Here is a 72089-nt window from a genome sequence, read left to right as displayed (position 1 = left end):
ACATTCTTGCCCTTCCAGCCCTCTGGGTTCTACCTGAGGCTCCCCCGCCACTGCTTTGCTGCCACAAAATGACCAGCTTCCTGCCAGCCATGAGGGTCTACACAAAGTGACAGGAAATCATCCCTCATGAAAAACCTCAAGGTTCAGGCTGAGTCAGTGTCCTTTGAGTATTCCAGGAGGATGCATTCCAAAGGATTATTCATCTAGAAGGGAGGGAAGCGTATTTAATTCCACACTGTAACAGGTCTGGTTAGGACAGGAGCCAGACTCTCCTCTGAACTAAGTTGGGAAATAAGGCTGCTGGGCCTTTTATTCATGGCGACGTGAGGAAGCAGAGTAGAGGCCTGCGTCCCAGTCACCTGGGAGAAAGAAGAGCCTCCAGACTGTGGTAGGTGGTGTCTGAAGTCAGCTTCAGTTTCTACCTGTGCATTAAGAAGCCCCTGCCTTGCCACCAAGCTGCTACAACCACACAGCAGGAGCTGTGAGGACATGAATGAGCACCTGGTGGGATTCAAAAGCCCCCCACACCTCCAAAATGACTCCCAAATATCTCTGGGTATATTTACTCACATCATAGACTATGTAAACCATGCTTCCATGTTCCTGAATTTCTCAGGTTCTGAAAGAAGATGAAAGAAATTGTTGAGGAGTTCCATTAACTACCATATACGTACTTAGGAAACTTAAGTACAAGTGTATGTCTTATCCAAGGTTTACCTCCAAAAACAATGGTAAAAATTTACTCCCAAATATTGCTTGAAGTGAAAAAAACTAAATCAAATCACTAAACCAACCCTATCAATCACAGCAGACGTGTTTTTTTGAGGAGGATTTTTTTTTATCACCCATATTTTTATATCACTTAGGGACATTCATCTATTCTGGACTTGTAGAAAGACATTTTCCCTAAGCTTTTTTTTTTTTTTTTTTTTTTTTTGTCTTTTTAGGGCAGCACCCAAGGTACATGGAGGCTCCTAGGCTAGGGGTCGAATCAGAGCCACACAGCCACAGCAACTCGGGATCAGAGCCAAGTCTGCAGCCCACACCACAGCTCATGGCAAGGCCAGATCCTCAACCCACTGAGCAAGGCCAGTCAGATTCCATCTCCACTGAGCCACAACAGGAACTCCATTTTCCCTAAGTTCTTTCAAGAAGCAGCATTGTCTTGAGCATGCAATGTATCTATGGTGAAGGATCAAGGGGTTTTTTTTTCCCCTTTTTTAAATTTTCTGTCCATCATAGACATACTTTTATCAAATACAGTAAAATTAAATATAAATATTAGAAAATGCAATAGATCTAAATTATATTTCTCTCTATATATATATACATATACACACATATATGTGTATATATATATATAAATCAGAAAACACCTAAAACAAGGCTGTTCCCAGAGAGTAAGTGACAGCACTTCTTGCTGCCAGACTGGATGGGCACCAGTCTGTGGACCAGATCTTCAAGAGCACTGAGAAAATTCTCTGGACTTTGAAGTCAGGGTAAATTCTTTTGGGCCTCTGGTTATCAGCTGCATGAGTTTTCTATTGCCACATACCAAACTACAACAAACTTGGCAGCTTAAAACAACACCTCTTTACTAGTCTACACTTGTGTAGTTCCCAAGGCCTGCATAGCAGGGCTGAGTTCTCTGCCCAGAATTTCACAAGACTGAGGTCGATATGTGGGCTAGACTGAGTTCTCATCTGAAAACCCTGGGAAAAGTTTTCTTCCAAACTCATTCTTCTTATTGGTAGAATTAAGGTCTTTGTGGTTGTAGGACTGGGGCTTTTGTGTCCTTGCTGGCTGTCACCTGGGGGCCATTCTTGGCGCTTAGAGACCATGGGTTCCTTGCCCCTGGACCTACACCATCATCAAGCCGTTAACTGTGCATCAAACCCTTCTCATGGTTTGAATCTCTAATTTCCCCTTCCATGCCGAGGCCAGAGAAATCTCTCTACTTTTAAAAGGCTGATGTGATTAGGTCAGGCCCACCTGGATAATCTCCCTGTTTTAAGATCAGCTATGAAAGATAACCTATTTACAGGAGTAAAATCCATGTATTCTCAAACCCAGGAATTCTACTGGGCATGTAAACTGGGGGAAATCCTGGAGGCCATTTTAGAATTCTACCTATCACACCAACCATGAAATGAGGTTATATAATAATTCATACACCAGGAAGAGTCATGAGGGTTGGTAGAAGATGTGAGAACTCCCAAGATGATACAAGGAACTCCATGAATGGCAACACGAGTACACACTTTAGTTAGAGGCTTGACTGTCTCCATCTGCCCTCTGTACTAAAGTGACTGGGATAGTTTCTGGCTCCCAAGTAGGCCCTGATTTTGCTAACTCCTACTCACCCTTTAAGATTCAGTTTGCTAACTCCTACTCCTACTTTAAGAGTTACCTCCTCTGGAAAGCTTTCCCAGCTTTCTGCAAGGGCTGAATTTGAAGTCTCATTTTTTCCAAAGACACTTAGGCATATCTGTATCACATCACGTATTTTATTATTTCGGACTCACTTCTGAGATGTAGGAGAGGTGGGAGTAGGGAATGGGAGGGGAATAATATTATCCCTAAAGAAAATTTGCAAGAATTGGATAAAAAACAGACAAAAACCCTTTTTTACCAAGATTCACCTATTCTCAGTGTTTTCTTAATTTGCATGTTCATAATAATAATAAAATACAAGTTATCAATTTATGGAAACAGATCAATTCTGGATTATTTCCTGTTTTTGTAAATAAAGTTGTATTGAAATAGCTGAACCCATTTCTTTACATATTATGAGGAACGAGTTGGCACAAACAAGAGGTAGGAAAGAGTTCCTGTAGTGGCTCAGCAGTAATGAGCCTGACTAGGATACATGAAGATGTGGGTTTGATCCCTGACCTTGCTTAGTGGGTTAAGGATCTGGCATTGCCATCAGCTGTGGTGTAGGCCACAGATGTAGCTTGGATCTGGCATTACTGTGGCTGTGGTTGTGACCAGCAGTTGTAGCTCTGTTTCCACCCCTAGCCTGGGAACTTCCATATGCCGAGGGTGTGGCCCTAAAAAGCAAAAAAAAAAAAAAAAAAAAAAAGTTGGAAGTTTCCAGGTCATATAAGGAAGCACCTGGTTAAAACTTTTGCATATTCTGAGTATTGCAAATATGATCTCATAGTGGGTTGCAAATCTGCTGCAGGAAAAAAAAGTTGTAGCCAGTAGGGAGCGTCTTAACATTTCTGTGAACCTGAGCCTACCAGCAATCAAAGACAGAAATAGATATTTTCTCTGGCATGCTGGCAGGGCTAGGATGGGCAATGGGGAAGGGGAGGGTCAATGACTTAGGAAAAACAGCCAGGCATGTAGTCAGACATATCTCTCTTGAGCAAGTTATCTGATCTTCAGATTTTGGGGCATGATTCTCCGTGTCTGGAAGACCACTCTGCATATCCAGTTCAGCTAAAAAATATTCGGCAAAACATTTGGAGATGAAGTTTCCTTGTCAGGGGTATAACCTTCTTTACAATATTTTCCTTGATGGGTGTAATCCTTTTTTTTTTTTTTTTTTTGCTATTTCTTGGGCTGCTCCCGCAGCATATGGAGGTTCCCAGGCTAGGGGTCAAATTGGAGCTGTAGCCACAGGCCTACGCCAGAGCCACAGCAACGTGGGATCCGAGCCATGTCTGCAACCTACACCACAGCTCAGGGCAACGCCAGATCGTTAACCCACTGAGCAAGGGCAGGGACCGAACCCGCAACCTCATGGTTCCTAGTCGGATTTGTTAACCACTGCGCCACGACGGGAACTCCTGATGGGTGTAATCTTGTTGGAGGAAAAGAGGGTGTTTCTCTCCCCCCAAAAAAAGTGAAAAAGAAAATATCAAAAAATGGTTCAAGTGACCAGTGAAAATGGGAATAGTTTTGGTTGATTTGACCTCAAGGCATACCCAAGCACAGGATCACAAGTGGGGCTGCTGGTTTGGTTCCTCAAGAGTTCTCAACACAACGATGGTTATCCAAGCCGAGATGGAAAAACAAAGTAGCCAGCTTATAAAGCCTGTTCATAGCTTCGTTCATTTATCTATTCTGGACTCAAGGGGCTTTATATTGAGAATCTCTATCTGTTAAAAGTTATCACCAACCCTGGGGCATGTGAACCAGGCCTCCCAGGCCCCTGGTGACAACGTGTTTGAGCTAATTGCAGGCTGCCCTCTTCCTTAGCTCTTTTTTGACTGAACAAGTGCTGCCTTTTCCACTACTGGCTTAATTGGGAGGTACACAAATGCCGTGATCTTGATGCGACAGTTGAGCATGGCTTCGAGATAATCACTCTGCGAAGCGATATCATTAGCGATACTCGCGCTTGCCCGCAGATTACTATAATCATGCCTGTGATGAGCAGTGCTGACTCAGAATGACACAGATATATAAAAGGACAAAGGGTGTGCCAAGCAAGGATTTCCATGCGAGCCTTCCTCTCCCTCCCACATCATATGTGCAACATTCTCACTCAATTCTCCACCATCTGCAGCCAGATAACGAGGGGGGCGGGGAGTAAAGTTTTGTTTTCATGTCTAGGAGAAAATGATCATTATATTGTAACAGACAAAGCTGGCTGCCTTATTGGTTAAGCTGAAAATGTTGATCTCAGGACAGTGCAAGGATTTTAACATCTCGAGTCTCAGAGTCAAAGCTGGCCATGTCAGGAGGCGGAGAAGACCACTGCCCACTTTGGAGGTTTGGGAAGGCCAGAATTCTCCAGAATTATTCTTTCAACGAATTGTTGAAGTCTGAAATGCCTTGAACTAAGGCCAGAGCCTCTCATACTAACAACAAGAAATGAGGTTGTCTCTAAATACATTATTTCACTTGTCAATTAAAAAAATACAGGCTGAAAGTTGAGGATTAAGTTTTATTTGGGGTGAAGTTAGGACTTAAGCCCAGGAGACAGCATCACAGGTAGTCCTGAGAAACTGCTCCTAGGAGGCAAGGGAGGAAGCTAGGATATTTGAGTTTTGGCAACAAAGGAAAGGTAGTAGGAACAAAAGATTTATACATAAACAGATTGACGGAAAAAGATTTACAGAAAACCAGTTTCTATGGAAAGACTAATAGTCTGGGCTTATTGGAAACACTCCTTTGATATGCTTTCCTGAGTTTCCTCAAGGCTCACTGGCCCACCCTTGGAAGTGGCGTGCTCACAGATAACGCCTTTTGTTTTGTCCACTAACTGCAGCCCAGGAGGCAGTATTTCAGAGAGCTCCAAAGTACTGCCCCAAAGAGGAAAGGGGGAATATCAAGATATAAGTCAAAAAGGTGAAGTAGGAGGTGCCTGCAGCTATGCACCCATTTTACAGAAGTTTGCTGCTGGTCTCATGAAGGGGACTACTGGTCACAAACATCAGTCATTATTGAAGGATTTTAGTGTTTTTCTAGATATAAGGAGATGCAAGAATTGGGCCCATATGTTCTCAAAAATATCTATCTGAAGATCTGCTCTTCCAGTTTTCCCAGAGCAGAGTGCCTCATTCCTCGTCTCCACACTGAGCTCTGCTCAGGGGGTGCTGTGGGTTGGCAGCTGCAGTGGCTCACATTTTACTCCATCTAGAGTCTGATGGCAAGTGCCAAACCTCAGTTCGCACACTAAAACATCCTAACAAGCTATGAGCTTGTTCTTTGCGTTATCCCCACTTTGCAAGTAGTTTAGAGAACCAAGAAAAAATCACACAGCTGATTGTATGATAGTAACCAGGATAAACCTAATATAATCTGACCCTGACTTCATCTGCCTGTTCTGCAGCCCTATTTAACACTAGTGGTGCAAATGAGTGACTCCAGATTCTTCTCTAAGACCTGGGAACAAGAAGAAAATGTCAAAGAAGAAAGGGTTTTTGAAGCAAAACATGCCTCAGAGAGATAATAAAATAAAGGTAGGAAGAGTAGGTGGCCATGGAGACAATTCTGTCATTTCCTACCTGTGCTGAGGACCAACCCTGGCTGCTCTCTCTCTCCTTGGTTTTTGAGAATGGCAAGAGTCATGGAGGACTACCGGCCTGTAACAAGAGTTGCAAGAGGCTGCTTCGTGCACATTCTTTTGGAGACTAATTCCACTGTGACTAAATAGGCCCCAGATGTCAGAGGTCCAGGTCTGAGGAAATGGGCATCTTGTGGATTGTGTGTGTGTGTGTGTGTGTGTGTGTGTGTGTGTTTCCCCTTTCCATTTCTCCTCAAATACATTTCTTTAGTCTTAAATTGACCTTTCTCTGCCCCAGATGCTGACATTTCCATGTGTTTGGCCTCATGGTGCTTTGGGCACATGAACTTGGACTTGTCAACACTTCCTATAATAACCTATGCTGGTTAATAACCCTCAGATGGGAAGGAGGGGACTCAAGTGGTTTCAATCTCTTTTCCTTGGTGTTTATCCTGCTTGTTGTTCTCTGAACTTCCTGGACCTATGGTTTGGTATCTGACATTGATTTGGGGAGAATTCTCAGTCACTATTGTTTCAAACATTTCTTCTGTTCCTTTATCTCTTTCTTCTCCTTCTGGAATTCCCCTGACATCTATGTTATACCTGTTGTAATTGTCCCACAGTCCTTGGATATTCTCTTCTGGGTTTTTCTTTTTTGCTTGTTTTGCTTTTTAAGTCTCTTTTTCTCTTTGCTTTCAGTTTGGGAAAGTTTCTTTTGGGATACCCTTAAGCTCAGCGTTTCTTTCCTCAGCCATGTCTAGTGTCTAGTCTACTAATAAACCCATCAAAGGGATTTTTTTTTCCAGTTACAATGTTTTTGATCTCTAGCATTTCTTTTTAGTTCTTTCTTAGGATTTCCATCTCTCTATTTACATAGCCAATCTGTTTTAATGTGCTGTCTACATTATCTATGAGAGCCCTTAACATAGAAATCATAGTTTTAAATTCCTTGTCTGGTATTTCCAACATCCCTGCCATGTCTGGTTCTGAAGCTTACTCTGTCCCCTCACTTTTTTTTTTTTTTTTTGATGTTTGGTATGCCTTGTCACCTTTTCTTGGTAGCTGGACATGACTTACCAGGTAAAAGGAACTGCCTTAAATAAGCCTGTCGTAATGTGGTGGTGAAGTGTGGGGGACAGGAAGCAATTTCTAGTCCAACAATTAGGTCTCAGTCTTTTGGCGACCCTAAGCCTCTGGACTGTGAACTTCACAAGTTTCTCAGTATTTTTCTGCCCTCTTAGGTGGGACAGGAATGGCTAGAGTGGGTTGGAGTCGGGTACTGCCCTTCCCCCAAGTCAGTTAGGCACTGATCATACCCAGCAGGTGAGGCTCTGGTTAACTAGTTTCCCCTGAGGGCAGACCTTTTAAGAAGAATGGAGAATTCTGGGATATTTCAAAATGGTTCCTCTTCTCTCTAATGGGAGCAGGAGAGGATTTTTCTCCATTGTTTTCTGTGGGACTCTGGTTGGGGTTAATCTCACAGTTATTACCAGGTCCCTCTGGAGTTTAACTCTCAGACTTGTTGATGCCAAGCCTCCAGCAATTCATCAACTACAGTTCCTGGTTTCCTGTCCTGCACTTGGTTTCCAAAGGTAACTCCTTACATTTGCCTGTATCTCTAATCTTGGGGACAATGATTTGCCCTGCGTCCTCTCCTCTGTTATGAGTACAAGATGAGTTGTTGATTTTTATCTGTCCAGCTTTTTACTTGTTAGAATGGGTCTGTGGCTTCCAACCTCCTTACATGGGGAACCAGAAACCAGACCCCATCCCCCACCATTCCAGTTAAAGCAAAGAGCTGATTGAATAGCAGTAGGGGAAAAAAGATGAGGTAGGAGTGTGTTGCCAAAACAGCTTCTGTCCACCAGCGCCAAATAGAAACATGGAGTCAGATTTGGGCAAAGGAGAAAAAGTAGCTTTTAATGTTTTTCCATCCTAAGGAGATTACAGCAGGCTAATGCCTTAAAGACTGTACCCCCCACTGAAAAGTATTTCTGGGAGTTTTATAGTAAAAAGGAGAAAAACAGGTTTCCAGATAAGAATCGGGGTTGACGGCAAATATGCTTTCTTTCTTTCTTTGGGGGAATCTTTAGCCATCAAGGTTGGTATCATAAGATCTCAGCATGACCCTGGAAATCTTCTGGGTTATTGTATCTAGATCTTCCCTCAAATGAAAATACTTGAGAAAAGGGCATATCAATCAGAGACTAGGGCATTCTAGGAAAGTCATCAGAAAAACATCATATGCTTATAATCTTTGACACACAGGCAATTGTGCTCAGGGTGCCTAATCTGTAGCTTACAGGTAATTGTGTTTAGGGTGCAATTAAGCCAGCGAGAAACACAAGGAAGGACTCTAAGGTATTTCATTTTAAGCAAGTCACTTCTAAAAGCAACATAAGGAATATAACTTTTCTCTTAGGTATATGAGGTACCTGCATCTTGTGTGTGGGGGCGGGTGGAGAAAATTACCTAAATCAAGCAGATATTTACATGATGTGTGTCTTTATACATCACAACACTCATATGCTTTGTTTTACTTCCAGACATTCCCCTTCTTTTTTCTGGTAATCAAGTGTTCTGTTGTAAAACATTCAGGGTCTTTTAGGAGGTTAAACTCTTCACCAGAGGCAGCTGGACCATCTAGACAAGGGTTCAGCAAACTTTTTCTATAAAGAACATGAAAAGATATTCAACACCACTAATTATTAGGGAAATGCAAATCAAAACCACAATGAGATAATCACCTCATACCTGTTAGGATGGCTATTATCAAAAAGACAAGAAATGGGAGTTCCCATTGTGGCTCAAACAGTTACAAACCCAGCTACTGTTCATGAGGATGTGGGTTTGATCCCTAGCCTCACTCAGTGGGTTACGGATCTGGCATTGAGGTAAATTGTTGTGTAGGTCAAAGATGCAGCTTGGATCCAGAGTTGCTCTGGTGGAGGTTGGCAGCTGCAGCTCCATTTCAACCCCGTTCTGGGAATCTCCATATGCCGAAGCTGTGGCACTAAAAAGAAAATAAAAAAGACAAGAAATAACAAATACTGGAGAAGATGTAGAGAAAAGGGGAACTTCATACATTATTGGTAGAACTTAAAATTGGTGCAGCTGCTATGGAATATCATATGGAGATTCCTCAAAAAATTAAGAATAGAATTACCATACAATCTAGCAATTTCACTTCTGGGTATTTATCTGAAGAACATGAAAACACTAATTCAAAAAGATCCCTGCATCCCCATATTCATTGCAGCATTATTTACAATAGCCAAGGCATGGAAACAGTCTAATTGCCCATCTATGGATAAAGAAGATGTTGTGTATATGCACAATGGAATACTACTCAGCCATGAAAAAGAATGACATGCTGCCATTTGTGACAATGTGGATGGATCTTGAGGCCATTATGCTAAATGAAATACATCTGATGGAGAAAGACAAATACCATATGATTTCACCTGTATGTGGAATCTTCTAAAAAAAAAAAAGAAAATAAAACAAAAACAAACTCAGAGATGTGGAAATCATAGTAGTGGTTACCAGAGGAAAGGGAGTTGGGGAATGGGTAAAATGAGTAAAGCGGGGACAGTCTAGTGTGTGGTGATGGATGGTAACTAGACTTGTGATCATTTTGTACTGTATACTAATGTAGACTCATAATACTATACACCTGTTAACTTATATACACATACCAGATGGAAAGTATTTTTGGCTTTGCAAGACATACTCTCTACCATAACTACTCTACTGATGTAGCATGAAAAAAGACATAGATAATACAAATGAATGAGTGTGACCAGATATGGCCCAAGTAGGGCTGGTTGTGGCCCAGGATTGTAGTTTGTCCACTCTTGATCAAGGCTTTGCCAACTGCCCCTCTGGCCACTGTGATTGGTTCAGAGATAATATGTAATCCAAGCTAGACCAATCAGAAAATTCCCTGGAAATTTTCTTTTGGAGCTACTGGAAATTTGGTCATGCAGTTAGTTGTGAAGATGTGGATCTGAAACTGCTAAGGGCCATCTTTTTTGCATGGTAGAAAGACTCTGGCTGCGAAGTACAGAAGTGCTGGTGTTTCTTGAGCTCCTAATCCCAGTGCAGGACCCAGATTTTCCTTTATGATTTCTAGTTCTATGCACAAGAAAGATTCTGTGGAAGCTAGTTTGAGTCTGGTGTCAGTCTTACAACTAAAATGTTTTGGCTAATCCACTATAAGAAACTACCATTATCCCTGCAAATTGACTTGTATTCTTACCAGCTGGGAGGTGAACAATTTAATTGTCCTCTCTAAGCCCACATTTTCTGATTTATAAAATAGGAATAATAATATACATTCATCCCATGATTAAATGGGATCATTTATGTGTGACAGGTTTGAATCTCTGTTGACAAACTCAGGTGATGAAGGACTATCACTTTATTCTCCATGACTTCCTTTTACTCTGCAGCCCCTTTCTTCCTGACTAGTTAAAACTTTAATCTCTGGCATTCTTGAGTGTCCCTTCCTCTTCCCATCACTGGATTACAACTCGTGGGTGTGGGGGTGTGGGGGTGGAGAGGTGTCTCTCATTTGGTTCTCATCCCTTTGTCTACTCTGTCTTCCTGGCTGCTCTGACCTACTGATTCCCAGGTTCTTCTTTGCCACACAGGGAGCCTTAATGTGACACAGGACAGTCTCCTGTCCAGATCTTGCTGTTTCTCTGGGTGTCTACATGGGACTGGGCCCAGTTCAGCTGCACTGGAACCCAAAGACCTTTCTTTCTTATTCCAGCCAAGGGAAAATTTTGTTGTTCTTATTGTTGGGAGTGGAAAGGCCAGCTTGCCTCCTGCTTCTCCAAGACAGTCTGCCTTTCCCCTCAACCCTCTTCTCCCGTCTACATTTTCCACAGACTATATAAACTCTTAGGCTTTTGGAGAGGAACCCTCCCCCAGCCCCAAATTTGCAGGCCAAGGCCATAAACCTCCCCTGGGTCAGTGGGTGGTAGAAAGCTCTTTATCTGTTGGTTAATGGCAAGGATGCTTTCCCCAGACAGAAATTTCAGAACAGTTGGCACCACAGGCCTGCCAAGCCACGTTGCACCCTGAAGCAAATATCAGTAATACCAGTTTTGTCCTTATTTGACATTCTAGGGTTTTGTTCATCCTATGTTTTTATGTATTGTGATTTTCTTTAAATATTGCATTAAAAATAACATTTTTCTTGATTGTAGAATTTTTTTTAACAGTCTCTTAAATTTTTCTCCTAAGGTAGAACCTCACTTGCTGCATCCTATTCCCAGCTCTGGCAGGCACAGACTAAGTGCTTCACAAACAATCGTCATAACTATCATTTGGGTGAAAGGAAAGAAAGGTTGAAGCTTTGTGACGAAGCTCATTTGAGCCCTGCCTCAAGGCCAAAAGGAGAGGAAGCCCTATGCTTGCAACAACAAACATTCTAATACACTCTAAGAGGTAAACATTATCTCTGTCATACAAATGAATTTGTATCCCACTCTGTCTCTTACTAGCTGGGAGACCTTTGGGCAACTTAATTACCCTCTCTGAGCCCAAATTTTCTAATTTGTAAAATAGAAATAATAGTTGTACCTTCCCCACAGCCCTCTCCTATTGCTCCGATTAGACCCCTACCCTGGGAACCTCTATATGCCATGGGTGTGGCCCTAAAAAGACAAAAAAAAAAGAGCATATTCTTATATACTCTTTCAGGTCACTGCTGTACAGCAGAAATTGGCATAACATTTTAAATCAACTTTAATAAATTAAAAAAAAACAAGGTTTGTTTATAGAGGCTTCTCACCCTGAATACCTCTGGAAAAAAGGGTGTCCTTCTACCTTCAGATGCAGGGAAGGAGGGCACCTTTCATATGAAAGATTTATTTCCTGCTTTCAGGGCAGCAGACAAGAGGGTCAGAGCATTCCTCTTGGATTGGCTCTTTTGTAAGTGACTTTAATTCAAAATAATATGTTATTGAGGCACATTTTCAGGTGACCCACCCTGACCCCCAGCAGCTGCACAGTTACAGACTCAAGACTCATGGTCAACATGAATGTGTGATGTACAGACCCAGGAAGGACTATTGTATAACTGTAAGGGATTCCATTTAAGGGATTTGGGGAGCAGGGATGGGGCAAGGGAATTACAAACTTTTTTTTTTCCCCTAAGCATATTGATTTACAATTTTGTGTTCATTTTAGGCATACAGCTTCATGATGGGGGGGGTTGCAAATCATATTCCATTATAGGTTATTACAAGATATTGGGTATAATTTTCCTGTGCTGTAAAGTAAAGCCTTGTTGCTTGTGCAATTTATGTATAATAGTTTATATCTGTTAATTCCATGACTCTTATTTGTCCCTCTCCCCCTACCTCTCTCCTTTGGTAACAATAATTTTGTTTTTTATGTCTGTGAGTCTGTTTCTGTTTCATATATAGATTCACTTGTATTATTTTTTAGATTCTACATATAAGTGAGATCATACAGTATTTGTCTTTCTCTGATATTTCACTAAGCATTCTATTCCCTAGGACCATCCAAACGGCAATATTTCATTCTTTGTATGGCTAAGAATTATTCCATTGTGAATATCCAATGGAATAATGGATAGTCCATTATTCACACACCATATCTTCTTAAGTCAGTCATCTGCTGATGAACACTTGGGTTGCTTCCATGTTTGGCTCTTGTAAATAGTGCATGACAGACTGTTTTAAGCATTAGTACTTAAACTTCCCTTTCTCCTCTTCCCTATTTCTGTTTCACCTACCTAATGTTTGTACAAAGCATCAAAGTTTACAAAATGACGGAGTTCCTGTTGTGGCACAGTGGAAATGAATCTGACTAATATCCATGAGGATGTGGGTTCAATCCCTGGCCTCAGTGGGTCAGGGATCTGGCATTGCATGAGCTATGTTGTAGGTCGCAGATGCAGCTCAGATCCCTAAGTTGCTGAGGCTGCGGTGTAGACTAGCAGCTACAGCTCTGATTCAACCCCTAGCCTGGGAACTTCCCATCTTCCACATGCCGCAGGTGCAGCCTCAAAAAGCCAAAAAAAAAAAAAAAAAAAAAGTTTACAAAATGATTTCATGTACATTAGTTCATTCAATCACACAATCTTTTCTCCAGTTATGTGAGGTATTTTTATTACTGTTGTTATTTCCATTTAACAGATGAGGAAACTAAGGCTCAAACAGGGTGTATCATGAGTATCCTTGTATGTGCATGAGTACACATAGCACATAGCTTGGGAAAATTGAACTTGATAACAAAGTTCAGCTCTCGTTTGTATAGGTTTTTTAGTTATTATTATTATTATTATTTTTTGCTACTGCATGTTCTCTACCTGTTCTCTCTGACTGGGAACATCCTAGCACTTTTTTTTTTCACATTGGCGGCATTTTTTTGGTCCAAATGTTCTTCACTTGCCCTCTCTTGTAAGTAACATCCAAACAGGCTCCATGAAGCAATTTAGTTCATAAAAGCAACTTTCAGCTTCGAATCATTTTTTTAGGGCAACAGTTGTTAGCAAGTCATTTTAGATGATAATATCTGTAATTAAAATACAAAATGAAAACATTTGCTTACTCTTCCATCATAGCAGATGTTTCCATGATTGTTGGTTGGTTGCTCTGCTAACTTGCAGGCTATTGTTTTCATTAATAATGGTATTTTGTCATTCTGCAAACAACCATAAGCAAGAGAGTGAAAGAGATTAAAACAACTTTTGTTCTTATATCATCAAGCACTTTTTTCCCCCCTCAAAGAATCTTTTGGCAAGTGAGGGAATTAGAAAATTGTTTCCTAATTCTGTCTTAGCAGGAGTCAAAGCTGGTCACCTTCTCTCATGAACATACCAAAATAACAACTATCTGCTCAATAATCACCTATTAAAAAAAATGGACTCAAGGACTTTGTTGATATAAACATAGTGGTAGCGTAAAACAACCTACATATTCACAAGGATATCATGAAGGAAAATAAGAAAACAATCCCTGCTTGTCATCCAGTGGGGGAGCTCGACATGTGTTCTTACTAAAGACAAATAGAATTGTTAGTCTTAATTATATTAGATTTTTCAGTGTACTTGATTTTATTTCTGTATTTTTCAAAATAGGCTAAATTCTCTAATTCTGCTTAATTCAGGGTATGGCAAAAAGTCATAGGAACCCTTCAATCTACTATGGCTGGCAGTGGACTGGGTTGAAGGGGTTAGTAACAGAAACACACTGAATGAATGGGGCCTGGCCATGTGAAAGGGGATCACAGGGGCAAATCTTGGGTGGAATTTGAGCCAGATCCTCCTTACTCAGAGATTGTGATAGGTAGATCACAAAAAATGGCTCCAGTTCTTCTCCCCTCAAACCCATGCCCTTGCTATGTAGTTTGGTAGAACCATCCTACTCTTTGAGCTTTGCTTTGGTCAATGGGACATTAGCAGATACCACTCAAGAAGACGCTTGAACAGTGCCTGCCCACTAATATTTCCACAGTTGCCATGAGGATAACATGCGCAGGCTAGCCTCCCAGACAATGAAACACACAGAGTGGAGCTGAGTTGCCCCCACCACCCAAGTTAAGGCCAGACCCTATTAGTCAGCAGCTGGCTGACTCCCCAATGCCTGAGCCAGCCCAGCCAAGATCAGCAAAGCACTCAGCTGATCTTGGACATGTGAGCAGTAAACACTTACTGATTTGCTACTGAGATTTTGCAGTTGTTTCAAAGGAAATGCTAATTGGCACAGCCTCCACCCCGACCCACCAAGTTTTCTACCTGGACTCAAAACTAGTGGCCCTGGTAACAGGGAAAACTAACATGGAACTGAATACTGATTAGTGGTAGGGGGAAGTGAGCCAGGGATTTATAACTGAGCCAGGATGGTTCACAATGGGACTCTTTCCCATATGACCAATTGGGTGTGGACCACATTTCCACTTTCAATTTCCCCCCCCTTTTTTTTTTTCTTAGGGCTGCACCCATGGCATGTGGAAGTTCCCAGGCTAGAGGTCGAATCAGAGCTGCAGCTGCCAGCCTATACCACAGCCACAGCAATGCTAGATCCTTAACTCAATGAGCAGGGCCAGGGATTGGAGCTGCATCCTCATGGATACTAGTTGTGTGCGGACTGCTGAGCTACAACAGGAACTTGCGTTTCAGTTTCAACATTAATTTTATGTTGTTCTTTCATGTTCCCTTTTCATTCCTGAGACTTTTCTTCCTTATTAAAGAGCTGAACTGAACACACAGAAAACTAAGCCATTATCCATTTTGCTTGTTAGGAATCCCAAGATGCATCCATGCCCCCCCCCCCCCGCCCAATTTTTCCATTGGCCTATGTTTCACAAAATCCACCTATTCCTCTGAGAGAAAGCACTGTCCTCAAATAACATGATCACCAAAAGGAAATTCATGAAGTCATCAATTTTGCAAGTGTGGTTACAGTTGGAAGGAATCTTAGAAATCCATCAGTCTGGTCTTTGATTTTATGTAGAAGAAATATAATCCCAGGAAAGTTAGATGACCTTGTTCAAGATAAAATACCCTAAGCCGAAATTCACACTCAAGATTTCAGACCCTGGTCTCAGTGCCTCTCTCATCACACTGCTTTGTTTTAGGCAGCAACTCCCAGCTCCTCCGAGGAGAACCCATACATGTCAGATGGCCTCTCTGGGTACTACCCAGTGTTATTGAATTAAAACTGAGCAGTTTTGGAGTGCCCATTGTGGCCCAGTGGGTTAAGAACCCGATTTGTATCCATAAAGATGTGGGTTCGATCCTTGGCTTCACTCAGTGGGTTAAGGATAGGGCATTGCGGTGAGCTGTTGTGTAGGTCACAGACGTGGCTTGGATCTGGCATTGCTGTGGCATAGGCCAGCAGCTGTAGCTCTGATTCAACTCCTAGCCTGGGAATTTCCATAGGCCAAGGGTGAGGCCCTAAAAATAAAAAAAATAATAATAAACAGAAAAACTGGGCAGCCTTGTGGCCCACTCGTGCACAATGATTTAGTCAGGGAAAGAAACAGCAATGTGACAAGCAAAAAAACCTTGAAGAGTAACTTATTACTTAACTATTTCAATAGACATCAAATGAATGGAGTTCCATTAATAAAAGCCAGTGAACTGTTTTAAAATCCCATTTCCCCATCTTTCTCCCTTTATAACTCACACATAGCTGCCTCCACCCTCTCCTCTTTTCAAACTCTCCCAAACTCTGCACCAATTCCAACCTATGCATTTTTTGTGTACCTTCTCCTCTTTCGGAACTATTCCCCACCCAGTGACTCCAGCCCTTCCAAAGTGAACCAGTTGGAATTCTTGTCTTTTGCAGTTGTGTCTCTACATGATACCCTCATTCTGCAAAACAGTGTCTTGAGGAATCTAGTGCACAAAATAAAATTCTCAGTAGATGGGGGAGAGAAAGAGACTGTACGTACACCAGGGTATAAGACCAGGGAGGAGGACTTTGTGTCTTTGATCCTGCTGCCCAGAGGAATGCTGGTATGTTGTATTAATTAAATGCATAAATGTTTGCTAAATAAAGAAATGTCACACATGCAATGAAACCTCCAGGAGTACAAAAGAACAGAGAGTATCATGTATTGTCAGTCGCATAGAAGCCATTGCAGCAAAGTGGCTGGTGTCAAGGGGAGAATCTTAGAATCTAGCAAAGTGCAGTATGCTAAAGAGCTAGTATTCATTCTGCTGATTTTAAGTGATGATGTCACATTAGGAGTGAAGGATCTCACTTTCACCACCATAAGGTTTTCCTGGTAATAGGTGAGCATAGCATGGCAGGCAAGCCACTAGTTTTTGTGCCTCCTTTTATGGTTGGTATGAAAACAAAGAGAAAATATTCCATTTATGTTGATCCAGGGTGCAAAAACTGGAGTTTGTGATTTCATGCTCTGACAAATGAATGATCATGGTTGCAAAAAGAAGAATGTGATGTATAAGCTATAATTCTCTGGAAATGATTTCTCTGTGAAAATGATTACCTCAACTCTGTCACAATATCATCTTCATTTTTCACATGAAGAAAATAAGTTGAGGGAGTTCCCATCATGGCTCAGTGGTTAACGAACCTTACTAGGAACCACAAGGTTGTGGGTTCGATCCCTGGCCTCGCTCAGTGGGTTAAGGATCTGGCATTGCCGTGAGCTGTGGTGTAGGTCGCAGTTGTGGCTCAGATCCCGTGTTGCTGTGGCTCTGGTGTAGGCGGCAGCCACAGCTCTGATTAGACCCCTAAACTGGGAACCTCCATATGCCTCTGGAGTGGCCCTAGAAAAGGTAGAAAGACCAAAAACAAAACCAAACAAACAAAAAGTTGAGAAAATGTTTAAAAATAATTCGATTCCAGGTAAGCCAATTAGATAAGTGCTAATCCCTTTTTAAGAGGAAGGTAATGGATAGAGTTTTATGACAAGACGCAGTAGAGATAGAGGAAAATCACATCAGAAGAAATGCTATGAAACACACATTCCTAAAGACCAGCTCCCCACAACACACTGCCCCCACCTTTCTCACATCTCCACTGTTGATCTGCACAGAGTTGGAGTTTATCCTAGTTATTTGACATAGTGCAGTAGAGTCATGACAGATCTCTTTTGTTTAAAGCATGTCTCTAGGGAGTTCTCATTGTGGCGCAGCAGAAATGAATCTCACTAGCATCCATGAGGATGCAGGTTCCATCCCTGGCCTCCCTCAGTGGGTTAAGGATCCAGCATTGCTGTGAGCTGTGGTGTAGTTTGCAGAGCCAGCTCAGATCCCAAGTTGCTGTGGCGTAGGCCGGCAGCTGTAGCTCTGATTTGACCCTTAGCCTGGGAACTCTTGTATGCCACAGGTGCAGCCCTAAGAAACAAAAGATAAAAAATAAAGACTGTCTCTAAATTATTGAAATGTTCCTTGTGAAATTTTGAATAATCCGATCTCTGTTTTGAGTATATTTCCTAATTCATTCCAGTCTACCTTTTAGCCACTTCCGGTTTATATCCTCTCAATAATCTGAAAATGTCTTTGCACAATTTTTAAAGTTGCATACTAATTGTTCCATCATTTTCTGAAGAAAAACTTATTTTCATTTTTCTCTCTTCTGTCAGAAAAATATAAAGAATAAATATTGAAAAACCTTTTTATTTTACCACAAAGGCATTTTCTGAGATGGTTATGTAAATAAGCTTACTTGGTAGTGCTCCCTTGGTTTTTGACATCTAGCTTCGCTGATAAAAATCTGCTAATGAGCTAATTACCATCATTTAGTAAATATTTCTCATTTTTCTCAGACAGTTTTTGTGGTTTTTCTTTTTAACTTTTTTTTTTTTTGATAGTTTGGCTATAAGGTTTCTGGTGTGAGTTTATTTTTCTTTACTAGGTTTAGTATTGAGTGTGTATTCCCATTCTGAGGACACATGTCTTCCTTCGTTTCTGGAAGCTCTAAACCATTATCTCTTCAAGTTTTATTTATCCATCATTCCTTCTATTCTTTTTGTTTGGAATTGCTATAGATACATGTTGTGGACTCTTCGTATAGCTACCATGTTCCTTCTTTCTCATATTTGTTATCACAGTATGTCTTTATGTGGATTTCTGTGTGAATTATATGCCCTATTTCTATTCACTTCAAACTGTGACCAGTCAAAAGTTAATTCTTGCATCAATATTGCCTCAATGATTATACTTTGGGTGAAGGTGGTCAAAAGGTTCAAACTTCAGTTATTTAATAAGTAATTCCTAGAGATTCAATGCACAGCAGGGTGACTATAGTTAATAATACTGTGTTGTGTGTTTGATACCAGCCCCTGGTGTCAAGCAGGGATACCAGATCCTGCTTCCCAACCCCTTTTAATACCTGATGCTAACCCTCTTGCCTCAAAATCAGGAGACTGGCAAGACTTCAGCCCCTGTGTTATCTTACAGGAAGATTATTTTGCTGGTGAGCAACATTTGTAGAATTCTTTTTTTTATCACTTACTGTGACACTGCTGTGCATTTGGAGGGTGGCCTGGAGAGAGATGTGACAAAGCTGAACACACAGCCTCATTTTCACTGGAAGTCAGCCTGGTTATTTTACACATGAGGAAATTGAGGTATAGAGAAGCTACGTGATTCTTTCCTTCCTTCCTTCCTTCCTCTTTCTTTTTGTCTTTTTAGGGCCACACCCACGGCCAAGGTGTAGCTGCCGGCCACAGCAACTCAGGATCCACACCACATCTGAGACCTATACCACAGCTTAGGGCAATGACAGATCCTTAACCCACTGATCAGGGCCAGGGATCAAACCTGCATCCTCATGGATACTAGCCAGGTTTGTTACTGCTGAGCCAAGACAGGAACTCCTAGATGATATTTCTCTAGGAAGAAAATTAGAACTAAATGCCAGACTACAATGTAGTCGTATGGTTGAGGCTCTTTCCATTACACAGTGATGTTTTAAGTTTTTTAATGGATGCTGTTGTTGACAAAAAAGTAATAGTCAATCTAAGAAAGAAATAGAACATTTTATTTGAGTCCAACTAAAGAGTATGACCCCAGAAGACTGTCTCTCAGGAGCACCGAGAATGGAAGAGGTACAGTGAGAGGCCAGTACACATGATTTTTGGCAAAGTGGTATATATGCCATCAAACACTCATCTTGGTAAAAGGTTATTCCTAGTCTCAAAGAATGGGTATCTTAGTTAATGGTTTTAGTGCTTTTCTAAGAATGAGAAGATGCAAGGAACTAGGATCACAAAGTCTTCTAAAAATAGCTATCGCAGGGCAAGTTCTGCCAGTTTGCCCAGAGCACAAAGTGCCGCATCTGGTACTTGGCCCTGATTTTTTTTCCCAGATGTTCTGTAGGTCAGTGACTGCAGGCACCGATGCCTTGGGTGTTATAGAACTGGATGGTGGGCAACATTCTTCATTTTATAATCTCCTCCCTTTCAGTCTTAATTTCTTTATTTCTTTGTTTTTTGCTTTTTATGGCCATACCATGAGCATTTGGGAGTTTCTAGGTCAGGGGTTGAATTGAAGCTGCAGCTGCTGGTCTATACCACAGCCACAGCAATGCCAGATCCAAGTTGCATCTGCAACCTACACTGCAGCTTGCAGCAACTCCGGATCCTTAATCCACTGAGCAAGGCCAGCAGTCAAACCCACATCGTCACAGATGCTATGTCGGGTTCTTAACCTGCTGAGCCACTACGGGAACTACCAGTCATTTCAACTATAGTTTGGGAGGCATTTCATGACCGGTTTGTCCCATGGCACTAAAAATGATCATTCCCAGGTCAGGTGAGAATTCTGTTCAATGTGCTATTACTGGACTAGGCCTTATTAACAGTAACCAAAAGTCTCTGGACCGCCTGTCTTACTAGTCTGTTATGGCCAAGAAATATTTCCCTTTTGTTGCTTCTTCCCATACCTAGAGTTATAAATAATCATTGCTATTATTGAACTATGTATTTGCTCAATCATTTCAAGTTGCTTATCATTACTTTTATCTGAGGCTCAGTCACACATCTGATAACACAAGAATCTTGTAAAATAAGCAGAATGCAAGGAATACAGCTGGTAACATCAATAAGGTGTCAGGTAAGTAAGATAAGAATTTCCAAAAAAAAAAAAAAAAAGTTCGCCGTGTGGCACGGGGAAATGAATCCAACTAGGAACCATGAGGTTGCGGGTTCGATCCCTGGCCTCGCTCAGTGGGTTAAGGATCTGGTATTGCCATGAGCTGTGGTATAGTTCTCAGATAGGGCTTGGATCTGGTGTTGCTGTGGTGTAGGCCAGAAGCTGTAGCTCCAGTTGGACCCCTAGCCTGGGAAACTCCATATGCTGCGAGTGTAGCCCTAAAAACAAAAAAAGAAAAGGAACTTCCACTAGGTCTGGCCCAGTATCTCCCCAGGTCATCTGAGTCTGTTCTGCATCAATTGTTATCTTTAAGGGAAATGATGTATTGGCGTTGTGTATAAAGCCAATGGCATTGTGTATAATGTTCACAAAAGATGTCTGCATGTTCAAGGTGAGTGGTGGGTCATCGTGACCCCTTAGAGGATAGAGAAAGGAATGTTATCTTCTAAGGAGTTACCTGGCTGGCATCAGAAGGAGAAAAGCTGGTCTTTATGATTGAGCAGGTGTTTTTACCTTTGAAAAAGCCTAGTTAATGCATGAGGCAGATGCACACTAGAGGAGGGAGAGAAGGCCACAGGGCCAGAGAAAAAAATTATGTTTGAATTTTTCACCTTTTGCCTTAAAATGTGAATTTCTGTTTCATCACTGGACACTGTGCTGAGAAATGGGGGTATGTGTGTAGTGATTGGGTAGGGCAGCTTCTAGAAGAAATCTTTGGTCAGAAAGCTTATCACCTCATTGGAAGAGGTGACACATCAAAACCAGATGTGTAGAAGAATTAGACACAAATTGTAGAGTACTGGTTAAATAATGAGAGCTTATGGAAAAGCTGAAATTCCCGCAGACTTTTTTGAAGAAAGGTCAAGGGGAAGGTGGATGGTGGGAAGAAGTGACTAGAGACCAAACGGAGGGAAAGAAGGAAGTAATGGGCAGCTATAACGGAGGTGGAGGATGGTGGGGGGCAATAAAGGAGAGCAGAGCTGATCCTCAGGGCAAACAGCCTACCTGGGAGGTGCTGAGACTTCCTAGAGATGTGGGAAAAAATGAGATGCAGAGAAGCAGTGAAGAAGGAAGTTGCACAGTCACCATAATTATTTCCTCTAACTCTAGGTGGAAAGGAGAGGATCCAAGAGGGAATAGAAACAGGTTTTTATCTGCCAGGTTGATTAATAGTTTCAGTAGTAACAAACTCATATTGTCCTAAAAGTCTCATAGACTCTAAGTAACTTCACCCAAATAAAGCAAAAATACACTGACTATGGCAGTTTCTAAAACTTACAAACTTTCAGAGTTCATGAAATGTATAAATTCATGACCAGTCAAGAAGCACAACTAAAGCCTATGGGTCTGGTAGTAGGGCCTCCAAAGCTGTTGGGTTTTTTTGTGTGTGTGCGTGTGTGTTTTTTGTTTTTAAATACCAAGGCTTCTCTGAGTTCAGTCAGAAAATCTGTTATTTGTGCAACTATTAAATTCAGACTGCTGAGGTTTATAGGATTTTTGGCTGACTTGATCATATAATGCAATGTCAGGATAGAGTAAAGCTGGCACCCACACCAGTGTTACTGAAATTTGACAGAAATGAATGATTGAAATATGTCACTCAACCTTTTCTTATAGGCTATATTATGTAGCAAATACAATTACATTAATTACATTCTTTTTGCTTTAATATCGTAGATATGTCTTCTTTCCTATCCATTGATGGCCATGTAAATTGTCTCCAAATCTTGGCTAATGTGAATGATCCTTGTTTTATTTCCTTTGGATATATACCCAGAAATGGAATTGCTGGATCATATGATCTGTTTTTAACATTTTTTTAAGGGCCACACCCACAGCATATGGGGGTTCCCAGGCTAGGGGTCGAATTGGAGCTGTAGCTGCTGGCCTATACCACAGCCACAGCAACACCAGATCCCCACTGCATCTGCAACCTACACCACAGCTTGTGACAACACTGGATCCCCAACCCACTGAGTGAGGCCAGGGATCCAACCAGGATGGATACTACCGGGATTTGTTTCTGCTGTGCCACAGTTGAAACTCCTATTTTTAACTTTTTGAGGAAACTCCATACTGTTTTCCAAAGTGGTTGAGCCAATTTACATTCCCAGCAACAGCACACAAAGGGTCCCTGTTTTCCATGCCCTTCCAAACCTCTTGTCTTTGATAATGAGCATTCTAATAGCTGTGAGGTGATAGCTCATTGTGACTTTGATTTGCATTTCCCTGATGATTAGTGATGCTGAGCATTTTTTGATGTACATGTTGCTCATTTGTATGTCTTCCTCAGAAAAATACCTATCATATCCTCTTCTATTTTTTAACCAGATTGTTTTTTGCTATGGATTTACGTGAATTTCTTACATATTTTGTATATTCACCCCTTATTAGACAGATGGTTTGCAAATATTTTCTCCTAATCCATAGGTTGCCTTTTCATTTTGTTGTTTCTTCTGCTGCATAGAAGCTTTTTAGTTTGATATAGTCCCACTTACTGAATTTGCACTTGCTGCTTTTGCTTTTGGTATAGTAGCCAAGAAACCATAGCCAAAACCAATGTCAAGGAGCTTCTCCTCTGTTTTCTTCAAGAAGTTTCATGGTTTAAGGTGTTAAGTCTTTAATCCATTTCATGTTTAATTTTTTTGAGTGGTACAAGATGGGGTCCAATTTTATTCTTGTGTCAGTGGTTACTGTTTCCCTAGCATCAGTTATTGAAGAGACTATTCTTTCCCTTGATTCTTCTTGGCTCCCTTATCAAATATTAGTTGACCATAAATGTGAGAGTTTCTTTCTGGGCTCTTCCATTGGTTTTTTGAGTCTGTTTTTATGCCATACCATAACATTTCAGTTCATATAGTTTGAAATCAGAAAGTTTGATGCCTCCAGCTTTGTTCTTCTTTCTTCGGATTGCTTTAGCTATTTGAGATCTTTTGTCATTCAATACAAATTTTAAGATTGTTTTTTCTGCTTCTGTGAAAAATGCTATTGGAATTTTGATATGAATTGCATTGAAATTTATAATGGATTGGGTAGTATGGACATTTTAACACTATTCTTTCAAAACTTGAACATAGGATCTGAGTCTTCAATTTCTTTCATCAAAATCTTAACATTCAGTGTACAGATTTTGAACTTCCTTGGTTAAATTTATTTCTAAGAATTGTATTCTTTTTGATGCTATCCAAAAAAAAAAAAAAAACAAAACAAAAACAAAAACAAAACAGAGGTTAAGAAGAGAAATCAAAGTTTTACAAAATGATATGATGTCCTGGAGATTTTTTTTTCCCTCTTGTGGGTTTCAATGGTCTCAACCCTGAAAATGAATGTTTGTCCTTTGAAGAGTATGTGGATACACAATTACCTCAACATCGCCTCAACAATGAGGAGAATTTTGTCTGCTTGGCTTGCCCTGTGCTCCTTTCTGAGCTCTCTTTAAGCTCCCATGAAGCATGAATCTACACTGAATGGCCCAGACCTGGAGAAGTGTTCTGCTGGAGGTGCTGCAGTGGATTTCACAGTGAGACCATGCCTATGGGGAGGGGCCAAGGTTTCCTGAAATATGCATGAAATTTGGCCACTATTAACTGTCTGACCCCCCACCTCTGAGATGCACAAGCACAGATGTGTTGCTGAGCTTCCATTGGCCTCAGTTTCTTCATCTCTAAGATGAGTGTCATGAAAGTGCCTACCTTGTAGATTTTGGTGAGAACAAATGACTCAAAGTGTGGAAAGCACCTAGAAGTACTTGGCACAGAGGAAGCACTTGGTAAATAGGAATTATTGATGTTAATTTCCTACATATTGGAGGTAAGGGACACCTGAGGAAAAGAAACCAGGCTGGGGCCAGTGTGTGCCACTGAGGGGAATCTCTGTGACTGGTAGAATTTCTTGGGTTATGGGCACTCTGTGTGAAGTGCGCTACGCTGTCTTTTTTCTGAATTATCTCTAACACTTCATTAATCCTGAAACTCCTGTGCAATCTGGTATAAAGTTTGGGATGTTACGGAAAATAACGTGTCAGGGCAGTAAAAGAATCAACCTCTCTGTCCCTGCCCCTGGAGAGAGCAGCCTCCTCTGGGAGGAATGCAGTCAGAGTTCTAGGAGTGAATGGAGGAGGGCCTGGTTCATGGGGGAGCCAGCAGCCTGCAGAGGGGCCCATGATGCTCACAGGCCTAAGGGGTCCCAGATTCACTAGGGGAAACTGTTGAAAGGGAAAGGATTGGAGGGGGTAACAGATGCTTAGGTTACCTGGAAAAGATCTCCAAATTTCTTCTGTATTTCCTACCTGCCTGGCCAGGTGAGTCCACAAAGCACTTAAAAGCAAAGCCCAGCCCAGGATGAATGTTCTGATCTTCTCTATGCAATGAAATGAAAGTGACAATGGAGGAGTTCCCATCATGGCTCAGTAGTAACAAACCCAACTAGTATCCATGAAGTTGCGGGTTCAATCCCTAGCCTTGATCAGTAGGTTAAAGATCCAGAGTTTCCATAAACCATGGGACAGGTCGAAGATGTGGCTTGGATCTGGCATTGCTGTGGCTGTGGTATAGGCTGGCAGTGGCTCTGATTCAACCCCTAGCCATGGAACTTCCAGGAAACTTTTTAGGGTGTGCCCCCCCCAAAAAAAAAACAAAAAAAGAAAGTGACTATGGCAACTTCTACTGTCAGTGAACTGATCTGGGCTCAAAAGTATGGAAGGATGGATGGTGAGGATTCTATCAGGATTTCAGAATTTCACCCTTCTCTCTCCTCCTCCTCCTCTTCCCCTCACCCCAAGTTAGAGAAGCAGTTCATCAAACCCTTAGGTAGACCATCCCAAAAGTCACAACAGAGAAGCAGTTACCAGTGCATCTTTGTTTCCAGCGGCAGGTTTATTTCCACTTCACAATCTATTTGTAGAAGTCATGGGACTACCACAGTGTCACATGGCATTCAGCAGAAAGCCCACAAGAGAAGCACAGATGGATGGATTTGGCTGCCCCCGCCTTCCCAGTGACTGGGGGAGGACAAGCCGAGATCTTCGGGGTCGGATGAGTCTTTGGAGGGGACAGGAAAGTCCAGGGTCAAGGGGCAAATAACACAGACCTTGCGTGGGAGGCTTCCATTAAAAGCAGGAAAACACCATGCCATGAAAAAAAGGCCCTCGGGTCCCTCCTCTTGCCCAAGAAAACCACATCATTTGTTAGAAAGTTGACCCACTGTGTCCCCAAGAGCAAAGCACAGAAAAACTTTTACCAGGAGGGGCTCAGAAACAACTAAGAGCAAAAGGCAAAGAATTCTGGGGGTTATGGGTTGATTTTCATTATGGGTTGATTTTCAGGCCAAGGCACAAAGCCAGCTCAGACTTCTGAATTTTTCCATCCTTGTTCACATCGCAGTGACGCAAGAGAATCTCCCGGAACTTATCAAGGTCCACCCCACTGATGCTGGGCTGAGGATAACAAAAAAATAATATGTCAGTAGACAGGCAATGGTGGTCCCACCCTTTAATGCCTCCCTCCCTCCCTCTCTTCTGTGTCTGTTCCCATTAGGGGACACCTGGCCTTCTGAGAGAGCCTCCCTGGAGACAGGCCACCCAGAGGTTGTTCTGTCTCCTTATCCCTCCACGTGTTGTCAAGGATAAGTGTCTGCCAGGTCCATTTCTCAGTGTGTCCCTTCAAACAAAAGGATGTCTCTCCCACATCATTTCTCTGTAGCTCTTATAAAAAACCTGCCTTTTTCAAAACCGCAGTAAAAGTACTTTGATTTAGGGCAGAGGATTGTCGCAAAAATTCTGTCTTGCTGCCAAAAGGAAGACACGTGTTTTATCTCCCCGTGGGAGGTTTCTATGTCTCTGGTTTTAAAAGGGTTACAGTGAATGCAAATCTAACTAAAGCATTATGTTGTTGACCTAGGGATATCAGATTTATTCCAAGGAATATTTCTAAGAAGGAATTGTGATGCATGTCAGCTAGGAAAAGATTCTAAACTCCAAGACTTGCAAAAGTGAGCAATGCTGGAATTAAGGGATTCTCCCTAGGTTATTTGATTTAATCCTCACCATTTGGAAAGTAAATGATCACGCATTGTTTACAGATTAGGATGCGGGGGCTCAGAGAGAGTGGAAACATCTTGGCAAGCTAGGAAGTTACAGTAGCATATTGGATCCCAGGGCTTCTGTCTCCAACTAAGGGAGCATTTCGCCAGGTCACACTGTTCTCCCAGAGAAACAGCTGCCCTAAATCTAAACAAGTTCATAAGTCCATGTCCAGAGAGAAGGGAAAACTCAAATAATAAGATTTCCAAACCCATTGATTAGTGGGCTGGTTAGAGTCATAGAGGCAGCTGTCTGCAGGGTTTGATCTCAGGAGCTCTCCGAAGGATTCTCCATCACTAACCCTTCCCCAAGGCTTCCTTACTGCTAAAGAAAGGTCTAGGAAAACCTGCAATAGGAAACAAAATCTTTCATTCTTCAACTAGACAGCCATAAGACAAGCTAATTTGCACTGTCCCACAGGGTAAATGACAGACACCAAATCTTCCCCTGATAGCAGGTTTTAACAGAGGGAACGGAAGGGAGAGAACAGCAGGAACTGGGGGTCAGATGGCAGAGCGAGAAGAATAAATACCAAAGTGAGACAGGATTCTGGGAGATATCAGGAGGTGAAAGAATCTGGGGCCAGAAGCTAAACTTGGCCAACTTCACTCCTCTGTCGAGAAACCCTGAGTGACTGGATTATTAAGAGGCTAAAATATAACACATTGTCAATAGGTTCTCTTTGCTAGGACTCTAGAGGGTAGCTCCCTGGGTGTCAGTGCCAAGCAGGTATGGATGTGGCTGAAGGAAATGTGGCCTAGAGGTCCTGAAAACAGCAAACTTACTCTGTGGCTCTGTATTAATTAGAAGCTCACTCGTTGTGTAGTTACACAACAGGAACACTGGTTTTCAATATCTTCAACACTTTTGCTACATCTTTCTGCAACAAGTGGCACCCTGCCCCAGGAGTCTCTCAGCAAATGCTCACTTTTAGAAAAGACTCAGGTGGTAGTCATTTACACACTAGCATAAATTAATTTGCCAATGTATTTACCTCATTCAAGCAATTCTAAGCTTTTTTTTTTTTTCTAATTTGTTTCCTGCAAAGGAATTATTTAAGTGAGTAGAAATATTTTTGATGTGTGTGTTGGGGAGGCAGCTGTGGGTATGAGTGTGGATGTATGTAAAGGAAGTTTCTTTGGACCTTTTGAGTTAGTTTTTAATGCTCAACAACTCACTTGGAGACAGGAGAACTGAATGCCACTGCTCAAAAATGCTTGGATCACAGAAGACAAATCATCTGAAACCACTGAGGGCCTCCATTTTCACAACAAGTGGCCGATATAAATGCATGTAGGTTCCTGATCTACATATATTAATTCTAATCTACAGAACAACTCTAAGAGCTTGAATCTACCACCACCTTTAATTTACAGATGAGGAAACTAAAGCCTAGAGAAGTCAATTAATCTTCCTGTTGTCACACAGCTAGGTCATGTCAGAACCAAGATACAACACAGGCAGGCAAGCCCCAGGGCACATCTCTTCATCACTACACTGTATCATAGCCTTTCGTGTAAAAATGCTTTTTTTTTCCCCTCACCCATTTCATGGGAAAGTATTAGAGTGAGTCTGAGATAAGTGGCTGAAAAATACTTATCTGCCTCCCTTGAGTCCTGGAAAAATCCTGGAAACAAGGGGGACCTTTGGGACTGGATCTGTTCCTCAGTGCTTGCTTATAGTAAGTGTTCAATTATATCTATGAAATTAATGAGCACACTGTCTCCAAAAGTAGTTTTCAAGCTTTTGTCATATGCCCTCCCTTTCCTGTACATTCCATCCAATTCTAACTCTTCTAAAGTAATGAAAGCTGGTCTGTTTATCAGCACACCTTCAAATCTTCATCCTAGGAGTTCTCTTCATGGCTCAGTGGTTGACCCGACCAGGAACCATGAGGTTGTGGGTTTGATCTCTGGCCTTGCTCAGTGGGTTTAGGATCTGGCATTGCTATGAGTTGTGATGTAGGTCACAGATGCAGCTCAGCTCTGGCGTTGCTGTGGCTGTGGGGTGGCCGGCAGATACAACTCTGATTCAACCCCTAGCCTGGGAACCTCCATGGGCCATATCTCCTAAAGTCATCATTAGGACTCTGAGGTCCTGTACCACATTCTGATCACTAGAGGGTAGTCAGTGCAATCTATTGTAATGTACTTATAAGAACTCTCTGCCAATCAGAATATTAATTAACCAGAACCTAATTCTCTGTGCAAAATTATAATGTGTTCTCTGTCTCCACTCTATTATAACACATATTGTCCATACTGATGTCAAAACACCAAGGTGACAAGTAGAGACCAATATATTACTGCCTAAGACCTCAGCCAGGTCCCCATTAGCAAGTCTCTGCTTGTCTGGAAGAAATAATGATAATAAATGCTGTATCCAGTGCCAGTTCTGTCCTATGCTTCTTCTAATTATCACTCACCGTTGCATATTTTACAATGAAAATGAGGGGTTACATTGGCATTCTTTCAGGACCACTGTGCTCAGCCAAAATAAATGCCTGATCAGGTACTTGGGAGTCTACTAGAGAGAGGTGTACACAGTAGCACACAGGTGACTGTGCTGCCATGTAAGGAGCCGCAGGAAGAACCTCTTCAGTCTTCAGACGGCCTTCCCATCACAAATTCCCAAAGCCCCCAACATTCTTTTGTTAGATAGTCACTCATTGAGATACAATGCCTTCTCTGTGCCACCCATTGTCTTTTTTTAAAAAGTTATTTATCCCCCAAAAAATGGCAACACATTAAGGCACTTACATTCTAATGAGGGAATACACACACACACACACACACACACCAGGAAGCTTTCTTCCTTGAGCGAATACACACACACACACACACACACACACACACACACACACACCAGGAAGCTTTCTTCCTTGAGGGAATACACACACACACACACACACACACACACACACACACCAGGAAGCTTTCTTCCTTGAGGGAATACACACACACACACACACACACCAGGAAGCTTTCTTCCTTGAGGGAATACACACACACACACACACACACACACACACACACACACACACACACACCCCAGGAAGCTTTCTTCCTTGATAGGCAAACCTGGGTCAAAAAATGTAGTCATAGCCTTCTGAGAAGTAAAGGGAGAAAAGGTAGGATGATGGGGACTTTGAAGAAGGAAATAGGGAAGCTTACACTGTTCTTTCTTCAAAAGTTTGCAAAACTTTGATGATGGTTACCAGGCATTTTAAAGTGTGGAAACCCTTAACTTAGTAATTCTATTCCTAAGCTATAGCCAAAAACAAAAATTTATACACAAAGGTACTACTATTTGAACCACAAACATAGGAAACAATCTAAATTACTAGCAATAAGGAAATTTTTAGGTAAATTATGATCTAACCACAGGTGAAATAGTCACTAAAACAATGGCTGCTCTTGGGAAATGCTTGTTCAGTATGATCTCAACTATATGCAAAACATACATAGGAATGAAGTTAGTTAATATTAGGTCTCTTTGAGTTAGTTAATATTAGATCTTTCTGGAAAGCCAGGAAAGATCCTATAAAGATAGAGATTATGGTTTTTTTTCTTTACATCCAAACTTCTCTGTGCTGTATGATTCATTTTACAATTTGAAAATCAAAAAGAAATGATAAAATGTGTGCTAAGGGCTAGTAGCTTTTTGGAGGAGCATATATTTGATTCAATCCTTTAGGTTAAGTATTGTTCCTTCTTACCAACCACCTTCTTATCACAACAGAGGAAAGCAGATGGAGTATCCAGTAGGGAAAAGAATAAACTTTTGGGAGGCCTGGAGTGAGGAATTCTCATCATCCCCAGGCAGATGTCCTGGTCATCTCTAATGTCCCATTTAATTGGCTTCCAACATTATTGTTCAAATTTCTACTTTTCCTTTGTGGGTGCTGGGACTCTTGAATGTCTTGCCTTTCTACTTTCTAGTTCAACTCCTGTGTTGATTTTCTTGCTGTGCTAAGTGAGCTACAGGCTCTTTAAAGACTCTTGTGCAGAAATTATTGTGCTTGCTCCTTTAAGAACTTGATATCAAAGGCAGCCGTGGGTACCATTTTCCAGAGTTTAAAGAAAAGGGCATTTTGGTAACAGAGTTATTTTGTTAATACAAATTCAACACATGCATCATACATGATTGTACAAGAATTAAAAGTCTGTAAATAAGCTTACTTCATGGTTATTATTGCAAGCATCAGGGATCCTGACCAGGACTGAATGCTTAGAAAATGAAACAGCTCCCTGTTGACCCCATGGCATGTTCTAATGGTTGTTAAAATACATTCCAGATATCGGTTTGTTTACTTTTCCTATGGCTCTTTCTTATAAAATGAAAATTAAAAAGTCACAGGAGATGGCTCTAGTTTATGAATCTGAGAAATGTCAGATTCTCAATGGTCTCTATGTCAAGTTCTCAACAACCCAATGGTCATGTTTGACCACATCTTTCAAATTGTATGGTGAGTATTTTTTTAAGCAATCTGGAAAGCCAGGAAAGCTCCAATAAATAAGTCATCTGGCTTCAGGGGAGAACATTAATAACTAACTACTTTGTACATATTTTTTAGCTCAACAGATCAGCCTCCTATAAACTGCCTTTGTACTACTGACCACAGTCTGACCCAATCCTTAAAAACCAGCTGTCTCAACCTATCTGGAACTTACATCAAGTGCCTTTTTTTGCCCCAGTAGTACCACAGAAAGAGAGGAACAAGGACAAAAGTGATGGGGGTCTTCTGATTTCTCAAGAGGTAATACAGATTCATCAAAGAGTGATACAGACTTCTGCTTCCAACTCATGTTTTTATTTAATATTTTTTTAAAGGCCGCACCTGCTACATATGGAAATTCCCAGGATAGGGATAAAATCAAAGCTGCAGCTGCCAGCCTATGTCACAGCCACAGCAACACCAGATCAGAGCTGTGTCTGCAACCTACACCACAGCTCACAGCAACGCCAGATCCTTAACTTACTGAGTGAGGCCAGGGATCAAACCTGTGTCCTCATGATTTGTGTTGGGTTCGTTACTGCTAAGCCACAAGGAGAACTCCCAAGTCATGTTTTTAGATGGTCTAATTTTCCCCTTCCTTTAAATTTTCTCTTTAAAAATGTCTTCTGTACTTTGTTGCTGGTTAGGTTTTACTTCCATCACCTTCCATGAAACTTTGGAAGCCACTGCCAAACCCAAAGGCAATTGAAAGACAATTGGAAGTGTCTATAAGGATCTGAAGCCCCTAGACTCTACACTCAGGCAGTCAGGGGTCCTGACTCCATTGCACAGAGGAGGCCACACAGCTCTGAAAAACAGGTTCCCCATTTATTCTAGCAAAAGCAAATTAAAACTCCAGTGAGGCAAGGCCTCTGCTGTGCAACTTTAATGTCCCATAGATAATTGCTCACTTTCTATTACAGAAGCCATCCTGGCATTAAATAGATAATGAGTGAAATGGGATTTTCCTTTAGCAATCAATGTAACCACCAGCACCCAGCAACTCATATGGCTGCACAAATGCTGGGGAAATCTCCAACAGGAGCAGCACATGAAGGGGACAAGGCAGAGACAAGGGGCCAGCTGGAATGGGACTAATAAGACTTGGGAGTCATCCTGATTAGACATCAGAAAAAAATTTTGTTCCATGCCAGCTTAACTGCAGTATGTAAACTTTCTAGAGATTTACGCAAAAAATTAGTATTTGGGCATTTTTCTGCTACAAAACTCCATGGTTTTAATCAGATTTTCGAAGAGATCTGAGACCCCCAAAGCAGTTAATAATTTGTTGTCATATATTTTTTTACCATCTGGGACAATCAGGACGCAATCATTATGTCCTATACAAACCTCAAAAGAAATCCCTAAAGGTATGAGACTAGTGAATTCAGTGTCTACATAGTTGGGAGTTGGAAAGTATCTTAACTGGATCATGCAGCCAGTCAATACAGTTCATCAAGAGCTCAAAGGAGACTGCTTCTTAAAACATTATTTACCCTACATGAAACAGCTCTGTGATGTAGATGTGATCTAAATTGCATCAGTCCCAACCTTGATAGATAAAATAGGCCAAGTACTAGAGCAGCCTTTGGTTGAAAAAAAAAAATCCCAAGTATGGGGTTTATTACATGAAATTAAAAGTTTTATTCTAATAACCAAGAGAAAGACTTTAGGTAATTGAAGAATAAAACAGTAAGATATACAGTGGTATTGTGCTCCTTTGGTAAAATAGATGACCTTTTAATGATGGTAACAACAATCTCCTATGGGGGCTTCCCTAAAACTGAAACTGCAAATAGCCTTAAGAGAGAAGAAAGATTAGTTGGGTTTCACAAAAGCTTAAAGTTTGGAGTTCCCGTTGTGGCGCAGTGGTTAACGAATCCGACTAGGAACCATGAGGTTGTGGGTTCGATCCCTGCCCTTGCTCAGTGGGTTAACGATCCGGCGTTGCCGTGAGCTGTGGTGTAGGTTGCAGATGCGGCTCGGATCCCGCGTTGCTGTGGCTCTGGCGTAGGCCGGTGGCTACAGCTCCAATTAGACCCCTAGCCTGGGAACCTCCATATGCTGCGGGAGCAGCCCAAGTAATAGCAACAATAACAACAACAACAACAACAAAAAAAAGACAAAAAGACAAAAAAAAAAAAAAGCTTAAAGTTTGTTAAATAGACTACATCCTTAGATTTTTTTTTCTCCAGCATTAATCTTTGGTCCCACAGATTCCTCCAAATAAACAATGGAATCCATCAAACTGACAAGCCCCAATCCATGATGGGGGTAATCTACACAGCCTCGTGAACTCACCTGGACAAGCTCCATCATGTCTTTGACAAACCCATCCACTTCTGGGCCTTCTAGAGCTCCAGTTTTACTCTGAAAGGCAAAGATCCAATCAACCAAATATTTTCTTAAGTCAGAAAACTTGGAGTTCCCGTCGTGGCTCAGTGGTTAACGTATCCGACTAGGAACCATGAGGTTGCGGGTTCGGTCGGTCCCTGCCCTTGCTCAGTGGGTTAATGATCAGGCGTTGCCGTGAGCTGTGGTGTAGGTTGCAGACGCGGCTCGGATCCTGCGTTGCTGTGGCTCTGGCGTAGACCGGAGGCTACAGCTCCGATTCAACCCCTAGCCTGGGAACCTCCATATGCCGCGGGAGCGGCCCAAGAAATAGCAACAACAACAACAAAAAGACAAAAAATAAATAAACAAAAGAAAACTTAAAGAATAAATTACACAAGTACACCAAATCAGTATTCTTTTGTGACTGTAATCCAAGTTCAGAAATGGCATGTTTCAACTTACGTTCTCTGTTGTAGGATGTGACTGTACCATAGAAATTAAAAGAATTCATTGTAAATAATGCCCCCCTTCATGTAACCAAATGGGAAGCAGTAGTTTTTATTCCTTGGCTCTTACAAATAATATTAACATAACATATACTGACTTTTTATACCAAGCAATAAAGCGCTTTATTTTCAACTAATGGGGGAATGATCTGGAATTACAGGAGAGTTCCATTGTACTTCACACCACTATGAAAAGTTGGCTTAGAAAAAGTCCTCTGTTGAGTTTCTGCCTTCTTGGTGTGCATAGTAAATCTTCTCCACAAATAGGAAGGTAATCATGGCACCTCTTCTCCAAGAAACGAGGTTTAAGTTAATTTATGAATTCTTGATTTCGGGGTAAACTTCAATGGAGAAGTGCTAGATCTGGGTTCCAGGTTCACCTCCACTGCCCACTAATGGAGGGACCCCAATCCCACAGTCATTATATTTTTAAATGCTGCTTTGATTGAATTACTGCAGTTTTCCTTTCCTAATACATGTTTTCATTTGTGGAATACACATTTTCAAAATTCAGGACTCAGTTCAGACTAGTGTTAATTGCTCATCATGTTGATCCTTTGAAAGGCAGGTTAACATTTTTAAATTTTGCTTTATGATATAGCAATGATTTAATGATTACTAAAACACACTTTAAGTAAAAAGAGACTAGATTGAGGGAGCATATTAGATTAGTGAGCATATATGTGGTTCATATGTAAAACCTTTCTATTTATTTAAGCCTGAACTTTTTTTTTTTTTTTTTTTGTCTTTTGAGTGCCGCATCTGTGGCACATTGAGGTTCCCACACCACAGCCACAGCAACGTGGGATCCAGCTGCATCTGCAACCTATACCATAGCTCACAACAGCACTGGATCCTTAACCCACTGAGCAAGGCCAGGGATCAAACCTGTATCCTCATGGATGCTAGTCAGATTCATTTCCACTGATCCACGGTGGGAACTTCCTTAATCTTGAACATTTAACACATCATTTTAAAATCTATTCCCTTAGTGTTTTTACCAGACACTAACACAGTCCTTGCTACATGCCAGGAACTCCTCTAAGAGCTTTAAAAATATGAATTCACTTAATTTTCATATAACAACCCCATGGGGCCGATAATGCCATTATCCTCATCACCCTAATTTTACAGATGAGGAAAAGGAGGCACAGGGAGGATAAGGAATTTGCCCAAGGTCACATGGTTAATGAGCCACCATTCAAACCCAGGTAATTGGTCACAGAGTCTATACACTTCAACACCTTGCTACACTGCCTCTTCCAGGTGATGTTCTTTTCTGCTCAGAATGACTCACAGATACACAATCTGATTAGTTTCAGGATCTGGTAGGACCTTTCTCACCTTTCTTCCTGTTCATCTTCCTCCTTGCATTATCCTTCCTTGTCCTCAAGAAATTGTCTCTTTGTCATACTTTGTTCTTTAGAATTATTATTCTTTCCCTTCTAAAGAAGGACTAAATAATATTCTTAGAAGCAAAGTAGATTTTATGCCAAATATGTTTGACTTTGCCCCCATTTCTTTAGGTTGGGTGCATTTTTTTATATGATTGTTTGCTTTTGTTTTGAGCATACTATCATAGAGACCAGGAAGGAGAAACTTTCTTTTAGCTTGGATCCAAAAAGAAAACAAAATTGTGATTTTATTGTCTTCTCAACCATAAGTACTCCTATGTCTATTATTACTTAGTTCCCAGGAGTTTCATAGAGAAGCTGAGGATACGTTAACATATGTGATTGTTAATCATCATATAAGTTTAGGGCCTATGGGTAGGATGACCCACTTAGGGACTAAACAAGCTTATTGTCTAAAGATGGCCAACACAGTATATGGAAAAGGTGGACTTACAACATCATAGTGAGCAAAGATTTTCTCAAAGTCCCTCTTTCTTTCTTCAGTGGAACAAGCCTGTACATGGGGGAAAAAAAAAAAAAAAAAAACAGCATATAAATCAGCTGAAACTCTCGTTGTACAGTTATTCCTGGGTCTTAGACAATTTTATAAACTTTGAGTCAACAACCCTTAGTCCCTTGATTCCAACACTGAGCCTTGTCAGTCTGTAGATAAATTAAAGGCAAGACAATTGGATACTTTTTTTCCCTCCCTCTCAAATCCATAGAGAAACATGAAGGAAACCCATCTAGAGAAATGTCACTACTTACATCCATTTTAAATTGGAGAAGGAAATTTTCCTGAAGAGCCAGAATTCTAAACGGGAAAAAATATATATATATAATCCACATAATGACCTATCAGTTCTCAGTTACAGGTAAATTTACAACTGCTGTGACAAAAGGGTGGCAGTTTCCAAGTTATTCTGAAGAATAGGATAGTTGCTTGAAAAACGGGAATTTATACATTATTAAAACCAAGAAAGGAAAGACTTTAACAGGGACTGCTAGTCACCATAGAGAGATATTTAAAAATTCATCTTGATGAAAATTGGCAGAATGAGGACTTAAGAAAATTCTATCCTCCATAAAAGTAACAAGAAAACTGGCTTTAAAAAAAGAATAACTTTTTCAGAACGTTGGAAATGAATCAAATACTTAGAGAAATCTGAGTGGGTTTTACTTTGGAAAAATGACTAAATCTTGGTAAGAACAGTGGACTTTGTGGCTTTTTAACTTGCTTCATCCCTCTGATCTTCCCAGCTCCATGATATCCTTGAAAACCAAGAGTTCACAATCCCGGAGAAAATCAGCAGCCTAGCAGCTGCTATGGTGGGCAGAACAGGCTAGGAGCTCTTTCACAGCCTAATTCCCATCAAATTGCCATTATTTGACCTTTTTAATGGTTCCCTAGAAGGCCCCACTGTCAAGGATGTCTTTATTTGACCTGATTTTGAACCTACCCAGTGGAAAAATGATTAGTGGTGATTGTTTAGGATGACAGCTGACCAAAGTGGTAAAGCTTGGGTAAACCACAGATTAATCAAAAAACTTAAACACTGGGGAATGAGATATCCATAGGGGCTTTTATAAATCCCTTTTATATTTTTGAGAATCTAGACAGTCACACATATGCATAAGGCTACATCCATGCCCAAGGTTGTATGCATGCTCAGAAAAGACCTGAGAAGGTCCTAAGTTCTCACCTCTGGCTTATCTTCACTCTCTGTGCAAGCAGGAAGCAAAGGGTGAGGCAGAGTTGCAAACGGCATGGTTGAATGTTGAAGATGTGTCCCAAGAGGGACACAGAGCCCCTTAGACTGGGAGACTTATGGTTCTTAGGCATTTAAGAAAATCTCTGTCTAATCATTAACTAACCATTAAGGTAACCAAGCAGAGACTTAGGATTTCCACATGATGACAATACAGACTTTACAGAATTAAACAAAAAATAATTATCAACAACAACAAATGTGACCTATAAGGAGTTCTTCTGGCTGAAATGAAAAAACATTAGACAGTATCTTGAGTCCACAAGAGGAAATAAAGAACACTAATAGAGGTAACTACATATGTAAATTTAAATATACAATATAATATAAATGTATTTTTATTTTTAACTTTTTCCTATATTACTTAAGCAACTGCATAAGTCAATAATAAAAATCTATGTTGATGTAATTTGTGAAATGGTAACAGCACAAAGGAGGGGAAGGGTTGTAACTGCATGGATGCAAAGTTTTTGTATAATATTGAAATTGATTTGGTATTAATCCAAATTAGATTGATAAAAACTAAGATGTTAGTTGTAATCACTCAATCACTAAGAAATAACTTTTAATATATATAACAAAAGAAATAACAAGGGAATGAAAATAGTACACTAGAAAATATCTATTTTACATAAAGGAGACAGTAATAGAAGAAAAGAGGAAAAAAAGACATAAAGCACGGGGAAAACAAAGCAAAATGGAAGACATAACTCCTAACTTATCAGTAATTACATTAAATTAACATGGATTAAATACTTCATTAAAAGCAGAGATTGACAGAATGGAAAGAAGTAAAAGTACCTCTATTTGCAGATGACATTATCTTATATATTACTGTACGATACATACATATATCAAGTCATTATATTGTATATCTGAAACTAATATGGTGTTACATGACAATTATACTTCAATAAAAAGAAATCTTAAGGAAGCCACCAAAAACTATTAGAGCTAATAAACAAGTTCAGCAGGTATAAGATCAATATGCAAAGTTCAGTTGTATTTCTATATATTAGTAATGGCCAATCCAAAAAAGAAATTAAGAATACCATTCTGTTTCCAATAGTATCAAAAAGAATTAAATACTTAAGAAGAAATATGACAAAAGAGGCCTAAGACTTATAGACTAAAAGCTATAAAACAATGTTGAAAAAAATCAAAGACCTAGGTAAATTGAAGGACATCCAATGATCCTGAATTAGAAGATTTAATACTATTAAGATGGCAACATTTCTCAAATTAATCTACAGATTCAACACAATTCCTGTAATAGTCTCATTTACATTTTCTGCAGAAATTGATAACCTGATCCACAGTTCATGTGGAAGTACAGAGGTCTCAGAATAGCCATAACTACCTTGAAAAAAAAAATCTTTGAAACCCTTCCCTATTTAAAGTCTTACTATAAAGCCACAGTTATCAAGACAAGGTGCAGTTTTATACAAGGTATGTGGCACTATTGTAAGGACAGACCAATGGAATAGATTCATACATTTATGGTCAATTAATTTTTGACAAGGGTGCCAAGACCATTCAGTGGAGAAAGAGCAGTCTTTTCACAAGAACACAGTGTTGTGACAAATGGATAGCCACATGGATTCCTACCTCATACCACATATAAAACTTAGAGAAGATATCAAAGACCTAAAAGTAAAAACTAAAACTGTAAAGCCCTTAGAAAAAAAATGCAATGGTGAATCTGCAGGAGTTTAGATTTTGGCAGTGGTTTCCTAGATATGACACCCACTACATGAGAAACCAAAACAAAATTAGACAAAATTAGATAAATTGGACTTAATTAAAATCAAAAACATTTGCTCTTCAAAGGATATAATCAGAAAAGGAAAAGAACAACCTACAGAATGAGGAGAAAATGTTTGCTAATCATATATCTGATTACAATCTAGTATCCAGAATATGTAAAAAGCATCTACAACTCAACAATAAAAGGAAAATTAACTCAATTTTAAAATAGGCAAAGGATCTTAATGGTCATTTCACCAAAGAAGATGTACATATTCCATGAAAATATGTTGGGAATGTAAAATGGTGTAGATGTTTTGAAAAATTGTTTCTCAGAAAATTAAGCAAAAAATTACCATATGAACCTAAAATTCCACTCCTAAGTGTATAACCAAGAGAATCAAACACATATGTTCACATAAAAACATGTATATAGTTGGCCATAGCCACATAATTTTTAATAATTTAAGATTAGGAATAACCCATGTGGTCATCAACTATAAACAAAATAGTATATATGTGCAATGAAATATAATTAAGCTATAAAGGGATAAAGTATGGATGATCCTTGAAAACATTATGCTAAATGAAAGAGTCAGACACAAAATATTGTATGATTCCATTTATAGAAAATGTCCAGAATAAGCAAATATATAGAATAGAAAGTTGGTTAGTGTTGCCAGGGGCTGGCAGGAGAAGGGAGGAATGACTCTTAATGGTTATGAGGTATCTTTCTGGCATAGCGAAAACGTTCTGGAATTGGGTAATGATGATGGTTGAAATACTTTACAAATATATTAAAATATGCTAAATGGTACACTTTTTAAAGGATAAATTATATAATATATGAGTTGCACTCAAAATTATATATTTCTCTCTTCTGCATAATTAAAATTGTACTTCAGTGGAATATACTCAGTTTCAAAAGTTTAAAGAATTGTATTTATACTGAATTCATAATCATGGGTGTATATATAGAGGAAGGTAGGAAAAATGTCCTTTAGCAACTTGAAAAGTTTTGCTCCTCTGAATGCCCAGGGTAGAGAGAATTAACTTGAGTCAAATAGAGGGTAGAATGTCCTGAGAGTCTGCAAGGAATACTGTCCTCATCTATTTGTTGACACCAAGCAGTTGAGATTATGTCACCAGTCAGAGAACATATACTTGAGAGGTGCTTGTATGTGGAATAGTTGGGCTACATTTAAGAATTGGGGATAGAGAGAGAAGATTCCCATGTATAAATGTTTTAAGACCTTGAATTGGTTTCTTATTGCTACTGTAACAAATTACTGCAAACCTAGTGGCTTAAAACAACACAAATTAGTACCTTACAATACCGGAACTCAGAAGGCTGGAATGGATTTCACTGATGTTTCAAGGTATTGACAGGGCTGTAATCCTTATGAGGGCTCTAGGCAAGAATCTTTTTCCTTGTTTTTTTCAGCTTGTGGAAGCCGCCTGCATTCTTTGGCCTATGGCCCCTTCTTCTATTTCAAAGCCAGTAATATAATATCTTCAAATTTCTCTGTGATTCTGATCTTTTGTTTCCTTCTTCCACATATAAAGATCCTTTTTATCACATTAAACCCATCCAGGAACTCCGGAATAACCTTCATTTTAAAGTCTACTAATTAACAATTTTAATTCTATCTGCAACCTTTATCATCCTTGCCATGAAAACATAAAATATTTGCTGGTCCTCAGAATTAGGATATGAACCCCTTTATTCTGCCTACCCCAGTTATCATTTTCAAATACCATATGAAATTGGCTTTGAAATACTGTAGTAACTCTTTTGTTGCTTCACGTCTCTGTTCAATAATGCTTTAACTCTTTCTTCATTTTCTTTGCTGAATCCTCCAATGTACATAGCACTCCACTGTGTGAGAAGCTATTCAAGAGATTAAGACATAGTCCCTACTGACTTGGTAGCTATACTGTGGGATGTTTGTGGATCTGTGAGGTGGTTTTTTGTTTATCACACTGATAGAATGGCCATGGCTAGTGCTCTGTTTCCATGTCCAGTATACAGTTGCCATCCAGCCTGACCCTGAGGCACCTGGTAGTATAGTTGCTCCCCATAAGGGTTATATCCATGTGTTCTTGATCCAATGATTTCAACTCTCTATCTGCCCAAATCACTTCTTACTTTTTGTGGACAAAATGGTTGGGGGTCAGCCAGCCTCAACAAAACATGCTGACCCACTCATCATGTATCACAATACCAGATTCATAGTTAGCATTTTTGCAGATACTGGACCACTTCTGCTGTCATCCTCTCTTCCTCCGCTTCTAGCCTTTAGGTACTTGGTGCCCCACAGGGTATGCCAACACTCAAAGACCGCATGGTGCAGCTAGATACTGACTCAGTCGTCCTCCAAGCTAAACTAACAATTCAATATTCCCAGAACCAGTGAATTAGATTCAGGACTTTTTGTTGTTGTTGTTATGGAACCCTGAATGTCTGGCCTTTGAAGGCAAGGCTAGCCCAGGATCCATTTTTAAAATATTTTGAAAATTTTGCTCATTGTGCTTTTATGGAGAGAAGTGCTTTTTGATGTTAACAAAGGGATCTGATATGCCCAAAGACTCGCCTGTTCTTTAAGACTTCAGGTGAGACTTTGATCTCTGCTTTTCAAAAAAAAAAAAAAAAAGTGTGCTGTCATTAAATCCCTTGAAACGTGTTTCTGGATCTATATCACCATGGCCATGCTACTCACCTTGCCAAATCATTAAGATCCAACCGGCCATCTTTATTTTTGTCAAAGATCTTCATCTGGAATGCAGAAGGGAAAAGGATTGTAAGAAATACTTGTAATGGGAATTCATTTTGAAAGTTGTTGAAGGGCTTTTCTATTTTGCTCTTCTGATTATATATTCGTCTGAGGCTGACTCAAACCATAGAGGACTCCCTATAGAGAATAGAAGAAACATTTTTTCCATGGAGGGAGAAGAGCACTAGCTAAAGAAGGACAACACTGAGTGGAAAGCATCTCTGTGGCTTAGTTTTCCCAGGATACCCTAAGCACCCAAGGGTTTGGATGCTGAGTCAAGGACCAGTGGACCTTCCATGGGACCAGCTATGTGAGAGATGGTGCTGTAAAAGAGGATGAGGGTGGATCACTGAGTCAGCCTCAGTAAGGAGGTTGTGGCAGAGAATCAGTGGTATGCATCCATCAAGAGTTAAAGGATGGGGAGTTCCCGTCGTGGCGCAGTGGTTAACGAATCCGACTAGGAACCATGAGGTGGCGGGTTCGGTCCCTGCCCTTGCTCAGTGGGTTAACGATCCGGCGTTGCCGTGAGCTGCGGCTCGGATCCCGCGTTGCTGTGGCCCTGGAGTAGGCCGGTGGCTATAGCTCCGACTGGACCCCTAGCCTGGGAACCTCCATATGCCGAGGGAGCGGCCCAAGAAATAGCAAAAAGACCAAAAAAAAAAAAAAAGAGTTAAAGGATGGCTTCAACTGTGAATGTCAGCAAGGTAGTAGCAACTGTGTGGTCAAGGGGCATCACCCTGGAAACCAGAGCATTGTGCCCAAGGACCTCACTCCTTCCCTTCACCATGAGGTCCTAGGAGCCACTCCTCTCCTTATGAACCATTTTTGAAGAAGGATATGGGTTGGATCCAGATGACTGAGAAACCTAAGATGCTGAGCTTTACCTTTCATAGAGAGACTTAGCCTTATTCAAAGAGGTTATTTAAATTTACTAGCTCAAACTAGGGGGTTCCCATTGTAGCTCAGCGGTAACAAATCCAACTAGTATCCATGAGGACCTGGGTTCGATCCCAGGCCTCGATTAGTGGTTAAGGATCCGGCATTGCTGTGAACTATGGTGCAAGTCACAGACACAGATCAGATCTGGCGTTGCTATAGCTGTGGTGTACGTCGACGGCTACAGCTCCAATTGGACCCCTAGCCTGGGAACTTCCATATGCCACAGGTGTGGTCCTAAAAAAAAAGTTTAAAAATTTACTAGATCAGACTAAACTTTAAACAAGATAGGATTAAAAATTAAAATTGGGAAGACCAGATTGCTTTAGGCAAGAGAGAGGAGACACATTTCTTTATATATATAAGTTGTAGTAGGACAACAATTAAGTTTTGACTTTGCAACACTTTGGTGGTATAGGATATCTCTAAATATATCCATACGAGGAAGGCTATACAGGGAAAAAAGAAGCAATGAGATCATCTGAGGATATATCCCAAAGATTTGTACATTAAAAACATGGTCCTTCATCCTTCCTCACTCTCTAAATCATTTATTTTTAATATTTGAAATGAATTTGAAAGCCCATTCTCCCCAAATCTTGGCATCACAAATGTGTACAACAGGATATATTTTTACACATCTGGACCTACTGCACATCAACTTGTGTCCTTTAAACATTAACTATATCCAGTTAAAGTCTGAGGCTGATAGACTTTGCTAAAGAGTGAGCCATGAGTTATCTTCTGTGACACCATCATCTGAAGAATTTCGTTCTTAGAAAGCCACATTATCTAGGGCTCTAAGCAAAATAGTAACTCACCTTGAAAGACATGAGCCCATCTTCACTGCTGTGAAAACTTACTCAAAGCAGGGAAAGCCCTTTGCTCAAAATTGGTTCAGGGAAGAACTGAACACCAATGTATAAATTATGCTTCTACCCATCAGAAAACTGGCTATGTGGTTCACTTAATAATCAGAATCAGAAATACATGGGGATGAGTAATATACAAACTCCCTTGTGTCTACTCTTCTAGTTGACTAGGATCTCTGTGACTACAAGAAATATGTATAATAGGAAAGCTTGGGACATGCCTGTTGGCCAGACCAGAAATCAGACATTGCGTCACTTTAGGCAAGTCATTACCTCTCTGGGTGCAGCTTCTTCAGCTATAACTGTACCCATGATTTTAACTTTCCTGATCAGATCAACCCTATTTTCAAATGAAATTTTTCACAGTGCTTGAATGTATAAAGCAAAGAAATGGAGCTGCACAAGTAGTGGGTGACTGTTAACTGGAGCCAAATCCTCCAAATACCCCCTCACTCCCAAAGTGTTGCTTCTGAACTCAGGGGTTTCTTGGAACCCAACAGTCTGATAACCTCTGACCAAATTAGGACCGAGATTCCATCTAGCTCTGAAAGTTAAATAACGATTTCACAGCTTTGTCAAAGCAGTCGAAGGGGAGTAAGAGTGATGCCAAGCACTTTCCTGGTTAAGTCAGCAAACAGAATCCTGCAGAGCAAGTTCCCATGTGGCTGGTGGGAGAACTGGGTCCTTAGGGGTCCAGGGATCTCATCCACTAGTCCTTGCACTTCTCCCCTGAGTAACTGATGGTTAGCATCTCCTCAAGGGATGCTGTATGGCTACCACCCAAATTGGATAACACCCACACACCACAACACCGTTTCATATGTAAGTTCATTGCAACCCACATAAGAAGCCATCTTGAAACAGCAGAATAGTAGCTGGTTGCTAATTCAGTTATCGAGTTTACCAGGATTTTCTTCCTCCCAAAACTTGAAAAAGCCTTGGAAAATGACCAGTTTATGAGTGGGAAGAAAGAGCAGACACCTAATAGTTCATGATCTCAGGGATTAAAAAGATTGTTTGTAAACAGGTCTGCCTCCAGAAGTGTAACCTTTGGCAAATTTTGAATGTTTGACAATTTGGAGGGGATATAATGTCTTCTTAATTTTTAAAACTATAATAGTGAATATTTGTAGAGCAGCCAACACATTATATGTTGTTTCATTCAACCATCACTGCACTCATAAGAAATAGCTACATGCAAGAAATTAGAAAGATAACTTTGCCTAAGAAAGTAGCAAGATTTGAATCTAAGCAAATCTGTCACTGGAGTGTTTTCCATAAAACCAGACTTTTAGCTTTAGAGTCTGGGTATATCATGGTTAATTTGGTTTGCTTCATGTTTGGTTATGAAATAAAACATCTGGTGCCATAGATTATGCCAGAGATGTGGTATTTATCTTTTCTAATTGCCCTCCTTTCTCTAGGAAAGCAAAACAAACAAACAAAAAAAAACCCCTCTATTTATGTGAATTTCCCTTTGACCTCAATGATCTAAATTTTCTTAAAGAAATTGAAAAAATGACTGAGTGGAATCAACTCTGAAGTTACCAACATTCACTTCATTCACTAGATTCACATGCATATAGTCTCTTGCTTTACATTTTCCCTACCTCAGAGTATAAAACAAGAAATATAGGCCTAGGATTTTCCCTTACTCATGACATTAGTCCACTCCTGGAGGGCTGTGGTAGCTTTTTGTGGTGGCAGTGGGAATGGAATTCCATTCTGAAGGGCTGATTTTTGAAAGCATGTGAAGGGCCCTTTACCACTGTTCTCATGTTTCTACCACTGCTTTTCCAAAGTTGAACTCATGCTCAGTCCACACACTTCTGAGTCCATAAAGTCTCGTGGAAATGGAGCACAATAACTTATTGACAAACTCCTTAAAATTCTGTAAGTCAGTGGTTCCCCTTCTTAGACAAGAGACCCCTCAGACACTGTAGAGCTACCTAGCATTCTCCTTAGACTGAATAATACGTTTATCTTAATTTTTCAAATCTTTATAGATGCCATAGTGATTATGAAATGCAAATTCGCTTTAAACTATTACTGGTTTAACTTCTTGCCAGAAACCATAGATCTAAAATACAAGTACTATGAATAAAATGAGCTGTCACTTGCTCCCCATCCCACCCCCACCCCCACCCTTGCCAAAAAAAAAAAAAATACAATTACTGCCATGTAGCGGGACAGGCAGTCAGTGAATTTTGTAAGCAATTGTTAATTGATAATTTGAGATGTAATGCAAGGTCAAAATATGCAAATAGTTCAGCAGAGTGAAGAGCACAGAGTACTCTTCCTGTTCTTGTAAAGGTAACAACCACTCACAGTACTCTGCATCCTCCCCAGAAACTTTTCAAACATTTTAATATGTCTATTTTTACTTTTTTTGGACAAATAGAACAACATTCTATACATTATTTGGCAACTTTTTAAATTAAATGAAATTCTTGGAAATCACTCATCAGTTATTTTTTCCTTAAAAAGAGGGCCTCATGCTTAAAAAGCCTGGAAATTGTTGCCATATACAATCTCAAGAAGAATTTGGAACCCCCTTCTAAATTATCAACCAACAATTATGTGTTGAATAATTACCACGTGTCTAACAACATGTGAGGCACTGTGAGAGTCTCAAAAATTATCAAGATGGTACACCAAATTATCATTATGGCGAAATGGGAGAGGCAAAAATGAATATCTGAAATATCTGAACCAAGACTCAGCATTATCTCTATGATCACTGAGAAAAAGAACCAGAACAATGTGTTACAAAATCGCTGAAGACTGAGAGGAGATAAGACTTTCAGTAAGTCCTGAAGGAGGGGCAACCCGAAGGGCATCCTCATTCACTGGAATGAGCATGCTCACTAATGGAGCAGGTGTGTGGGGGCAGGTCAGAATGTCAATTTTGGACATGCGGAGTTTGAGAAGCATATTAAGCATCCTCGTGGAGACACACGTCCAAGTATTTGCAAGAAGTTCAGAGAAGTGCCGTGAGTCAGAGATACAAATTGGAAGTCGTCACCTTTAGCTGATATTTAAAACCATGAGAAAGGCTGAGATCATTAACTGGATGAGGGTAGACACAGTTGAAAAGAGATTTCAAGACAGTCCAGATGTGTCTCAGATTGGCCTGGATCAGACAGGAGAATGCTTGGGCTGGGGAAAAAGCAGCTAGGAAGTCAAGTGCTTTAATGCAGGCAGGAAGGATGAGAGCTAGGTCCAGGGTAGAGAATGAGGCTATTCTCTTTGCCTGCCGCATTTCTCAGATTTCGATTTGCTGTTTTATAGTAGTTCATGTTCCATGCTCTCATTAGGTACATGAGCTTAATATCTCCCACAGGCATTAGCTTACATTTTAAAAAGCTCAATATTACCGAATAACATTCTATTCAGACACCTAATCTTCCCCCTGCCAGGTGTTGGCAGCACCTTGTAATTAGATGTCATAATTGGATTTTGTTAATTGTTTCCTTCCTTGTACAGAACATTAATTAGAAGTTTAGATGAGACAAGGTCTGCAGACCTCAACTTTCTCTTCTGATTGGATGTTCTGCCTTGACTTGTTCATTGTTCATGTTCCAGACAGCTTTCAAGCTCGCCAGTACTTATTTGGATCAATTTGAATTCATTTAGCCAATTGCATTTCTTAAGTAAAGCATTTGATGCTAAACCTTGGAACCAAATCTTTAATGCCTTGTTGCTATGACTCTGTCCATTGCTCAATTAAAAAAAAAAAAAAAGAGCCATGAAAGCAACAGTAAAGTGATTTCACACTTGACGTATCACTTAGAGCTCAGATCCTGATGTCTTTTTTCAGAATGTTTAGTTTCTAAAAGTTAGCATACCCCAAAGTCTCTAGGGGTAGACAGTCTTTAAAAAAAATAATAAAGTAGTCCAGTTCCTAAATCTGTTCATTGAAAAGGTATGAGTTGCCTCTATACTTTAAGAAAGAAAAATAAAATAGATTGGCCAAGTCTTGGTAAACTCATCTAGTCTTTAGGGCAAATTCAGATCCTTGGGTGGAAATTTTCACCAGACTTCTCAACTCTTGGCTGTCACCTCAGTGCATAAAGGACTAGTGAGGGGCCACTTGGAGTTGGACTGATCATGGGGCCATCTTCATGGGGCAATGAATGCTTAACTACAGTTAACTACAGAAGGGTCACAGGGTTTTAGAAATGAAACAGACACATGTAACAGGAATAACAGGACAGTCTTGCTCAATGGACATTTCTCAACCTCGATAATCAAAGCTGGGTGAGACCACTCAGTTTCCTCTCAGCTACCTCACAGGACTTAAGCTTCTAGACCTAACCTCAGAGCCATATATGTGACACTGTCATTTCTTTTTTTCATTTCATTGATTTTCTTCAGCTCAGACCTTCTATTGTAAAAGCCGCCAGCCTGAGGTTTCTTGAATATAAACCTGAAGGCTGTGGAGAGAAGAGCTCTGGGCAAGTAGGGCTGTTGGGCTGATCTGTGATGCGCATAATCTCTTTTCAGCCAGCTATTGATTTTCTGAACACTCTACAGGTCTCATCCTTGCCTACTTCTCCCCCTCACAATGGCTTGTTTGACTGAGGTGACCCCTGAGGCTTTGTGCTACCACAGTTCACTCTTCTTCCCTTTCTTTCTTCCCCAACTTAATCAATCAATGAGTGTTCCTCTCTTCCCCAGAGAAATTTTGTGGAATTCCTCGTTTCCTGTTGTCTGTCATTAATTTGTTTCCTATTTGGTGTTTAATAAGAAGTCAGTTCTTGGGATTATTTAGGGACTTCATGGGAGAAAAATCAATTTTTCTGGGTAGTGAATTCTGCTGTGGCTGTCAGAGCCCCTATATTATGTTATCTTTAAAAATATTAAAAGAATCCTAATATAACGTGCCTTTGTTCTCACCTTGCTCTTTCTTCACAGGGATTTATATCTCTGCTTGATCTCTCATTGAGCTTTACCTTCTCTCTTTTGAAAGTTTTCTTTTTAATAATTTGACATTTAGACTTTCAGACATGAATGCTATATTTGAGAATACAGGCTTTGATTTGGATACGAATTTCCACTCCATCCTTTTCACATCTGATTAAAGTCTATAATCCTCGGTTTTTTTTCATTTGTAAAATGAGGGTTTAAAAATACTTATTTCATAAGACTCTTGTGAGAATCAAATGAGATGTTTGAAAAATGCTTTGCACCGGACTCAGTACAAAATAAATACTCAATTATTCTGATTAAAATATTTAATACTAGAAAAAACACTGGCTATGTTGCAATGAAAATAAAGTATTGCAGTACTCAGTTAAGAAGACATCTTTAAAAAATTTAACTACACTCACCTACCTCTTCTTGTCCTGCCTTTGCTGAAGCTCTAGAGTGTAATCTGTCTTATTTTTGAAGAAATAAGAAAGACTTCAAAAATAGTTTAATTGGATCTCAAAGTGAAACTTGCTGCATTTAAGGACTAAAGGGAAAATTGAACAGAACTTCTACCTACTGGTCAGTACTCTCTGATAGTGATCTGCACAGTGGGGATGAAAGGGAAACATCAGAGTGAATTTTTGCTCCTTCTCCCTCCTTTTTCAATTTTTCTCCTAGTTGGAAGCCTCCATAAAGTTCAGAGACTGTATCTTCCCTGCCAGGTTCTCCCCCAATATTTGATGAATGAATGAACCCATATCTTTGTGTGAGCTAGTTTACCAGATCATATTCTAATGTGAGAAAACTGATTAAAATTTAATTCATTAAAAATTAAATGTGAGACAAATAACAAATGCTGGAGAGGGTATGGAGAAAAGGGAACCCTCCTACACTGTTGGTGGGAATGTAAGTTGGTACAACCACTATGGAAAACAATATGGAGGTACCTTAGAAAACTAAATATAGAACTACCATATGACCCAGCAATCCTACTCTTGGGCATGTATCCAGACAAAACTTTCTCTGACAAAGACACATGCACCCACATGTTCATTGAAGCACTATTCACAATAGCCAAGACATGGAAACAACCTAAGTGTACACTGACAGATGAATGCATTAAGAAGATGTGCCATCTATACACAATGGAATACTACTCAGCCATAAAAAAGAACAAAATAATACCATTTGCATCAACATGGATGGAACTAGAGACTCTCATACTAAGTGAAGTAAGTCAGAAAGAGAAAGACAAATACCATATGATATCTAATATATGGCACAAATGAACCTTTCCACAGAAAAGAAACTCATGGACTTGGAGAATAGGCTTGTGGTAGACAAGGGAGATGGGGAGGGTGTGGGATGGACTACGAGTTTGGGGTTAATAGATATAAACTATGGCATTTGTAGTGGATAACAATGAGTTCCTGCTGTGTAACACTGGGAACTATATCTAGTCACTTATGATGGAGCATGATAATGTGAGAAAAAGAATGTATATATGTATGTGTGACTGGGTCACTTTGCTGTACAGAAGAAAATTGATAAAACACTGTAAACCAGCTATAATAGAAAAAATAAAAATCATTTAAAATTTAAAAAAAATTAATGTGAGAAAATTTCTGAGAGAAAAGCATTAAGAGAGTAGGTGATTTGGTGAGGGAGGAGGTATTCTGTGTCAACCTTTGAGAGCCTGCCCCTCAGCCCAGAAAAACCATCTTGGATTCGAGAAAAGGAGCACAGGTGACATGACTTCCGAATCCACAGGGACAGGTCCTAGGCTTGTCCTGCTCTGATTGTCCTTCCTGGACTTTCTCTGTCTCCTTAGCTGCCTCCAGCTCTTGCCCTCCCTCCAGGCTTTGTTTTTCCTGGTTCCTCCAACCTCTCACCATCCGCTTGGGGCTCCTGTCTCTCTGTCTCTGGTCCCTGGACTCAGCTCATACCCACTGCGTGGTTATGGTCCCTCTGAATGACTCTCTGTGATGAAGGACCCAAGTGAGAGCCAAAAAGGATGGAGCTCAACACCTCCACCACCCTTCTGGCTCTACCCTGGAGGGTCTGGTTTTTCAGAAGGAAATAAAAAGAAGAGAAATTCAGAACATGAAGCATTGCTTGAGGAATGTTGGGTCTGTGCAAAATGCTGCCACATGCAATGTATAATCTGTGAGACACCCCAAGCGGAAGCAAGAGCCACAGTTGGGGTGGAGGGTCAAAAAGAAAAAAGATAAGGGAGGCAGGAGGGTCCCAAGGGCAAAGTTTACTTATGTTGTCAGGGTTTATTCACAGCTGTCCATTAGGTGATAACTGAAAACTCAGTTCATACGATTTGTCTTAAGTAGCCCACAGTGTACCAGGAGGTCTGGGAACACAAAGATGCCGGCTTGCCCTTGAGAAGCCCCAGGCTAGTGAAGTATAAGATCTGTAAACAGGTAGTGCCAGTGTCCTCCTTGACTCCCAGCTGATTCATCAGGAAATCCCACTGGTTCCATCTTCAAAATATATTTAGTTCCCATTTCTTCTGCTACCCCACCCTGGTCCAAGCCATCATCGTCTCTCACCTGGATGGAACAAGGTCTCTTAACAGGACTTCCTGATTTCCACCTCGCACATTTCAGGCTCCTTTCAATATAGCAGCCAGATCATGGCACCTTCTGCTTCGAACCCTCCAGTGGTTCTCCTCTCACCCCCACTAAAACCCCAAGATCTCTCAGTGGCCCTAAAAGCTGGACATGGTCTGGTCTCTGTCTCATTCTTGTTTACTCTGCTTCAGCCACACTGGTCTCTTCCTGTTCTTAGAAATTCCAGGCCCACCCTTGACCCTGGGTCTCTGCTCACTGCACCTCTGGGCCTTCCTTAAGTCACATCTTCTTTTTTTTTTTTTTTTTTTTTGTCTTTTTAGAGCTGCACACAAGGCATACAGAGGTTCCCAGGCTAGGGGTTGAATTGGAGCAGTAGCTGCTGGCCTATGGCACAGCCACAGCAACGCCAGATCCAAGCCACATCTGCAACCTACACCACAATTCACAGCAATGCTGGAGCCTTAACCCACTGAGCGAGGCCAGGGATCAAACCTGCATCCGCATGGATACTAGTCAGATTCGTTTACTCTAAGATACAATGGGAACTCCCCTTACCACCCTTTTGAAAATAACACCTTCTCCCCATTATCCCATCCTGGCTGCCCTGCTGGCTCCACCTGTTCCACTGTTTCGTTTTTTTCCTGTAACACTCATTACCCTCTATCATGCAATATAATTTATTATTTATTATGTTTCTTGTTATTGTCATTCTCTCCTTTGTTTCACTCCCTGCTGAATCCTTGGTGACTAGAATAGTGCCTCAGGCATAGCAGGTTTTAATGAATATTTGTGGAATTAATTAAGTTAAGATGGAGAAATCCACAAAATACTCTAGGGGCACAGAGGAGAGGTACTTGGAGCCACCAAGGAAGAAGCTTATGGAAGATTTTCTCAGGCAAAATTATATCTAACTAAATCTTTTTTTTTTTTTTAAGTTAAAATGGATACAATCTTATTTATGAGGATAATTTTCTGTCAGCTTTGTTCTTTGGCTTTATAGCTTTGAAATGTTTTTTTTGTTTTGTTTTTTTGTTTTTTTGTCTTTTTGTTATTTCTTTGGGCCGCTCCCACGGCATATGGAGGTTCCCAGGCTAGGGGTCGAATTGGAGCTGTAGTCATTGGCCTACGCCAGAGCCACAGCAACTCGGGATCCGAGCCGCGTCTGCAACCTACACCACAGCTCACGGCAACGCTGGATCGTTAACCCACTGAGCAAGGCCAGGGATCGAACCCGCAACCTCATGGTTCCTAGTTGGATTCATTAACCACTGCGCCACGATGGGAACTCCTATCTAACTAAATCTTAAAGGATGAACAAGAACCAGGTGAAGAAAAGGAAGGAAAAAATAGCCTAGTTAAGAAGTCAGAAGGTAGTGGCTTAATGTTGGAGGTGGTGGTAGTTGGAGATGGTTGGAAGCCCCTCAGAGTCAAAGGCATTCAAAGAAACGCTGGAAATCTGCTGGAGATTATAAATGCCAGTGTTCCACTGTGTAGTGCCTATTTTATGATAAAATTGAGATAACAAGAGCCAGGGCTAACATTGTACTAAATCAGTGTGGGAAAAAATGCTCAATTGGAAGAATAATAATCTCCTTGTTATTCTCTCCCCCAGGCCGTTTCAGTCTAATTTCCGTTTTCAGATGATTCATCCTGTTAGAGGGTTTCACTGGAATTTAGGTCCAAAGGAAACTAGAGATCTCCCGGTAGCTGGGAAACTGCTCCCTGCCTCTGGTGCATTTCCCATTTCACTCTTTAGTGCTAAGTCCATATTTACTCAGGATTTCAAACAGCATTTTGCATGTTCTTGAAACAGATCGACATAGGAGGAGGCCAAGTTATTTCCTCAATTGAGATCCTGGGCTGGGGTTTGATTCTTTCCCTGGCATCAACTTTGCTCCCATCCAGGCTATTTCCAAGTTACCAAGGTCAAGAGCATATTTTCCCTTCCCAGGGCAGACACTCTTTGCTGGGGGCAATATTCAGAGTGCAAAGTGCAAGCCAGGACGGTCGATGGTTGAAAACCATCAACATCCAATTTAACTTGTGCCTTAGGAGAGACAATTCAACATTTCCCAGTTAATCAGATTTTTTTTGTCTTTTGTCTTTTTAGGGCTGCACCCATGGCATTATGGAGGTTCCCAGGCTAGGGGTCTAATCTGAGCTGTTGCTGCCAGCCTATGCCAAAGCCACAGCAATGCCAGATCCGAGCCGTGTCTGCGACCTACACCACAGCTCACAGCAACGCCAGATCCTTAACCCACTGGGTGAGGCCAGGTATTGAACCCGAAACCTCATCCTAGTCAGATTCGTTTCTGCTGCACCACAACAGGAACTCAAGTTAACCGGATTTTTAAATGAGTTTAGGAATTCACCTTGGTGGTATCTTAGTCACTCGCCCTCTCAAAGTCCCAACCATCAGATATGTAAAACAGCATGAATAGTGCCATTACTGTAGAGGAGTTGTTTGAAATAATGGAGTGATTTAATTGCTATTTGGAAGTATCCATTAAAGGCCTAAATAGTGGTACAGATTTTAACAGGGGCTCACAAACTCTTCTCAGTGATACGTATCCCTAACTCTTCATGGAAGGTTCAGTAAGATGGGCCTGCTCAAGAACTCTTTCTATAGGAGCTTCCACTGTGGTACAATGGGATCAGCAGCGTCTTGGGAGCACTGGAACACGGGTTTGATCCCCGGCCCAGCACAGTGGGTTAAGGATCTGACATTGCTGCAGCTGTGGCTTAGTTCATGGCTACAGCTCAGATCTGATCCCTGGCCTGGGAGCTATATATGCCATAGGGTGGCCAAAAAAAAAAGAACTCTTTCTATAATAAGTGTAGCAATTCCAAAAGTAATTAAGCCTTTCCCAGTAATTTCCGTGCTTATTAATTAAGAAACCTAGTGTTTGATTAGAACGAAGCACATGTCTGGGGACAGGGAAGGGGTACCAGGGAGACAAAAAGTAGAGAAGCCAGAACCAATTCAATACAAATGGTTGCTTAGCAACTGGGAGAAAAGTATCAAGTTAGGAACCAAAACAGAGTAAACAGATGAGTCCACCAAAGCCAATCTCTCCACTTCATTTTCCAGGGAGATTTGATGCTGAAATAATCTCAGGATCATTTAGGATGCAGATTGCATGAGGGGCAAGTGAAATAATGACAACAAGGCCCACAACAACCACTGTAGGACGAGCTAACAGGTGCTGAACAGTCATGGTTTCCTGGATACTCTGCAAAGCACTTCTGAAAAGTCCCTTGCCCTCACGGTAATTAGATCCTATTAATCCCCATTTTCAGATGAAGCAAATCAAGGTGAGGGGCTTGACAGTTTCCCAAGGCTAGTAAGTGGCAGAAGTGGGCCATACATCTCCCATCTGTCTCACTCTTACTTGCTCTAAATCACTGCCCTAAATGAGTAGAATTGTGGCAGGAAGTGGCTCCCTTATGTTTGGTCCTGACTGTCTAGGTTCACGTTTCCTTGTTTCTACATGACTTGGATTAGCCTTGAGGTTGTTGGCCTGGTGCTCAGGAACCCAACGCTGACCAGACTTTCCATGTCTCCCCAAGGATAAGTGAACAGCCTTTTCTCTCAAATACATGCAGTCACATCCCAAGAGAAAGGCTGGAGCGATTCAGTTTTAGCCTGTGTTTTTCAGGGTTGCAGGTTTTCTTCTGCATTTATCTAGTCTACGAACACCGAGGGAGCGCTTACTCTGTGCCAGACACTGTTTCCGGGTCTTGGGGAGGCAGCGGGCGGGTTGCCCTCACAGAGCTCACACTGCTCAGGTACTTACCATGGTGCCAGTATATTCTTCCAGCTTAGCCTCCGAAATGGCCTTTTTGTGGTGGAGGAAAAGGTCTCGGAGGAAGTTCTGTGACATCAAGAGAAGAGCCACATTTTACCTAGCGAGAAGATTAATCTAAAAATAAACCTAAACATCTCAAGAGGCTATATTTTAAAGATTGTGGTTCATTTGTTTCAAAGAGGAGATAAAATGCCTTTAGCAAGCCATAGATCCAAGAATGGAGGGCTGTCACTGTTTAAAGGGTGCACTGTTTAAATGGAACTTAGAGAATAGCTTAAGGCATGAAAAAGTATCATAAATCCTCTATTATGTCTCTTTCTCAGAACGAGCAATGTCACCTGCAGTTTCTAAACCTTCTAAACACAGTAAGTCTTTTTTTTTTTAAGTAACAAATTCATATTCACGTTTTTCGGAAACACAGAAATCAAATTCATAATACATCAAGTTCCCACTGCTGAACAAACCCGCGCTTCACCCAGGGACAGTTCCAGCCACACTCACACAAAGTTCAGCAGCTGATATAAAGCCACTGCTGTCAGCATCATATTTGCGCCAGATCTGAAATACACAAAATCCATTAATCCACGTATCCTCAAATAATTAAGGGTCGACTTATGCTGCTGTCTACTGTGGTTCAGCATCTGATAACAGTACTTAACTGAGTGCAAATAAGACTTTGCATGGGGAATTGTAGGCTTTTTTTGGTGACAGCTATTATTTGGGCAGAACTCACTAAAAATGACTCACCACATTCACTTAGAGCCACTTAGGAGGGTTGCAGTGCACTTTCTGAGAGGGAGCTCTGGGAGTGTTCGAAATGGAAAGGCAAAAGGATGGCCTTGAAATGGGGGCAATATGGAAAACTGAGAAATCTTATTTGTCCTAAATTCATAAGAAGGCAGAATACTCTCAAAACAACTCTTTAAATATATAGCTCGACTGACAGGACAGTGAAGGGACCTCTAAGAGGTCCAATGTGGTAGAAAAGCACAAAATGTATGATAGAAGCCAGGCTGTTCCAGGGACATCTACTGGTCTCTGATAACCTAGCCTGCAGCTTTATCAGCACACCATTCACAAGGTAGGGGACAAATGCAGGGATCACCCAAGGTGGGAAGTCAAACTGAGGCACCTGCGTAAGACTAAAACCCCAGATAGCAGTAACCTTAAGAAAAAGATCAACTCCTCCAAATAAATTGTCCGGCAGAGAACCCCACCCCCCACCCCCAACCAAGCAATCTTGCCTCCGTGGCTTTGGCTCCCAGTAAAGGGAAAAAAACACCTCTGATAATTCCCATTGACAAGCCAACCCTTTCATTGGTTTGAGAACAGCGGTTATCCAACTGAAGATACAATTGCTAAACTGGGAGGCAGAACAGCTAAGCATTTTTAAAGAAACACCTCACCACTTTCTTTAGTAAGTGGTGTGATTTTTGACCACCTCTGATTATTCCATGTTCCAGCCTCACCAGTTGGCAAAAGTTCCCTAAGTGCTCTATAAAATGGAAAAGGATCACTAGGTCTTTGTTTTTTTAATTGACAAATTCTCCATAGATACAGAATGGGTTACCTGAGTCACCAAGCACAAGGACCTTCATTCTAGACCGCAATCAGTTTCCTGCCTGAATATCCAGCAGGGACACTGATATTTAGTGAGACGCATCTAGAAACTTCATCCCTTTCAGTTCCTGTCACCAACATTTCTGCCTGAATTCAGCCAGCCTTAGAAAATCAACTATTCAGTGTGATTTAAATTTTAACTTTAATGGAGTAGATATACCAGAAGGATGGGAATTTCAAGTAACAAAGAACATTTTTCATGTTTTTTTAATGCTGGTCCCCAAACATTTTCCATCTAAATTATTTTGTAATTTTACTACAGTTGAGCTATTGGAAGGCCAAAGATCTTAATGTGAATACTGCGTGCGCCCATCTTTAAAGAATAAAAGCAAAATGAAGAGGTTTCTGGGCAAACAAAAGCAAAGTTTACTGACTCTTGGTAAAGGATACAGTCAAGGAAGAAGACACACAAAGACGGGATACCTAAGATTAAAAAGGGAATGATGTACAAAGACAATAGGAAACATGTGGCAAAGGGAAACAAATCTTGTTGGCATAAAATTTGTGGGATTAAAGACAACAGGATAGAACTAATATTCTGGACAATAACAGCATGTAAGCTAATAGACACATGTTAGGATTAAGACTTTTTGTTTTTTGTTAAATTTTATTGGAGTATGGTTGATTTACAATGTCACGTTAACTTCAGGTGTAGAGCAAAGTGATTCAGTTATATATGCACATATATTCATTCTTTTTCAGGTTCTTTTTCTATATAGGTTATTATAGAACATTGAGTAAAGCTCCTTGTGCTACAGTATGTCCTTGTTGGTTATCTAATTTATATATAGCAGTGTGTATATGTTAATCCAAAACTCATAATTTATCCCTCCTGCTACCTCCCCCAGATTAAAGTGTTTTAAGGTCCTGTAGTTGAGCAGATATGAAGACATCAAGATAGAATTTCTTAAAATATATAGTATAGTAATAGGCTATAGCAAATGTAATTTTTAAAAAATTCAAGAATCCAAAATATTTTATAATGAGTAGAGAAAGGGAAAACTCTTCTTTACAGGAGAAATTGACAAACTAGAAGGGAAGGAGGAAAAGTGGAAAAAGTTTAAAAAATAAAGATAAGATGAAACAAAACAGACTCACAGACATAGAGAGCAGACTTGTGGTTGCTGTGGGGGAGGTTTGGTGGGAGAGGGGTAGATTGGGAGTTTGGGATTAGCAGGTGCAAACTACTATATATACAATGGATAAACAACAAAGTCCTACTGTATGGCATAGGGAACTGTATTCAATATACTGTGATAAGCCATAATGGAAAAAGATTGTGTGTGTGTGTGTGTATATATCACTTGGCTGTAGAAATACACTATTGTAAATCAACTATACTTCAAGACAATTTTTTAAGATTTTTTCTATTATAGATGATTTACAATGTTCTGTCAACTTCTGTTGCAGTCAAGTGACCCATTCATACATACACACACACACACACACACACATATATATGTATATATAAACTTTTTCTCACATTATCCTCCATCATGTTCCTCACAAGTGACTAGATATAGTTCCCTGTGCTACACAGCAGGATCTCATTGCATATCCACTAAATGCAATAGTTTGCATCTACTAACCCAATCAATACAATAAATTTTAAGATAAATACCATCTGCTGCTCTACCATTGACCATCTCACTTACTCTAGATGTAGCACATGACCTCCAAACTCCAAAGTCCCCACCTTCCCATTACATTCCTCGGCATACCTCCCAGGTGCCTCATCTAAGCCTTCCTCTACCCCAGGCTAAGGAGTTTATCAAGTCAGGGGCAGCCTAGGTCAGCGCACTGAGAAAGCACCCTGGGGCTTGGGGCTAAAGTCCAAGCTCCACACCAAGAGTTGCTTTGCTTGTCTTGTCCTCTGTAGGCAGCTCTCCCCTGGGGCCTGGGCAAGAGTGGCAGAAGCCACAGCAGGGGCTGGGATCCTGGCCTCATCTTCCATAAAGTTGAGACCAAACACTCACCTGCATAAACTCCACACTGCTGTCCAAAGGGGTTTCCTGGCGAAAGAGCAGAAGGAAGTTTTCATCCTCAGACAAGAATAGGCAGGCAAGCTAAAGAAAATGGGAGACAGAGCAATCAGTGACACTGGCCAGTGTTCTCTGGGTAAAAGCCCAGTGGAATATGTCAGAGAGCAGAAGGGCTTGGATCTCTCATGATAGAGAGCCCAACCTGCAGTTCTCCACCCTTGATTGCCATTTTGGATTCACTGGATTCATTTTGGATTCATTGATTGCACCCTTACTTTTTATGAAGCACTATGAGTATCTGCCTTCCATGAGCTTACAATCCAAAATGATAATAATAACTATAATTATTGTTTAATAATGCGTTAGTGCTTAAAATGTCCCAGACACTATTTTAAGAAGATCCAATATTATATCAACTCTATAATTATAGTAGAAAATAAAAATACCAAATAATTTTTATATGTGCCATGAATTGTTCTAAATGCTTACATGGGCTAAGGAAACTGGGTTATACAGAGATAAGGAATTTGCCAGAGTTATGTGGTTAGTAAGTAGTGGAGTCAGAACCTCAACTGTACCCCCATGTTTAACCACTATACTGTGCTGGTGAGATGCTGTATATACAGATCATTTCAATGCCATATGCAAAAACAGGAATGATTGCTGTCTGGCTTGATTCTTGAGTGTTGGCTATGGTTTACATTCTTTTATATTTTTAGCATTCATATGATACTTTAAAAGTGGGTTCACTTGTGATAAATTTAACTAGCTAGATTTTTTTTTTGACTTTTTAGGGATGCACCTGCAGCATATAGAAATTCCCAGGCTAGGGATCAAATCAGAGCTACAACTGCTGGCCTACTCCACAGCCACAGCACCATGGGATCTGAATTGCTTCTGCAGCCTACACCATGGCTCATGGCAATGCCAGATCTTCAACCCACTGAGAAAGCCCAGGGATGGAACCCAAATCTTCAAGGATACTAGTCAGATTCGTTTCCCCTGCACCAAAATGGGAACTCCCCCAGCCAGCTTCCTATATGGGTGCCAGCTTTATTAACTTCCCTTGCTCCCAGGAATAAAGGGAACATTTTCTTCCCCTACGTGATTATAATACTTATTTCAGCACATAGGTATGTTTGGCTGGGTTCGTTGCCAAACCTAGGGTATTTCAGTGAGTACCATCTTCTTCCTGAGTTGCGCCTCATAAACAATGGCCATTTCTTCTCTAAACTTAGTTCTCTCAGCATCTTGTGCAATTCCACAGAGTGAGTCCAGAGCAAATGCTTTAGGGAGGTTATAGGAATGAGTTGCCCACAACCAATTCATATTCTCCAGTTGGATGTGGGTCAGCTCAAGGACACATCGTGTGAATAATAGATGTCATATATTGAGTACCTACAACATAGCAGGCACTGCCAACATGCTTTTCATTTATCATCTCATTAAAGTCTCACACCAACCCTTTAGGTAAGTATAAATATCCCCCTTTTATTAATGGGAGGCAGCACAATGCAGTATGTGATAGGCTTTAGAGTGGCTCCAAATTCCTTCTCTATTGTTCACCTTATTTGATCTTGGACAATTTAATTTATGCTTCTGTGCTTCAATTTCCTCATTTGTAAAGTGAGGTTGATAATATTTATACCCTGTGTTTGTGTGAAGACTAAAAGTAAAATGAGGAACTATTTATATAGTGTTTAGCAAAGTCCCTGGTACATATTAAAAATTTAGTAAATGGTACTACTATATGGATAATGATGATGAACTTGAGCTCAAAGCGATGAAGTCACTTGCCTAAGGTTTCACATTTCACCATATTGACTTTATGCTTTTCCTACCCAGCCAGACAAGGTCAACTGGAACTGAGAATTGTTCTTCAGGACTAAGTGTCTTTTCACATGGGCTGGCATAGGCTAAGATACCAAATTAAAATGAAATTCACTGGTCTTAGGTTTATAGAACCCACTAGGTCTTCAATTTAACTGGAGTTGCATAGAGGAGCCCTGGGCAAATGAAATATACAGATCATCCTGAAGCCTCAGTTTGGTTCTCAGTTGTGACTCCTTCTTTCCCCATCTTACTTTGTGTTAAAATATCTAAAATGTGTCCAGGCAGACTTTTATATCACAACTACCTGTAATTGGAGTACACGAAATGGTCAGTAGTATAGCAGGAGACGGGAGGAGAAAAGTTGCCACTCTAAATTCATAGACTCATGAGTTGTTAAGGAGCGTTAGGACAAAAGCAGTCCTGTAGTAACAGCTTCTCTACAAACTACCGCAATGGCCCTCATTGGCAGGACTCCATGACAAAATGGTTGGCTCAGACATTGAAGTTGTTGCCAAGTTCCCAGTTGCTTCAGGAAGGTCTACCAGCAATTGATAAGATAATAACATAGTTTTTCATTTTTTACTTGCCTTGTTTCATTCATTTATTATTAAGTCAGTAAATATTTATTGAGGGCACTACATGCTATCCCCATTCTATGGGTTGTAGAATGCTGCAGTGAACATGTAATTATGAATAATTTGGTATTTCTAGCTTGATTCTTGTGCTTACTTTTCCACTAATGAATACACTGACACTTTTATATCGACTATGATGCAGTTGTTGGTTACATAAATGATCTTTGCCTTTAGTGAAAAGTTTGGAAACAGCTACACTCATAAACCTAAAGTTCAGCTTATTAGCTTTATGAAAAGTCAAGCCTCCTGGCAAAAATGTCTTTTTTTAAGACATTATCTTGCCTTATTATTATAACTTTCTGGAAAAAAAATTACTCTTTTCATCAATAATATTGACTGTCCAGGAGTTCCCATTGTGAGTTAAGGATCCAGCATTGCCACAGCTGTGGCATAGGTCTCAGCTGTGGCTTGGGTTTGATCCCTGGCCCAGGAGCTCCCACATGCCATGTGTGTGGCCAAAAATAATAATGATTAAAAATAAAAAAATTAAATAAAATGAAAAATAATAATATTTACTGTCCAACTATGACAGTATAAAGAGACTAGCTATACATATTTCAGGTGCTATTTCTAGCAGGTAATTTTGACAATGAAGTAAATGTCTTAGTTTCATAGCAGCTCATTTTTATGTATGGGTTCATAACCATATAGAATAAACCTATATAAACTCATATCTCTAAGTGGGTTACACTTAAACCAGTGCCACTTATTGGCTATATGCTGCTGGGAAAATAACTTAGCTTCCTCATGAGTAGAATAGAGATCACGTTCTATGTCCACTTTCTATAGCTACTATGGGGATAAAGTAATAAAATATGCATGGAAATTCTTTCTAAACTGTAAACTTCTTTGTAACTGGAAGGAAAAATGATCAGGTTAAAGATAGATCATTCAGGAGTTCCCATCATGGCTCAGGGGTTAACGAACCCGACTAGCATACATGAGGACACAGGTTCAATCCCTGGTTTTGCTCAGTGGGCTAAGGATTCAGTGTTGCCGTGAGCTGTGGTGTAGGTCGCAGACACAGCTCAGATCCTGAGTTAGTGTGGCTGTGGCATAGGCAGGCAGCTACAGCTCTGATTCAACCCCTAGCCTGGGAACCTCCATATGCCATGGATGCAGTCCTAAAAAGACAAAAAGATAAAATAAAATAAAATAAAATAAAGATAGATTATTCAAGGCATGCCTAACACAGTCCCTTGTTTTAGCAGGTACTCAATAAGTGTGGGTTGAGATGATGTAAAGATGCCTGCTGTCTGTTTTGTTTTTGAAGATGCTCAGGGATATTCTTTTCAATCTCCACTGGGAGCTGATGCTGAAGTTTAAACTCATTTACTTCCAGTAAGTTTTCCCTTATGTTAAGGTTGAATGTGAACAGGACACTGTGCAAAGAGACAAATATTAGATCAAGTAACTGAAAAGCCTCCAGCATATCAATTCCCCAGGTTATAAAATAAGTATAAATATGATTGACCTAAATGAAATGATGAAAGAGTCATATACTCTTTGCTGCTAACCTGATTAAAAAAAAAAAAAAAGGAAAGGTGAGTGCTTCAAAAATGTTATCTAACCCAAATGCTTTGTAGAGGGCTATAATTTTTCAATCAAATGTAGGATTTTCACAATTCTTCAGAGGAAATTACAGCCCACGAAAGTACATTCAAGAAAGGTACAGTCATAAAAAGTACCTCTTTCATCTGTATGTGACCATCTTTAGAGACGTCATGGGCAGCCATAAATTGTTGCTTCATCTTCCACACATTTTCTTCCATGACTGCATCCTACAGTGGGCCAGAGAGAACCACATTAAAGCTATTGGAATTCAAAAAAATGTAGTTAGGATATCAAATATTCAGAATATAAAGGTTGATGATTATGTTCTAATTTGGAAAACAGTTATTTAGCCATTGAAAGTGATCCCACTAAGTTGCTGATAGAGAGAAAGGGTGATGGTGGTGGGGAGGTAATGGTTATTCCTTAAACAAATAACCACTAATTAGAATCCTAAGACATAGCTTGTGAGCTCCTAAAAATGAGTAAAGAGAAGCTTAGAAACTGGAGTATTGATAGAATGAATTTGAACATTTTTCTGAATTGTTGTGGCAAAAGACTGTATTGCAATGAACATATAAACTTTCTTCCCAAGAACTCAGAGGTTTTTTTTGTTTTTTGGTTTTTTTTTTTTTCTATTTTTCAGTGAATAGCCCAGCTCTCCTGGGCCCCCAGTTTATCATAATTCATGCTCTTAATCTTGAAGTCACGAAGGAAAAAATAATTAGAAGGGGAAAATAATTAAAGAGGAAACTAAAGGGAAAAAATCATCATTGAACTACCAAAGGTGTCCCATAACCTTATCTCCACCTTAACTTGTTCTTCGTCAGTGGACTTCGGGGTCATTACAAAGAAAGATGATCTATACAATCAAGAATGGAGAATGAATTTCAATGTAGGGGCTGAGGCACAGGTATTCCCAAATAGTGCTGGATTCCTAGACTCCAAACTAGGGCAGTTATACTAAATTTATTCTCCCTAATAATTCCACACTATCCCTGCCAACCAGGTTTCAGCATCTGAAACTCCTCTAAGTATAGAGAGATTAGCCTCTTTCGTCTTGGCACCATAGATCATGTGGTTGGTTTGGTTATATGGGTGGGTATATGCATCATTCAGAAAATTTCAATGGAATCACTCAAGAAGGTGGGTCTCACCTTGGAATTCCAGCTTGGCACAGAAACTTGGCTCTGTCCTCTCAAACCTCTAACCACAAAGTTCATGACTATCCCTTGGACCTAAAGCCAAAGAACCTAGGACTCCCTTTGCTGTGATTTCCCATCAGCACCAACCCCACCAACCTTCTCTGAGACTCTGGCCCCAGCAGTGTACTTACATCTTTGAATACTGAGAGAGGCCTAGGATGTGCTGCAATCTGAACATGAAGAATTATGTGCATAGCCATACAAAATGAGGCTCTGCCACGGACCAGCTAGATCTGGACCTAGTTCAGAAGCCATTGCTGAGCATTTGAAAAGAAAAAGATGGAGGTGAGAGGGAGGTGAGTAACAGAAATGGCAGCAAGAGGGGCCAGTCTTTCCATGAATGGTTCAGAGGCTGTGAGGATCACATAATTACAAGCAGGCTCAGTGCTAAGATTTCTGCTAGAAATCTTAAAATTCCTTCTGAGGTCTCTCTGATTCTCTACTCAGGAGGGAAAGGAGAGCTATTCAGGCCACTGAAGAACTGCTAGCCATGCTTAGACACCAGAGTGAGGGGCTACCTGGACATGGAGGCCTCCCTGCAGCTGGTTCTGTGCTCACTGGGGGATCACTGATTAAAGGTAGGTGTCACAAACGGTGATTGGCCCTGAACTGAAAGGGACATGCCTTCTTCCTAAGGACATCCTTAGGGCCTACTCATTTCTCAGCAGGAAAGAAGTCCAGAATGAGGAACAGTTCCCTTAATTGTGGTTGTCCTAATGGTACAGAGTGCCCAGGAAGGTCTCTGTAACCATAGTTACTGGGATAATGCCTCAGTCTTTTTGAAAGGAAACAATGGCTGATGACATCATTTCTGATTAATGGGTTAAACAGCTTATCCCCTGGCTCTGAAAGCTCTCTCCCTAGCCAAGTGCTAGTGCTGAGGAGAGGTGCCTGGGGCTGCAACCACGGGTCCGCAGGACTGGCCTGATTATATTACAGTCCTCTGTCTCACTGTTCCTGGAAGGAACAGTGGGTTAAAAGAAGATGAAAGTGACTGAGAGTGCTTTTCAAATGCAAGATCCTAGGCAGACCCCAAATGTACTGAAATACCTAAGAGGTGGGACCCAGGGCTCAGCATTGTAATAAATATGTCTTTTTTTTTTTTTTTTTTTTTTTTGGTCTTTTTCTAGGGCTGCACCCATGGCATATGGAGGTTCCCAGGCTAGGGGTCTAATAGGAGCTGTAGCAGCCGGCCTGCACCACAGCCATAGCAACGCCAGATCCAAACTGCATCTGTGACATATACCACAGCTCATGGCAACGCCAGATCCTTAACCCACCGAGCAAGGCCAGGGATCAAACCCGAAACCTCATGGTTCCTAGTCAGATTCGTTAACCATGGAGCCATGACAGGAACTCCACAGATAATTCTTAAACACATCAAAATTTTACTTCCATGAGCCTAAGGACTCTGCAACCTCTTTGCCTCTGGCCTCAGGAAAGTCTGCAGGAAACACAGTTCCACAGGACACTGGTGAGTCATTTGTTGTTTCCTTTTCTCCAAGGCTATGACTGTCCATGTGTGGGAAGGTGAGGCCACAGACCTGATATGAGGAAGGGGTGATAAGAACAGCCAAGCTGGGAGCTCCCTGGTGGTCTAGTGGTTAGAAATCAGCACTTTCACTGCTGCAGCCTGGGTTCAATCCCTGGTCTGGGAACTGAAATTCTACATCAAGCAGCTTCACACCATGGCCAAATTTAAAAAATAATAATAGTAAAATATATTAAATAAGTTAAAAACAGGAGTTCCTGTTGCGGCACAGCAGAAAGGAATCTGACCAGGATCCATGAGGATGCAGGTTGATCCCTGGCCTTGCTCAGTGGATCAGGGATCTGGCATTACTGCAAGCTGTGGTGTAGGTCACAGATGTGGCTCAGATCCCACATTGCTGTGGTTGTGGCATAGGCTGGCAGCTGTAGCTCCAATTCAACCCCTAGCCTGGGAACTTCCATATGTTATGGATGCAGCCCTAAAAAGCAAAAAGAATTTTAAAAAATTAAATAATAAACAAACAGGAGTCTGGAGAGCCTGGCATTAAAAAATAATGATAATAAATTAAAAAAAAAATCAGCCAAGCTACAAGAGATGGCATCCATCTTCTCTCTCACTAATGGCAGCAATGCCTCTAAAGTCAGCCAAAGACCCAGAAGAAGACAGCTCGCAGCGTTCTCAGCAGACCTGTGTGTTTGGGTAGCCCCAGCTCTCACCCGAGACTGAAAATAAGACTCTTTCAGTTTCAGTACTGACAGCAACTTTTCTCCTTTTCTTCAAATCACTAAAGCAAGGAACTATCTGAAAAGGTGTGAAATTCCAAGTCCAAGTTAGTTTTTTGTTTGTTTGTTTTTTGACCGTCCAGTTTATTCCAAGACTTGGAATGGTTTTGCCTTCATCTTTTTGTTTTCCTCAAATACTCCTATCATGTTTGACAAGATGGCATCACACTCAGGGGTTCTGGAATGCTGTGAGCCTTCATATTGCCAGCAGTCAATAGAAGCAAAGCAGAAAAAGAGAAAGAGATAAGGGAAGAAAAAAGAAAAGGAGAGGAGAGCAACCGAAAAAGAAATGAAGAGCAAAGAGAGAGGAAACAGAGATAGGAAATAGAGAGGAAAAGAGAAATAAAAGAGAGGGGAAGGCCAATGAGAAAGCTTGAAAAACAGACTGAAAATAGAAAGAAGGAAAAACAAAGAGACAGGAGAGAGACAAAGACAGATGGAGAGACATATGGGAAATAGAGATCAGAGAGATGAGAGAGTGGTTAGAGAAAAAGTCAAGAGATGATGGGAAATGAGAGCTGTGAAATGGGCAGAAATATAAGAAAAAAAGATAAAAAGAGAGAAGATGAGACATACACAAATATATATAGAGAGAGAGACCAAGAGCTCTGTGTGGCTGTTGGAGGCAGGTGGCAGCTTCTTGTGAGCTGGAAACATCATCCTCCAGTTGCTTGGTCTGCTCACTGGGCTCCCGCATGAAAGTGTGATGTGCTTTAGTGTTCTTCCACATAAACAATTATATCTGAGGGAAAGCTGTCACCACGATTTGTTTTAAATGCGACTTTCTCCAGGGCTTCTCTCCTTCCCATGCATCCCCTGATTAAATCTTCACTAGATTTTCCCAACCCCATCTTTGTGTGCATTTTTCATCTGCTTTGGTACAAGGCTTATCAAAAGTTAATTTGCAACTCTCAAGGCCAGACTTACATCAAGAAGGGACATGGACATTGGATTGATTGGTTTACATTTATATTTGGGCTCTAGGTTTGTTTGTTATTTTCTACTTTGTCATTTCCTAAGAAATCCGTTACCTTGTCTAATAAAATGAATAATGGAAAAATGATTATGCAAGTTTTGTTTGTGGTTTGATATTGAAATAGTACCAAATGCACCAAATACCCAGAACTTTAAAGCTCTTAACATTTTTTCCACCTTTTTGAACAAAGTGAACTGCCTTATCTCCGAGTTTAAATCCATTAGCAGAGACATAACCAAGGAGACATTCAAAACAGAGTTGCTTGGATCTATCATTAAAAATCTCTAAGTGGATGACAGATGTCACACTAAAAGTCAGTGACCAACACATCTAATGTTACATTTGAGCATTTTATAAAACCTACCTAAATCCCTCTGCGTTGCTAGGAGAAGGAGAAAAATTGCATGTAAGGAAAAGAGGTCAGTTGGGATTAATAGGTCCAAATCAACATAAGGCTTGGATGCTTTTTGTAAATCACTATGAGACACATAAATTAATGCTTAGTGGCACAAATACTTACATCAGTACCCAATTTCGTCAACACGTGATGAAAGAAAGCATCAAGCTCCTTCTCTTCTATGTAACCTTTTTCTAAATGCAAGAAGGTATGCATAAATCACTTACATAGAATAATATGTGACATTTAATATTTAACATTTAACATCTAAATTTGTTTTTAATTTTAATCTTATAAAATTCCCTGGGATACTATTCTTGGCTACTCTAATTAAATGCCAACATCTACCTCTAGAAGACATGGATTTGAATAGCAAATACACATTCAAAAGTAAATTCTTTGGGCTAGGGTTTATATATATATATTTAGGAAAGGAGAGCTATTTATACACGAATTTTAATCTGCAAATAAACATGAGCTTTTGAATAAACAAGAACCCAGGACTTTTGCAATCTTGGAAAAATTTAAGAGATTGAATCTTAGTTTTGAGGGTTAAAACACAGGCATTAGATATTTTTAAAATATTTATTAATGAAGACAAAGAAAATGTTAAATAGTTCTTTTCAAATAGTTTTTTGGGGAGTAGGAGTGGTGTCTTTTTGAAAGTTGATAAAATCCACCCTCCTTTTGAGAGACTGAGGGTTACATGACAAAGTAATTGAGTAAAAATGAGCATATGTAGAGAGGGCTGATTTTTGATAATCAAGCATCAGCCAACAAGCCTCTAATATATACAATGATATTTGTCATTGTATATATGGTACACCACACACAGAGATTAGAAAGAGGGGATCAAGTCCCTTCCACCCTGAACTTTCATAAGTTATGTAGGTGTACAACTCCGGGATACCGAACATCTGTTAGGCATACTGCATTAACGACGCTGGAAGAGGACTTTTCCTGCAAGGAAAGGCGTCTGGGGAAGTGGAAACTCTTAAGTCCTTTCAGCAAGGCTGTACAGGTAGCTGTTTTTACTCACCATCCGCGTCAAAGCGCTGCCAGATCTGCCAGAAGCCAGCGGCATCCAAGCGCCTTTGAGTTGGTTTGCAGGCGCTGTCCATGGTATTGACAACGAAGCGCAGGTACCGGCCGGCAAGAAACACCTTGAGAACTTCTAACTCCCTCGCCTGTTTCTTTCGCTCTCTGATTTGAGGACTCCTTCTAATTCCCTCGCCTGTTTCTTTCGCTCTCTGATTTGCTTTGAGCACCTGTCTGAGGGGCGGGCACGCGGTGGCGGCGGCCGCTGGCGCTATAGCGTCGCCTTGCAGTCCCCAAGCCCCCACCGTGGCATCTCAGGGAAACCAGCGGCTTGGAACCCGCCCTGTTCCTGGCGCGTCGTCCCTGCCCCGCCCCACACGCTGACTGTCCTGGGCAGAATCAAGGGGAAGCGCTTGTCTGCCTCAGCGCTGTGGGGAAGTCTGGGAGGAAAGAGCTGTCTTGGGAGTGTCCATGGCTCACTCTCTTGTTTGTCAAAGAAAGCATCCCTCTTAAGTTGCCCGCACCTTCCAAACTTGTGTCTCAAGGGGTTTTCTAGAGAGAGCTACTTCATTTAAAGTGTTAGGCTCCTTGGAACCTGTTGATTTAAAGATGTATGTAGATGAGTTGGAGAGGGTGATAGCGGTGGTAAGAGATTACCAGTAAGCAAGGAAACCGTCAACAGAGCAATTACTGAGCTCTGATGGTCTAGCGCATGCATATTGCTGAGCTATAATGCGCTATAAAGACTTGCATCTAAATAAAGATTCTGCACTGAACTATGGTTTAAATCTGGATATTAGGATGTTGTGGGAAATTCACACTATGCCATGCTTTTCTAGAAAAGATTGTCTAGGGGAAGACATGGTGGCTGACTGCAGAGTTCTTAGACGGAAGTTTAGATGATTGTGCTTGGCTTCTAAGAGCCACACTAAGACCAAAGGACAAAAAAATTTGGAGGAACACAAAGTTCCAATGATCAGAACTGTACAGAACTTGACTGGATGCTTTGTGAAATAGTGAGCTAAGTGACACTGATGGCTTCTGACTGTGTCCTTAGAACTTTTGATGAGGAATATATAGAAGGAGTTAGTTAGGGTAATAGAGTTGGACCAAATATAGATCTTTATGGCACTCTAACTCTCTAACTCTGATTTTGGGATTCAATTGTATTTTCTAAAGGCACATTTACATAAGCCACCTAAACTAGAGTGTTGAAAAGAACATGACACTCGTGATCAGACATTCCTGGGTTAGGATCCTAACTCCATCACTTACTAGCTTTGTGACCTGCACCATTAGTTTTCATTCTCTAAGCCTCGGTTTTATCATTTATAAAATGAGGATTATGATAGCTTTGGATAGTTTCTGTGAGGACCAGAGCCACTGTTAGCAGTGCACAATGAATCGTAATTGCCATGGTCTTGTAGAGGATAAGAGGTTAAAAAAATGCTTTAGAGAAAAAGGAAGTCTGAGAAACTCACAGCTAAGACACGGTGATTAAATGTAATAATGCATCCTAGCTGGGCCCACAACAGATGAAAAAGATCAGGCAAAAGTAAAAGAAACTGGATAAACATGGACTTTAATTAATAATAGTAAAAGAAATATTTTAGAAGCAAACAGGACTGGATTTAGGGCCAGCTTTGCCTCTTACTAGCTATGATATCAGTCAAATTACTCAAAAGAAGCCTCACTTTCTTCACCTGTAAAATGGAGATGACAGTAGTTTTTGCCTTGTATTATTGCCATAAAGTTTAAATGAAAAAGTATATATAAAGCATAAAAAACACAGTAAACATTGAATATAGATTAGCTACTAAAATTATTAATTTTCGCTATGTACGCATATGAAAGATGGTAATATAAACATCAAGATTTTTGAGGAGTGTAGCTTAGGTTAAAAGAGGGGAAAATATCCTCTTTTTTTCTCGAGAAACTGTTAGGTATAAAAATTGGAGAAGAAATCAACGGGAGAGGATAAGGAGCTCAGTATGCATATACCTACATATCATATGTCGTCCTGGGAAACTATTAGATACAGTGTCAAACATCAGTCAGTAAAACTGATAAGTTTAGACTCACCAGGTTAGTGACTGATCTTGCTTTCTGATAGTGGGAAAAAGGAAAAACTTATGTCAGAAGTAATCAAGGTCTAATGCAGTAGGTAGTTAAATCAATGATGATAAGTCACTGTAATAGGCTTTGCTGCATACACAGAAATCTTGATTTTGAAGCCTGATGATACACAAAAAATGCTCAGAACATAAGGTAAAGATTAAAAAGCAGGTTTAAAAATGCACGTATTATATGACCCAATTATTTAAAATACGTGTTTCTACACTCAAAAAAAATGGAAGAATATACACTAATGATGTAAATGAATTTACCTCTGTAATGGGGAAGAGGGAGAATCATGGGTAATTTTAATTTTGTTATTTGTAATTCTTCTACTTTAAAATTTCTACAGTAAGTACTGCAAACATAATTTTTTAAAAGTGTAAAGGTGAAATCTAGAGAAAGAAGGAAAGAAGTACAGTTACAAGGACTGCTGTTCTTAGAACTGCAGAACAAACAAAACTTAGACCAATTTCCAGGAGACCAGCAAGTAGAGCTCTCTGGGAAATTGTAATTTCCATTTAATGACTTTCATTTTCTTTGTATACAAATATCTATCATGGCACTAGGTAAATAAATGTTCAGATACCTTGCATTCTCTCATACAGAGATTTCCTTTTGAGAAAATTATCCAAACCTTTAACAAAGAAGAGAGCCCTTGGGAAGGTGTTTAAAGATACTGGATTGGCAGGAATCACCTTTAAAACTGTCTCACTAGAAAGGTTTTGGGAATGGAGTGATGGGAGTGGGGGTGAAAGATCTCAGGTAAAGGTGATTTACCTGAGTCCCTCACTGACCAATCAGAGAATTGAGAGTAAAGCAAATGCAAAACAGCTAGAATTAGCTTGAGATAAATTATGCAATTTATGGATTAACTTACCCCCTTCCACAAAGATTCTGATTTAAATGGTCTAGAGTGAGGACTCTACTCCCCTAAGGATTATATTAGAACTAATGACTACCCTTTTGTCTCTAAGTTTCCTGCTGCTTAAATTTTAGTCAGTTTATTCTTTGGGTATGGCTTCTCTGAAGGACAATCTGGAAAAGGAAAAAACTTGTAAGGAATTAATATTATTTTTTATTAACACCCAATCTCTTTCAAAAAAAGATTGGGACTTACATTGTAGATCCTTCTTGTAAGTTTTAACAACTGATGGCTGAAACCAAAAACTGCAATGTGTTGTTTTTCTTTTTATCCTTGCTGATTTCATTTTATCCTGCAGTCATTTCCTGCTTTTCTCATTAGCATAGCTAATTGATGGTTAGTTGTACAAGAAACATCAGTGGTCTTTAATTTGAAGCATTGGTACTTAACCCTGATGCACACATTAAACTCTGAGTTAGAATATCTGCATCTTTTTACAAATTCAAATTATATTTCTAGCTGGAAATATAAGTAATGCTTTTTTTGGCATCATCTCCCAATAGCTGTTAAACTTTCAAACATGGGGGGACACCTCACAAACTGTATAGTAGACCTTAGAATTCAAAGAGATTGTCTTGGTTTGATGCCACAGAAACTCCAAAAGGCAAAGGAAGTTACCTAGAAGAAATTGGACAGGTATATCATAAGAAAATGCTTGAAAGAGAGTTACACACACAGTGTGTAACTTTTGCGATTACAAAAGAAACAATATATTTTTATTGTTTCTTTTGTAATCTCATGAATAAGATGGA

The 72089-nt window shown here is 40.4% G+C and overlaps 1 protein-coding gene across 1 annotated transcript; it reads right to left on the bottom strand.

Moving 5' to 3' along the window:
• Positions 1-25878: 25878 nt before the first annotated feature.
• On the bottom strand, positions 25879-68380 carry SCGN (secretagogin, EF-hand calcium binding protein). The gene is made up of 11 exons (NM_001077224.1): positions 68299-68380; positions 67383-67453; positions 62545-62637; positions 58383-58472; positions 55288-55344; positions 54775-54852; positions 41620-41675; positions 36153-36198; positions 35839-35898; positions 33452-33520; positions 25879-26007 (listed from the first exon to the last, which is right to left on the bottom strand). The coding sequence occupies exons 1-11, from the start codon at positions 68378-68380 to the stop codon at positions 25879-25881; spliced, it is 831 nt and encodes a 276-aa protein (NP_001070692.1).
• Positions 68381-72089: the final 3709 nt, after the last annotated feature.

This window comes from Sus scrofa, chromosome 7 (assembly GCF_054392235.1).
Source record: "Sus scrofa isolate SSC_HxYL_T2T_F1_AM1 chromosome 7, Sscrofa_HxYL_maternal_Yorkshire_Landrace_v2.0, whole genome shotgun sequence".
Taxonomy (NCBI): domain Eukaryota; kingdom Metazoa; phylum Chordata; class Mammalia; order Artiodactyla; family Suidae; genus Sus; species Sus scrofa.
Note: the sequence above shows the minus strand (reverse complement) of the source record. Positions and strands in the feature narration are given on the sequence as shown.

Excerpts from the sequence above, each read along its gene's own strand:
- SCGN (NM_001077224.1), bottom strand. The coding sequence starts at position 68,380 with ATGGACAGCGCCTGCAAACCAACTCAAAGGCGCTTGGATGCCGCTGGC. Across the intron at positions 36,199-41,619 it reads GATCTTAATGATTTGGCAAG|AATTCTGGCTCTTCAGGAAA; the intron begins GTGAGTAGCATG and ends TTTCCCGTTTAG. Across the intron at positions 35,899-36,152 it reads TTCTCCAATTTAAAATGGAT|GCTTGTTCCACTGAAGAAAG; the intron begins GTAAGTAGTGAC and ends CCCCATGTACAG.